Below are 72,089 nucleotides of genomic sequence, written 5' to 3'. Positions count from 1 at the left end.
TTCTAGCATAAATGCAACTCAAATTATTGGTTGTTAATTTTGGCTGTAACTGCAAAGCTCAGTAATATTGTATACCATTTGTAAACATGTATAAAGTGTTTAACATAAAAATGTGCTTTTTACTGCATATTCAGAACTTCCTTAAAAACTCAAAGCATTTTATAGCTCCTTTCACAGAAGACGAATACAACTATGTGCATTAATTCAAACAATAATGATTAAATTAAATTAGTTCTCACATCAACATCCCTCTCATAACCAATGAGCTGCCGACAACTGTCTTGCAATGCCTTTAATTTTAAAGTACAGTATGAGTGCATTATCACACTTCATAACCAAAGATAATTACATTAATTTTAAAAAACGAAAGATACTGTCAAATTGAAGGCTTGGAAAATCTAAAGTGTTAAATCTATTTTTTCATGATAGATGAGATGTCCAAAATCTGGATAGTAACATGTAATTAAAAATGTTGAAAGAGAGGATGATCAATTTAATCTCTTTATACAATTTAGGAATCGGGCATAATAAGTATTCTTGGAATTCACTAAAGTTATGGATATAATAACTATGTACACCATGAATTTAGAATGTAACTTCCCACCATGGAGTTGTGAATGCTTTATGCTACTTTTCTCTTGTTCAGTGTTTTTAAAACCGCCGGCACTAAGCCCAGTATATGTCCAAAACTGTCTCTCCCATTTTACCAATTGAAAATACAAATTCCCCAAGTAAACTTTAAAAACAAGCTGAAAATTGAGAAATTAAAAAAAAACCTGCAAAAAAAAACCCCATATAAATAAACAAACAAGACACACAGAGGTCAAACATCACTGATGGACACATAATTCATACTCTTACAAGCCAAAAGGAAAAAAGAGGGAAAAATGCAATAGAGTCAGAATTAAAGTAAATTATTGGTAGAATAAATTTACCAATTTGCCTTCCATCTTATAAATGTTTCTCATGATTTCTGCTCTGCTGATCTCATGCTGATCCCCTACCTACCCATAATGTTATGGCTTATTTTTTTTTCCAAACATTTTTTCCTGCTACATTAAGTAAAGTGAGTTGTAGAAATGAAACTATATGTGCTAAGTCTGCCAAACCCCATCTTAATTAAAGTATATGTGATTTGAAATAATAAAATCATATATAGTGATATATATTTATATACTATATTATATAATACTATATTTTATTTAAAATATACCAATTGCATTTAAATATGTCCTAAATTTAGACTATATATTATTATAATTATAATTAACATAATGATTTTAACTATTATACATGAAGCACCATTAGAGTTAGCATTGGATGTTTTTCTGAGTGCAATTTACACAGAATGGTGATGCATAAAACAGATACGTAAAAATGTTCTCTGTACATTGGGGAATGAGACCCAGAACTTCACAGCTTTGATGTCTATCTCACCTCCTCTCTCAGTGTGGACATGCCTTCTGGTGTCCACTGTCCATAGTGGGAAGAGTGTAAAAAAATAAGTATCGGTAAAGGGCATTAAGAGATGGCCCTCATGTCACTGAAAGCTGAATTCAGGTTATCCCCCGTGTTGCTTATGCGTATAAGCTCGACCTGGAGTGAGCGCCTGACCAGTGGGTGCTCCCAGGCAGTCTTCACAAAAATACTAGTGAAGGCATCATGCTGAGCATCCCCTTGCTCTGTAGTAAAGGGTGGTAGCTCCACGTGTTCAATGGAGGAAAGGCCAAGTTTAGCAACCTGATCCCAAGGTAGCTCTGGGGGACTTGTGGCAATCAAGTATTTTAAGTTCAAGTGTTTTAAGTTCTCTTCCATGTATATATCCATTATCTTTACCCCAACCAACAGTGATACTAATTTGGGTGAGACAGAATTCCATTCAAGAGTGTTTTTAATCTGTGAGCATTTCAACAAAAGTGATCTAATGTTCTTCACAACTCGACTATTCCTTTTTTTTTCTTTATGTATAATCATTTTTGTGATTATACATAAACCGAATGTTTATTGCACATTTAGTCTCAGGGATTTTTGGTGATTCGTTTTTTATTGAATTTATTGGTTAATAAAATTGCATAAGTTTAAGGTATACCAGTCTACCTACATAATGTATTGTGTTCACCACACCAAGTTATATCTCTTTCCATCACCATTTATCTCTGCTTTACCGTCTCCTGCCTCCCCTCACCCCCATTTCCCTCTGGTGATGACCATACTTGAACTATTCTTAAGACAAATATCTTGGAGTATCTTCCAACTTGGAAATCTCCTGCTTTCTCTTAGTATTTTATTAATTCATGATTGCAAGATCTTATCTAATATATCCAAATTACCCAATTCTTAAAAAACACAACTGTGTAGAAGAGAGAAATGTTGAAATTAGGACACTTTAAGATAATAGTCCAATCATAGTTAATTTTCTTGGTATTTACTCTAAGAAAACAAACCTGATGAACTCTTTGGTATTAATATGGATACCATTCACTAGCACTTTATATAATGTTTGACTTGAATTCAACCATAATTAACTAAGCCATTAAATTAAAGTTCAAGAACACAAGATAATGAAACATCAGTTCATGTATAAAAGACATCTGAGTTCTTCATGAAGACAAAGGACTGCCTCATACAATTGCTGCTTAATTTGTCTCAGTCACAGATGAAGACAAAATAAGCCAGATGAGTTTTGAATGTAATTTTCAGACCACACGGGTCTGCCTTTAGCTTGGCAACATGGGCACACACATTTCTTTTGCATTTAAGGCTCATGAAATAGCCTTATATTCACTGATTGTATTTCTTTTTCTAAGTTGGACCAAAATCTGTGTGTCTTCCCAGGGGCTCATTAGGTAAAGAGAGAAGGTAAAGAAAAGAAGACATTTACTTCATTTACTTACTCACCAAAATTGCAAAATATAACATATCTCAGGTCCTGTGGTTTTCCTGTACATTGGTCACCTATTTACAGGTATTCGTTTATACTTTCTCGAGGCTTTAATTAACCAGCTGAAAGTTCAAAAACTGGGACCTCTGCTAAGGTGTTAACTAACCATCCCTCTGCTTTTCATCAAGCCTAAACATACTACCTTTCTAAAATAAACTTTACAATTTAAAATAAATGAAATGCAAGAGTTTAGAATGACCAATATAACAATTTTGCTTTTTGCCCATTATTTCGGGAAAATGTCTCCACTGTGTTAGAAGTGAGCGTGTAGATGAGGTGACCCTGTCCCTGTCACTCAGCATGCTCTATATGCACGGTGCCAATACTAGATGAGCCGTCTAGCTTCTTTTCTGCAAAGTTAGCTCATTTGAATAATCTCCTCTGAATCCTTTCCAAACCTTTTGTGCTCCCCCATATTTCTGGGACTCTGACATGGAATTAATTGGGAAATGGAGGGATATTTCACAAGCCTGAAATAAACATCTCTTTATCAGTGTGTAGACCTATGTAAGAGTGCTTTGAAAGTCTTATGCTCACTTTGTCTTTCACGTGATTTCAATTTTTCTGTTCTGCCTTAAAAAGTAATCAAGTCTGGGTGCAAATCAATATTCCCTAAAATGAATATAGCATTTTCAGGTATGTATACATATGTGTGTATTCCACAGAAATTGAGACAATGAAGAAGAATATTGAAAATGTAGTTGAAGTACAAACAAAAAAACTGGGTGCACTGACTCTAAAGGTCACACATCTGCCTGTGACAAATGTGATGTTTTCATTTCCAGACAGAAAGGTCAAAATAGGAGGGAGCAGAAAGACAGGCACAGAGATAGATGCCAAACAAATAGGGGAGAGGGAAATGAAAAGAGAGGTGAGAGGGAGAGAGAGAGAGACAGAGAGAGTGCCTGACTCACAAAGGCAAATGAGGCAAAGCTTATTGTCACCCAGGGAGCATATTTAGGAGCTAAGACTTCTCTTTATGTAACTAGACCTGTATCTACCAACGAGGTTTCTTACATAACATCAGTTTCTAGACAAGCTAGTTAGAGATGCCTTTCAAATGATGGAGGACATATCTGCCAATTTACATACACGGTAGGGAGAAAGACAGTACTTAATAACTGTTATTTAGTGGTAATTTTATATACTTGAAGAAAGATGCTTTTGCCCTTTCTAATTGTAAATAAACATATATTCAGGAACTTCTTGAAAGTATGTGGCATGTATTTATTTATTTATTTCTCCTTAAGAAGATTTTATGATGCAAAATAATTGAAAGTTTGATTCCTTGTAGTCTAAGGCAAAGGGACCATTCCAACATTTAAAAAAATGGATGAAAGAAAAAAACCTCGGCTTTTAAAAACTGAGGCTCAGGACAATAAGAAGCCTACAGAAATGGAGAGTGTGGAACTTCTAAATCTGGGGAATTCATCTGTAACATTAACATTTACCTGTGCTAACGTTGATTACAGTCTTAAGGAGTGTGTTCAAATCTGCTCTGAGATGACTTTCAGATTGCTCCATAGATATGGTTAGAGAAAGACCAGAGGCAAGAGCTCCTGAAATTTGCAGAACGCTGTCAAACTTACACAGGCAAAATGAAAGCTAAGAGGCATAATAGGAGCATTGACAGCATCTGCTAAGACCCCCATCCCCCATTCACAGAAAACAATAGTCAAAACTTCCTTCCGGTCTTCTATTAATGAATGCATTTAGACATGTTTTTCTAGGATAGATTTGTATTAGTTCACTCAAAATGTATGCCTTAGTCATCCATTTGAGTAAAAAATATCTCTGTAACTTTCAACGAGATTAGGTGGGAGCTGTGAACACCAGTATGCCTGCTAGAGGAGGGAACCCACCAACAAAGGAACCGCCAACAGGTAAAACCAAGTAAAACATGAGAGCCCACGCAAATGGAAGAAAGGGCAACCCTAGAGCATCCAGACAAAGAGATCAAAGAGACCGCACCACTGAATCCCAAAGAACTACTATAGAAGTTCACCCTATAGAGACAGCTAGCAAAGCAGAACATCGGGAAGTGCAGAAACAAAGAGTCACCTAAAATGGGAAGACAAAAAAAACCCCTGTGATCAGAAGGAATGGAAGACTTCGCACTATAAGAGCTAAATGAAATGGAGGTAAGCAAACTATCATATACAGAATTCAAAAGAATGGTTATAAGGATGCTCAAGGAACTCACAGACAACTGCAAGGAACTGAGTGAGCACTACAAGAGTATGAAAAAGGAAATACTGACTACAAACAAGAACCAGGAAGAAATGAAGACTACAATTTCTGAAATAAAAAATATCTCTGTAACTTTCAGCAGTACATAATGTTCCATCATGTGTGTGTTATAATCAATTTGTTTGAGTCTCCTATTGATGGACACTTAGACTGCTTCTAGTTTTTTATTATTATAGATATTAGTGCCATGACATTTTGGCATATTTCTTCATGCTTTTCTTAGATGAAGTCACTGGATCAGTGTGTATTCATATTTTTTTTAAATAAATATTCTATCATTCAGCAGAAAAGTTTCAACAATTTATATAGTCACTCCAAATGAATAAATGTGCCCAGTTTGCATCATCTTCAGTAACAGCGAGTTCTGTCAGTCTTGCTAATATTAGACATTGTATAGCTTTGTTTATTTGTGAGAGTAAACATCTTTTTCATATGGTCCACTGATTATTATACTTTTCCAATTTCCTTTAGATGCTTGGCTATGGAGTTTATTAATGTGTTCAACATTTTGTTTTTAACGGACTCATAAGACCTCTTTGTGTTTTAGTGATATTAACCTTTTGTCTACCACAGCATTGCAGATAGCTTTTTAAATTAATCATACATCTTCAAACTTTATCTCCATTCATGAGGGAAAAACTAGGTAGCTTGTCATTATATGTACCGGGTTAAGAAAGACTAGGAACGTTCTTAGCCATATTTTCCTCTGGTATAATTCAAACTATTTTTTAAGAAAATTATTCCAGTAAATATTAAGGAGCATGTCAAGAAAAACATGTTTAGGGATAAAATAATTTCAAAAACATCAGATTCAAGTATTTGAGCAAGCTTCCCTACTTCAGTGCTACTCAGAGCATTTACTGTGTCCACAGGAATTACGTCTCCAAGGGAAGTAGAGAATGTCATGTTTCCAAAATGTGTTTGACCTTGGATCACTTAAAACTGTTTTTCTCTAGGTGTATTTATTGGCATCATCCAAAACAGTGCCCTGTATAATACCAGTTTGGGAGACAGTAATAAAAAAATCAAAGTCCTGCAAGTACTAGCAATGATGTACTAGAAAAGACATAAATCTTTATCTTTCTGGGAGTCAGCTCAATAAATTCAGTAGTAAAATGGTCATACTTATTAGTATAAATCAATTTCAGCTCACTGTAACTCTAGTTCAGAAACATGGTTATCTTATTTAGGACTCAGGTACAAATAAAACATTTAAGAATCTTTATACGTAAAATAAAATTCTGAGCGTTTAATTTTATTTTTAACCTTGTTCACTCCTGGTTGTATTTCGAACTTATTCAAACCCTTGAGTTTATCTCATTTATTACCCTTGAGTGTTTTGGAATAGCCTATACCCTAAGACTGCAACAGAGTCAGTTATAAATCTTTTAATAGTACCTCTTTGCCGAGTATTTTTTCTTTCCTTTATGCTTATTATGTGGACTAACAAATTAATGTGATTGATGTTAATGTTGCTTTATGAAAAAGTAAAAAAAAAAACTACAGAATAATATCCAGGATGTCTCAGAAGAAAATCTTTTAAGCTGTTGAATTTTAATAGCTGGAAGCACATTTGAAAGCTGACCAGCCATCACCCTCTCTCTGCTCGTGTAACAAACTGGGAAGTGGGCTGACTTGCCTAGTAAGGCCATAGAGGCAAATCCTTAGAAGTCCATTAACACAGAGAGAGATCTCTATGTTAATTCTTTTGAAAAGAGGCTTTGGCAAGAAGCATTCTGCTAACATGTTGTAGAATTAAAGCTTAACTAGTATTTAATCATTTTAAGACCATTATTATATTGTAAAATAATTTTCAAATAATTAAAATTCTAGCAACAAGTTAAATTCTGTAAAATACCTAACTTTCCATGATGCAGGCTGAGAGAAAGAACAATCATGGAGTCACCGCTCATTTTTAAAAATTCAAATCTACTCATTAAAGAAATTTAGTATGCCTTTCATCTCATCTTTCATGTCATTTGTTAAACAAAAGTTGCCTCTGTGCCTCTCTCTTAGAGATTAAATTACACTAACTATAGTTCTATACAACTTTTCCAGTAAGATTCTTGGCTGATAAGAGTAGAGAACTTTAGGTTCTTAAATTCAGTAACATTCACTCTTCTCTTTCATATATATATATACACATATATGTGTGTTACAGGGTGCAGCCAAGAGGGGGGACCCCAAATAAGCATTTGAAATGGGGCCCAGAACTCAAGGTGTCCAGGAGATTTTAAGGTGTCTTCACCCCTTCCCCCACAGGTATGAGTTGGGGGAAGGGGCACACAGAGCAAGAACATGCAGGGCAGCTTTGCAGCTAATCCATGGCATGGTCATTTAGCATACCTATAGCCTTTGGCTGGTCACTTAGATATGCTAAATAGCTATGGCCGTGCTCAAGGCCAGGGGGATGGAAAGGGACCTTCCCCCCAAGATGGGACCTGGGAGGCAGGTCCCCTGAGTTACAGCGCCTGCGTGGGAGCTGGGAGAAGATTGGCTCCATGACATGGGGTGACACCTGCCCAGACCCACGATGGAGACCAGAAAAGCTGGAGAAGACAGCAGATTGAGGGCAAGTGTGCCCAAGTGTAGGAGGAGTCAGAAATGGGGCTGCAGAAGAAGATTGGCACGGGGGATTTAAACCCAGACACGGCAGCCATTGGGGAAGAATCACGCGGACTTGACGGAGTGGAGACTCCTGCAGCCCTGAGAGAGGGAGAACCACGCGGCAGCCCTGGAGGAGAGAACCATGCAGTTTTGGCAGAGTGGGGACTCTCCCTTCCTGCAGCCCTGAGAGAGGGAACCACGAGGCCTGGCAGAGTGGGGACCCCCACAGCTTTAGAAGGGGGAACCACCACCTGGTTTTAGCAGAAATCCTGGCGACTCAGCCGAGGGTGCCGGGAACCCAGGGAGGTCTCCCAGTCGAGATGGAGTTCTAACTGGGAAGAACCAGAAGACTACCTAAGTCATGGACTTCTATTTCCTTTCCTGAGATACAGTACTCTGGACTGGGCAAAGGGGGAAGGAAGGAAGGACTGTGTGTTTCTGGGTGTTTTTAGGGACTTTAGGATTTTTTTGATAAAGACATTAGGTCACTACTTTAAGTTAGTATAGCATTAAATAAACATTTTCTTTCCTTTTCACGAATCTCTGGCATTGAGAGACATCTTTCCTAGGGCGGCGGACATAATGGACCCGGAGCCTTCTTTCAATAATAGTATATCATCCCAGGCCCCCCCTTGTTGTGTTCTGTAACATGTGTACATATATGTATATATGTATAATGCATAAAATATAGTAAGAGGATATTTTAATGAAGAACAATGGAATGAACATAATGGTCCAATTGGAACCACAAGTAAATCGCACTTCAAAGTGGAGATGTCCTCCGCTGGTCTTCCCACTTTTTGAGAAAGACAAGTGATTCTAAGAACATGAAAGTTTATGAAAAGTCTTGGTCAGGATCATAGAGCTATCCTAACTTCAAATGCCATGGATCACAAATGGAATCAACTTCTCTGAACCCTTTTTATTCTGAGGAATATGGTTTCTTTCTCTTCTAAGACTTTTTTTTTTCCTGAGGAGAAAAATGCTTATCCATGTTTGTATTTGCGTGTGCATGTGTGTATTCCCTGGGTATAAAATTAGGAAAGAAAAATAAAGACCCCTTCAAAGGAAGGGGCGAGTGTGGCTTAAGACAAATACTCACTTAATTAGAGTGCCTGGGATGTTTGTACCAGCCATGCCTTTCTCCTTTACTGACAAGGCGATACTTCTCTGTGAGCGCACAGTACCGCTGCCTACACAGTAGTTTTCAAAGGGCATTCTGCATTGTCTGCTATTTTGAGAGCATTCTGCCTCCCCCTATGTCATGCCAGGGAAGTGGCATCCTTCAAAAACTGGGCTGATTTGCCTCCTATTCCCTGATGTGCGCTTCTCTGTCTAACAGGGTGGCTCTCAACAGGAAGGCGGGGGGAGTGAGTGTGCTTTGCTTTGAGAATCAGACCTAACAATTGGGAATATTAAAATCTCACCCCTGGGGAACATGTAAATTTCTTTTTATAAAAAGCAAAAGACACTGATAATAATCAACATTCCTCTTACTGACACAGGTTAGAAACTTGGAAGAAAAGAAATAATAGCGACCATTGTTGAAATCTCGGCTGATTGCCAGACATTGTGCTGACATCTCATTTGCCAGATGATTTCTTATTTATTCTCCTTTAACTCCTACTACAATTGTACAAGATCAAAGTCCCATACAATTACCCCATGTTATAGTGGGAAAACTGAGGACTAGAAAAATAAAGTAACTTGCCCAAGCTCACCCAGCCAGTAAATGGTGAAACGAGAATTGAAACCCAGGTTTATCCAGGAGCAAATTCCTAACCATGATTTTATAGTGTATTTGTGGAAACCCAGGAGATATAGGAAGTACACTCTATTTTTTTGTTCCTTAATGATAGCAGCTTATTTATGCAAACTTCTTTTAAGGCATTTATTTAATAAGCTTTCAACCAGTGTCTACTTCATACACAGGAAAAATTCTACTAGAATATAAGCACCATGAGCTAGGAGAGGTAAAACATTTTTGCTATTCAGTTCCCAGACTGGTGTCCCAGGAGAGTGCCTTCTCCCCTAGGAGAGCGTCTGACACCCAGCACGTCTTCAGTGTTTGTTGAAGGAGTGAACTGGGAATCCAAGCAAGAGGTGCTGGACTTTTCACACCATGAAATATTGGCAGAATTGAATGATTGGGAGTCATTTCCTGAAGTCCCTCTGTGTGGAATATGGACCGTGGAGTAGAAAAGATGTGAGGAAAGAAATCAGAAATAAAATTCTGAGATGTCTGCTCTTTTTAAAGCTTGATGATCCTCTACAAGGCAGGTAGAGAAAACAATATTGTTCAGAGTCGGTCTAATTTGCTCTTATCTGCAGCTTTTATTTATGACTCTTTAAAAACAGGACCATCTCAGTCTTCCTGCTGCCCTCACACACGAACTAAAATAATTTTCCCTGATTTCTCGAAACTGCTCCAGGAACCCTTGGCTGCATTTCTACCATGTGCAATGTTATTTCCCAGGGGTGTTTTACGGAAGACAGAACCTTAAATCCCACAATGAATCTCTAATTGTAAAACTTCAAGTGTCAGAAATCTTATAGGAAAAGTATTCAAAGAAGAAAATAAAGCCTGAATGTTTGGGTGGGATGCCTTCTGTGATGCCTGAAATGATTCCATCTAGGAGTATGTTAAGTTGTCTACAAAGTCAGCCCTTCCAGGTTGCAACAGTGTCGTGTATCTCCATTTACTTTTCCCTCTCAATTTTTCTGCCACTAGCTTCATTCATCCATCCATCTACTCATTCATTCATTCCTCTGTTCAATTATCATCTGTTCCAGGCACTGAGAATATGCAAAATAGTATAATATAATTCTTGAGCAAAACAGATACAGGGGAACATGTATTTTATCCCAAGGGAATTTATGGTCAGGAAAGAAGGTAAACAAATAATATTAAAAAAGCAAGGCCAAATAAAATGCCATTGGAACAATGATAGGTGTGCAATGAGCTGGGGGGGGGCACACATGAGACAAACCCCATCTGATTAAGAGCATCAGGGCGACCATCCCATAAGTTCTGATTTTTAAAGTGAGATCTGAAGGATGAATGGGTAACCACCAGGACAAATATGCAGGGAAGGATGTTTCAGTCCATTGAATGCTTCACCACCTGGTCCTTTTATTCTTCCTCAATGGTAAAAGGTAAAATGAGAAGAATAGGTTAGAAAGCCATGGGTGTAATATGATGAGGGATTTGAATGGTAACCTTGGCCTTTTGTGAACCTCTGGTGGGTTTTTAAGTCAAGATTGGCAAGATCAGTTGAGTATCTTGGAAGTGTTACCCTGCCTGCAGTGTGCAGATGAAATCGGAGAGAGTTAAGTCTGGATTAAAGGGGCCCGTTGAGGAGGCTGCTCTTCCAGGTAATTCCTAGAAGATGACTATGGCCCAGGAGAGATGGCCTAAGTGTCCGAAATGGCCAACCTAGAGTACAAACTCTTTAACAGAACAAAGGTATTTTAAAAAGTCAACCAACACTAATCCAATATATATTCTGCACTTAGCACCATTAAATATTGTGTCATACAATCATTTTGACCCTACTTACCTTAGAACTCCCTGTAGCCAGTTCTCATAAATGTAGTTGAGTAATCTTTATCAGAGGGTGCTTCTCGTTCATGGGGAAAGTATTTTCTTTCAATGGTCAGCTCTGCAGAAAACCTGGGGAATGGAGCATCCAATAGTTACATTAATGAAGTTCCTTGTATGAATTTAGCTTTTGGAACTCAGAACTCTTCTTCCCTGGAGTGAGAATGGAATAGCAAATTATAAAAATCACTATGTTATCATAACCATAAGGAAGGCTGTAAAAATAGAATGCCGTGCATCTACTTCTCTTGTGTGTATGGCACAAGGCAAGCAGAGTTCTTAGCTTTTCTTGAGTGAAAGACATAATTTATCATTCTGGGCCCTGGACATTATTTTTCTTCCTTTCCAGAAGGAGGTCATCTACTAAATAGAACCCTGCTGCACTAAAGGGGGTAAAGACCTTCAAAAAAGTAAGGATTTCATTCTCTTTTTAACCTATTATTATTGCTGCTTTTAACTGACCACTCCAGTGATTGACAGTATTATATGGCTTAGCTTTCATTTCCTATGGCTGTGGATAGCTTTTTAATATTTAGGGTGTGTGTGTGTGTATGTGCGCGCGTGTGTGTGTGGTGGGGGGGTGAGAGGAGGTACATGTGATATGGTCATGTTAGTAAATGGATGAATGCATGTGGACAGCAGTTCTTGAAACTGATTTAACAACACAACCAAGAGAGAAGAGTCTTGATTTAAGTACCCAGCTGTTTCTCTGTATTTCTTCCCTTATGAGCTTTTAGAATCAATAGAGTCTCTGGCTGTGAGCTAACCAACAAAAGGAGATCTGGTCTCCTGTGGGTAGAGCCGTGCAAAGCTGCTTCCAAGTGGGGGAAAATACCCTTAAAAGAAATGTTTAATGCGGAGCCAAACCCAGTGGTTAGGGCTGGCTACATCAAAAAAAATTTAGAAGAAACAGAGAGTAACGCATTTTAATGACAGCTTCACTGCCTCACAAATTAACTAGCTATTTTAAATATTAACCTAGAAAAAGATACATATTGGTAAGGCAACAAACGTTGGTTTAAAATGTTTCCAAAGGATGAAAACCACAGAGTGGATTACAGTGTTGCCTTGTTAGTTTTTTACACCTACTTTGTGGATCAATTTGAATACTTGAGTCAAATTGACATTGTTATATCTGCGTGCGGCAGTGGTTGCTGATTAAGTAGCAGAATGTTTATTGACACAAACAGTTAGGTGAGGATGCACTTTAAGATATGTGTCGTAAAGCTTGCCACCTGCGGTTTGCTCCCAGAATGCCCAGCAGCTCTCTGATTGATGGAGGTGCTCTGTGCTGCACTAGAAAGATGGCAAATGGTGTTGGGGAGAGCGAAGGGCAGACAGCAGAGTAATCTGCGTCCGAGTTTTCACTGAAATTGGCCCTCGCCTTACTTTAAATTCACCTCTGGAGAAAAAAATAAATGTGGTCACAATTATGAACACATTCTGAAAGAAATAAGTCAAGAGTTACTCAGACTACACAGGTGTCTGTTATCAAAATCCCAGCGGAGAAGCGTTAATGGGGTGGGTGTTATTTTAGACACCCCAGGTGGGCTGCAGCTAAGAACAGGAGAGAAGAGGAGGAAGAGGATGCTTAAATGGAAAATGTTAATTTTGCAAGAAAGGAAATCAGTGAGTGAGATTAGAGGGATTTATTGGTATGTGAACTGAGAGACTCCAAAATACAGCACAGGAAAACCAAAAGTAAAAGTCACTGTCTTCCCAAGAAATCTATACATCACAGGAGGTTTCCTGTGGCCCAGAAAAACGTTTCAGAGAGGCCAGCAGTTGCTTCATTCCCTTCCCAACAGATACTTATTCTTTTTTAAAAACATGTATAACAGGCTTTTATTTTTAGAGCATTTTTAGGTTTACAGAAAAAAACTGAGCAGAAAGTACATGCTCCTCATCTACCCTTCCCTCCAACACACACAGTGTCCCCTGGTCTCACCCTGTTGCATTGGTGTGTGCGCTTCTTGGGACTGACGGGCCGACATCGATACGCCACTGTTAATTAAAGCCCATGGTTTGCATTAGGGTCCACTCTTTGTGTGGTGCAGTTCAATGGCTTTTTATACATAGGTAGGGTCATGTGTCCGTCATCACAGCATCATACAGACATTCTTGACGAAATGCTTAATAAAATAATTTAATTTTGAGTGAAATGATATTTACTGCAAAACTCACCAAAAACGACTGCATTTCTTTCCCTATAAGATATTGTTAGAATATTTAAGTAACCTTCCTTCCGAAGCCTTTGGACATCAGTGCTATGGGGCTCTTCTTTAAATGTGACATAACACAGGTGTCATAAAATTGGGCTCGTATCCGGAGACTAAGTGGTAACTAATATAATAGAACCATCCAATTCTTGGGTAGAAAGGCCTCACCTAAGAGAATGAGGCAGACCATGAAGCTAAAAACGGCAAGTCCTTGACAAAGAACAAAACGCTCAGCGGTGCCGTGTTTGAAGGCAGCTCCCATACCCCTGTCATCACACTCACACCTAAAACCTTGGCATGTGAGGTGGTATGTTTACAGCCTGAAACCCTGAGACCTGCATTTGGGAGGCAACGGAGATTCTGGCTGGCCCAGGTAGGGGGATCCCAATCCAGACCTAGGATACAAAAGGGACAGCGTGTGGGAAAGCATGGCCTGCACTGTGTTTGTGAGTGTGTGTGTGTGTGTGTGTGTGTGTGGCTGGTGTTGGAGGGTTTGCTTAGTCCTGAAAATGTCACTAAGTGTAGGTAGATGGCTTTACTATTATTGTTCAGCTTTCTCCATGGCAACCAAGACCTCATTTAAAATTAGCACCCCTTTTCTAGTAATGGAAGCTGCTGTTTTTGGAACTAATTCATAAATTGAGTGAATCTGCTTTCTTCTTAAGAAAGGAAGTATTTCAGGCTCTTGGCCAACTATGTGATGACAGCATTTCCAAGTTTATGAGTAACAAAGGGAATCAGGTGTTTATAGCAAAATGGACACAGAGAAACCAGAGTGATGATTTTGCAGGGAAAGAATCCCAGTGACTCTACAGATCTCTCATTTGAGTCACGGCTAATTCCAAAAAATGTCCAGGTCATTGTGGGATTTCTTGGACCAAGCCCAGTGCTCAGGGGGGTCTTGGTTTCTTCCTTGGCAGACAATAGCAGGCACACAGAGATGGGGAGATGTATGGACCTCAGAAACAGGAAGGGGTAAGGGTATGGATTTTATGGTCGAGTTGCCCACTGCCACTCAGAATCTGGCATGCTGGGTGCCTCCGAGGATGAAACACCCCAGGTGAGAATAAGCAGCTTGTTTAAGACAATTAATGAGTGCTTGTTCTCAAATAGCCCCAAGCTTATCACCGTTGTTTGGTAAATAAGTATCTGCTCCTCTCTTTGGGGATCTGAAAAAATTAATTATATTTCTGCAGCTGCCTAACAAAGTAATATAACAATAGGCACTATATACAAAATATGTAAAGCTTTCCCCAAAGGGTAGCATGTGTGTGATAGTGGATTACAATGAAAAAAATACAGAAAGAACTATCCAACAAACAAAAACTGCACAAGGGGAAGCTTTCCCAGACATGAGGCCTAATTAATAGAGTCAACTTTATAAAGGAGATACAGCTTAATGGGTTTTCAGTATTCCAAATAAGTTTAATATGTTATCTAATTTAATTTAAAGGGTAGGATTACAAGGATAGCACATTTCACGGTTATTTTTAATAATAGCTTTATTGAGATCTAATGCACATACCATGAAATTCATTCCTTTCAATAACACAATTCAGTGCTTTATAGTGTAGCTACAGAGTATGCAACAATTAACACTATTTAATCCTGGATGTGTTTTGTCTAGCTATTTGCAAACTACAAAGTATTTTTTCTAACACAAAAAATCCAGGTCCTCTTTTGGGAGCATTTTTACCATTTCTTGTGGGAGTTCTCACTGGACAATGATTGGCTACTGTTATCCTTGTATCGAGTGTAAAGGAAGCCTTCTGAGCAATGAAAGAAAAATGTGCATCGTTGGAGAGTTGTACTGAACATTTTCTGGGATAGCTTAGGTGCTTGAAGCTGAATTAGAGGAAAGGTAACGTATTATGATGTGAGTGTGCAAAGACAACTCTTCACTAGGGCTTCTGAGATCTTGCTCTTCTATAAGCACACTGCCGAGAAGCTTGGCCAGGCCATCCAATCTCTCTGGACAATTTTTTTCTTAAATGTACAAAAGAAAAATCAAATATTTGCTGAGAATCCTCATGTAAACAGGGTGCTGTGATAGCAATGGGGTTCAGTGAGCTACTTGAGATTATGTGGTCAAGGTTTCCTTGAGGATGTGATGTTTGAGCTGAAACCTGCATGTTACAAAAGAGGCAGGCAATGAGAATCTGGGCATGGAGACTTCTAGGCAGAAGGTGTACGCACTTGGAAAGACCATGAGGCTGGACTGGATTTACTGTGCTGAGGGACAGAAAGAAGCCTGAAGAGGCTAGAGCAGACTGAGCAGGGGGGGGAGAGGGATTATGAGAGGAGACCTCAGAAGAAGTCAAGGGCTAGATCATGTAGGGCCTTGCAAGGCATTATGGGTTAGCCACAAAGTTTGTTTGTTTGGGTTTTCCATAAGCTGGCTCCAGTAGCATTTAGGTGGCTTTAACTGTATTTGAAACAATTTTGTTAGATTGTATTGTGACAGTTATATCAGTGTGCATTTTAAAAAATATCAAAATTGGTGAATTTTTGTGTGGCCATTTCAATCTTGAAGATGGAAGAAAATAGGCACCATTTCATCATACTTTGCTTTATTATTTCAAGAAAGGTAATGATGCAACTGAAATGCATAAAAAGATTTGTGCAGTGTATGGAGAAGGTGCTGTGACTTGTCAAATGTGTCAAAAGTGGTTTGCAAAGTTTCATGCTAGAGGTTTCTCACTGGATGATGCTCCACAGGCAGGTAGACCAGTTGAAGTTGATAGCAATCAAATAGAGACATTAATTGATAACAATCAATGTTACACCATGTGAGAGATAGGCAACATACTCAAAATATCAAAGTCTAGGTTTGAAAATCATTTGCACCAGCTTGTTTATATTAATTGCTTTGATATTTGGGTTCCACATAAGTTAAGTGAAAAAAAAACCTTCTTAACTGTATTTCTACATATGATTATCTTTTTAAACATAATGAAAATGTTCTGTTTTTTAAAACAAACTCTGACAGGCACTGAAAAGTGGATACTTTACAATAATGTGGAGAGGAAGAGAGCATGGGGCAAGTGAAATGAACCACCACCAACCACACCAAAGGCCAGGCTTCATCCGAAGAGGGTGATGTTGTATAAAGGGTGGGATTGGAAGGGTCCTCTCTTATGAGCTCCTTCCAGGAAACCCAATGATTAATTCCAACAAGCACTGCTCCCAATTAGACCAACTGAAAGTAGCACTTGAAAAGGCCATCCAGAATTAGTCAACAGAAAACATATAATTTTCCGTCAGGATAAGGCAAGACCACATGTTTCTGTGATGATCAGGCAAAAACTTTTACAGGTTGGTTGGTAAATTCTGATTCATCCACCATATTCACCGGACAGTGCACCTTCAGAATTCTTTTATTTTGGTCTTTGCACAATTCTCTAAATGGAAAAAAATTCAATTCCGTGAAGATTGCCAAAGGTACCTATAATAGTTCTTTGCTTAAAAAGATAAAAAGTTTGGGGAAGATGAAATTATGAAGTTGCTTGAAAAATGGCAGAAGGTAGTAGAACACAATGGTGAATACATCATTCAATAAAGTTATTGGTAAAGATGAAAAACGTGTCTTTTATTTTTCACTTAAAACAGAACAAACATTTCATCCAAAACAATATGTTCAATTGAATAGGCATTAAATGGGTCCAGCCAACAAAGGTTCATCTTTATATGATTTTCATAGGTTGCTGCTGTGTGACGAAGAAGGCTTTTAGGATGCCCATAGAGGAAGCAGAAGGATAAAATAGGAAGCTACTGCATGGTCCAGGCAAGGTGTGGTCCTGGCTTTGACTAGGGTGGTATCATTGGAGGTGAGAAGAACCTACACTTGACTCTAGGATCTTCCTACAGTTTTAATAGGTTCAAATAAGCAAAAGGAAAGTGATATTTACTGTTAACAAGCTCTTTGGACAAAGTTAATTTTTTTAATTAAATCTTCCCCCCAAACCTATGATACTGGTAGGTGATAAATGTAAATTACATTTTAAAGTTATAAAGTACTATACAGATATAATGAGGAGATATTATTACTAATTTTGTTATTGCTATCATTTACATGTTGGGTCCAATTATGGATACGATGGTAACCCTGAGAATTTCTTGTGCACCATGTACCCACTTCAAAGAACAAATGGGCTGCCCTCTTATATTTACCATGAATGTTCTCTAAGTTCTCTTCAAAGAGGGCTTTGTATTGTTTTAATCAGCTATCAAGTTTAAAATTTTAAATCTTGTCTATACAGCATGTCAGGTCTTAAGAATCAAAGAGCATCGTCCTTCCTTTTGTACCAATGTAAAAACTAAAGCAAAATGAAAACAAAAACCTGTCGAATAAATTTGCATCCCACTGAATTTAGAAAGCCATAATTTGAATGGTAGAATCCTAGAGCCTAGATTCATAGAGTAGAATCCATGCAATGACCGTGCATTCTACTCTCTAGGAGTTCAGAATCTAATGAAGTAAGCCCAATTACATCAATGATTACAGTAATAATAGTAAGACTAATAATAATTAACATCTGTTGTGTAACATGCCAGGCATTATTTCAGGTATTTTACATTTAATATAGCATGCAATTTTCACAGAAACCCTATGAGGTTGGCAGTATAAATAGCTTCATGTCACATGTGAAAAGTTTTAGATGACTTCTGTGATAAGTGATGCGAGAGAAATAGGCGCAAGAATTACTGAACAGGGTGCTTACGTCATTTTTCTTTATACAGGTGTGTCTCTCCATGAGAAACTCCAATTAAACTTCTAATACAGGGTTTGGCACAAATAATGCCCCCTTTTTATTGCAAACTCTTATTACAAAATCATAAGCATGTAATTCTGTAACATAACAATATCACACTCAAGCACACCATAGGACATTTTAGGTGAAATGTTCAAATTAAAACTATACATTATGACACCTATTTTAATACCCTACCAACCACACTCAAGCAGGCGTTACTTCTGTTGGACCCTGTATATTCATGGATAATCCATATCATAGACGTTGCTACAATCACAGGTTAAACAAGATCAAAAGTTTAATACTGTTTTTTGTGAACAAAACAGTATTAAAGAACAGAAGTCAGAGATTCAGGGAAAAGTGCAGTGGGTACCAGAGAAAGGATAGCATTTTAGTCCTAGCATTACTTCTGCTCCTTATTGTCAGAGATTCAGAAACTTTCACATTATCCTAACTGGGTTTATCATGCAGTATGCCTATTATTTGAGCCTTTAACACCCTAAATCAACATCACCTTTTTGTGTTTAGAGTCACAAAAAGGGGAGAGTAGTAGGGAAAAATAGATAAAGCAAATAAAATGGGGCCAGAGCATACACCAGTTTGGAGGTGACAGGATTTGGGCTTTTCACTGAGTGAGGAGTGTAGCCCGGGAGGGTGGCTCCCCATCCCCTTTATATCACACCATGATGCCCCAAGAGGCCTTGGCCTCTGTAGGACACAGCCTCTCTTTCATCAACAAACAGCATTAGCTCAGATACGGGAAATAAAAATGTGTGTGGCCCTCCACTTTATGAAGCTGCTAGTCCTATCAATGACAAAGAATGTTGGATAGAAAAGAAAAGAAGCATGGAGAATTGATTTTAAATCTACTTCAAGACTTCAATAGAAAAGGGTGATGTGCTTTCTTTCCTAGCTCCATCTTTAAGGGAAGCATAAAGCTATATTTCTGACTGTGGTAAAGTAAATAACATTAAGGATATATCTTGAAAGATTGAAAAATCAAAGCAAGTTGGCATTAAGTCAAATTCTCACGCTTTTTTTTTAAATTATACTGGAAGTGCTTTAGTTCACATTATGTCTAACAAAATGAAACACAGCAGTTTAATGAGAAATATCATTTTCCTGGATTATAAAAGAAAAACAACAGTGATAAAGCCAGTCAATATCACTAGGGTTCTTTTTTATCGCTCTCTCCCACATATGCAATATTTCACTTTGGGGTACCTCCCAAGTCCTTTGGTTTCCTTTGAGGGGAAAGAGGTATATGACTAGGAAATATTACTCAGCATTTTTTTATGGCTGTCATCGTTTTTAACAGTGAACAGATATAGAATATTTTTCCCTTTGTGTCTGATATTTTTTCATCAAAATCTTGAATAAAAACTTTACTTTTTTTTCTTTGATGCCCTTTGCAAATATTAGCTAGTCAAACCTTACTGTTTTCTAGAGAAACTGGTTTACAAATTGACAAGTTATTGATGCACCAAGACATTGTCACCAGTCACCAGGCAAAAGAGAAGAGCAGATATAGATGACTTAAGTCTGTTTCTTAGGTTTTGTTTCATTCGGTGTGAAGCATATTTCATGAGTCATGTGATCATTCCAGAGCGGGCCGATGCATTTGGCAGCTAATAATCAATTCAGGGAAATATGGGGGGATTCACGTGCACCAGGGAATGCCAGAGCTGAGTGCACCATTTCCTCGGCTTCAGTTAGTTCCAGAAAGACCCCTAACAGGAGGCCGATATATTAATAAAGAAGCAAAACATCCTTCTTACAATAGATCAAGCTGAATCTTATATTACTGACTCCCTTTTAAGTAGGCTGGCCATTAGAGTCATAGGTTGATTTACACAGTCTGATTAGATACCTAAGAGCTTTTATTTTCACCTGTGCAACCAGTGAGCTATATAACAGACACAGAGGTTCACTGTTGTCCAATATTTGTGGAGCCCATGAGACATACCTTCTACCTGTCCAGCAGTTCTCAATTTCCTCTCATTTCAGCCCCTTACCCCTCCCCCCAAAAAAAAATCTACCTCTAGGTGTAGCAGCCTTAGGTGGTAGAAATGGAAAGATGAATAAAACACTATCAGGCCTGTGTATTTAATATCTTATACAAAAACCCACTTTTACTTCTGGGAAATCCATATAAATTCTTGGCCCCATATTCTTCACAATCTGTATATAAACAATGAAGATTCTAGTTGAGAAATCAAATATTCAGAATGCCATGGATACCACACCTCTACCAGAAGAATGATGACATATTCCAAGACAGCAAAAGAGAAGCCTGTCATACTGGACTGTGCCTGATAAATAATGAGACACAGGCTGGAGGACTCTGAAATTACTTTCTACAAAAATGACAGGGAGTTGATATATGGTTTGGAACAACTGACCCTGGATTTCCATTCTTTATGAGGGAACCCCCCAACCACATTATTAGAATCCTTACTGATGGTTTCAATTGTCCATATGTCCTTTGCCCATCTCTACCTGCAAATAAATGTCTTGTCCTTGTTAATATTTACTCTTCTTGGATTCCAAGATTTCAATGATAGAAAGATCATTGAATCTAACTGTTAAGAATTTTATTTATTTATTTTCAGAGAGAGGGGAAGGGATGGAGAAAGAGAGGGAGAGAAACCTCAATGTGTGGTTGCCTCTCACATACCCCCACCAGGGACCTGGCCCAAAACCTAGGCATGTGCCCTGACTGGGAATTGAACTGACAGCCCTTTGGTTCACAGGCCTGTGCTCAATCCACTGAGCTGCATCAGCCAAGGCTAACTCTAACTTCTTAAAGAAGATGCCTAGAATAATCACATCTCATAGCGTTTGGAAAATGACCTAATTAATCAAGATAAATGCCCATAATATATTGTGAAAGTATTCATACATAGATAATACAAACATATTTTAGCTTAAATTGTTTTTTTTTTATTTTGTTGTTGTTTTTGGCAAACACCTACTATATACCAGTTACTGAATACCTTTTGACTATTTGCTGTCTAGCTAGTCCCTTAGGGACTTAGAAACTCAAGCCTTCCCTCTTCCAGTACCCCTTCCTGACCTTCAGTCTGATTTACCAGGCCGTTTGCCATGTTCCCAGAGCATGAAAGCATGTCTTAGCATACTCACCACACTGGGATGTATCAGTTGATTTACTTGTTTATTTTTCCTCCCACTGCACTCCACTCCCTATAAAGGAATGGGCCATGTTTTTATTTGCTCTAAATTGCTCTTAAATAAGAAGCTAATAAATTTAAACTTGATCCTGAAAGCACTGGGTAGACAAAAACACTTTTATGCAGGAAGGTGATATGAACAGATTTGTGTTTCCTAGTGTTCTTATGTGACATGGACTAGTGCACTGTGGCTTTTAAATGGTGAGTACTAGAGTTAAGATCAATTGGGAGATTCTTTCAGTGACACAGGAAATAGAATGAACACCATTTACATATTCTTCCTTAATGAACAAGTAAACGAAGGTTGAGCTAAGGTGGGGAATTGCTAATAAGGAGATGGGAAGAGAGAGAAAAAGGAGATTAAAAATAAAATATTTAGGGACTTATATATGCATGTACTTTTTTCTTCATTCTTTACATTTAATCAAAGGTATTCTTTGGGTTTATGGCTTGCACTTTAAGAAAGATGATGGTAACATTCTCTAAAACAGGAAATAGAGTAAGGATATGTAAAATAGGTCCATTCAGTTTTGAACTTGTTAAACTGTTTATCGGTATGCCCTTTAAGAATCTCAAAATAGAAGAAAACATGGTATCAACCAGGAAGGGTACACATGGCTTAACTGGGAGTCCTAGGAACAAGAATGCTATGGAATGGGTAGGGAAACAACCAAGTAAAGGAGAACTATTCAATTGGAAGTAACACAAAGAGTAGAGCAAGAGGAATTGTTGACTAGCATTAGATTATAACTTACTATATTCTGTTGTGTATAATGTGTACTTTTTTGCTCAAATTTTTGAGGGACAAATAAGGATGTGCATTATACATGGGTATAATGATTACATGCCATGGGTATAACAATGGGTATAATTATCCCATGTATAATGCACATAAAAATGTAGGTGTGCATTATACACAGCAACATACGGTATGTGCTTTGTCTGCATTGCTTTCCTGGGGATTTACTCATCAAAGTTCCTTCCTTCCATTTGTAATCTATAACACTGATCTGCTTAGAAACAAGTGAAGAAAGAACTGTCATTCCCCAAGGAGCACACAGTGAAGACCAAAGATTGGGTGAGACTCTTTTCCTTCTTATTCCCAGCATGGTGCTCTTAGAATAAATCAATCTTTGCTTTCATTTTCCATCCAAAAAACCCAATTCATTGTAAATTGAAACAAATAAAACTCTACATGATACAAATTACATTCAAAGTGTGCAGTGATTCGTTGGATGATGATATGGAGAGACTGTTTTATCAGCATTAAAAGAAAAATTTGTCACTGTTTGGCATATTGTCACTCACATTTAGAATCAGTCCTTGTGTTTAACTGAGGAAAAAAGGTAAGGATGAGCTCTGAAAAATAAAGGTGTAGAGGTGGGATCATTCCGGGCTTTGCTTAACGTTGGCAAAACAAAACAAAACAAAACAATTGAATAATTCTGACTTAAAATTTTCAAGGCCAAATTGTTATCTTATGCCCTGTAAACATGTGGATAATGATTTTATTCACCCTGAGGCAAAAAAAGACAATATCAGGTTATGCTGGCAAGCAAGTTTGAATCTCCTTGAACTTGCTGCTTCAGAACTCTCGCCTTAGTCTTGGCAAATGAAACGTTGGTCTCAAGCCTGTGACATGGCTCCTCCATGTAAACTTTAGCAACAAAGTGACTTGTACACTCACCTTAGGCAAGTCACATTTCAGCTGGAAGAGCAGTAAGATTTTCTGTGAGAAGTCCATAGAAGAACCACACAAAAGTATAAAAAGCCTAGAAGTTATTTCTAGATTCTGCGATGAATGGTAATAAGCTATACCAATCTGAGACATTGGCTTTCTCTCCTTACAAAGTGCAGAATTTTAAGCAAAGATGATGGCAGCTACAGGGGGTCATTAGGAAACATAATTTCCACTGAGCTTTATAGAAAAAGTGTGCACAGAGTCTGTGCCTCCTGGGCAAATCTGGCCCTCTCGCTGAATTTAGAGCAGAGAATACTCTTCCTTGCTCCCATCCACCCCACCATGCTATCTCTCCAGCAGGGTTAAAGAGCACAATTTGCCAGCAACTGTTCTGCAGAGGGTTCACTGGGAAACCAAAGAAATTGTTTTGTTACCTTCATATAATTGGAAGCCAGAGACACTGAGTTTAAGCAGAAATGTTGCATCTCACCACTTTGTGGAGACAGAGAAGGCGCAGGTGTTCAAGGCTCGTGCCCCTCTGGTCTCTGCCCACACTGCCCAAGCTCTTTTAAATTACTGAGACCTGAGGGTGAAATGAGTGACTCGGGCTTTGTCTCCTTGTGGGCAAACAGCTGCTTAGGTGAGCCCAAGCTTAGTGAATGAGGGGTGAAAAGCCAAACAAATCCATTTGCAGGGTTGTGTATGTTTAGAGCAGTCAAGGAAAGATCTGAAATTGATTTTTGCTAGGGATGAAGGAAGTAATTGTGGAAATGGGAAGCGACATATTTAGAGCTGCTGTGTGCTTAGCGCTTTTTGCCACATGTTTCTTGTTCTTAAGATTTTATGTTAGGATTTTATGTTTCTGTTTTCAGGATGATGGGTACGGTCATGTGGCTTGTTTTATAGCATGGAAAGTTGAGCAAAATAATATATGTTACTTTCTGTTAGAAGTGTTAAGAGCCATAAGTAAATTGACTTCTCCACTTTCCCATTAGGGAAAATGTGGAAGCAGGGAGATGGGGCAGAGCCTGTGTCCCTGAGGGAGAACAGCTCAGAACAAAGCCTTGTAGCTGACCTATGATGATGGACAAGGTGGTATGAGCCCACAGTAAGCCTTTCATGCTTTCAAGCCACATAAACTCAAGGATTATTTATTGTGTTGTATATTCTTTTTTAATTGTAGCACAACCTAGCTTAAGCTGATTGATATATTCATCTAGTAAGTAGAATTTCCAGTGGCAGAATCCAAATCTTACTACAAGTAAGCCTAGTTCTTGGCCTATGATATACGGTAAAGCTATATGTAAAAGAGCTTACCGTCCCATGTGCCTTATCACAGGTGGTCAAGGAAATACGGCAGTAATTACGTGTGCTAGATGAATGATGTATGTGGCTTCTTTGAAATTTTGTAGTCACGGCTACAATCTATTTTTCCATTTTTATTGAATTTATTGGGGTGACACTGGTTAACAAAATTATACAGGTTTCAGGTGTGCAATTCTACAACACATCACTGTATTTTGTGGTCACCTCCTCAAGTCAAGTCTCCTTCCATCCCCATTGATCCCCCCTTTACCTCCCTCCTCCCTCAGTCAATCACCACACTGTTGTCCATGTCCATGAGTTCTTTCTTTCTGTTTTTTTTCCTTTTTGCTCAACCTCTCTATTCCCTCCAACCCAGCCTCTGCACCCCAGATAGCTGTTAGCCTGCTGTCATGGAGAAATGTAACCTTACCCAAAATTATGATCACAGATGAAATTATCTTGTTGCTCTTTAGCTTTGCATTTATCTCTCTCTCTAGCTCATCCCTAATCTCCTTCCCCATATAAATCTATGTATCTTCTGAGACTGTCTATATTTATCTGTTATGATTGAGCTCGGCTGGAAATAATCACCACCAACAAAATAAGAGTGACTTACACAAATGTAAGGTGTTTTTTTCAATGCATATCAAATATTTTGAGGTTGGTAGCTACTCCATGGTGTTTTTGAAGTCTAGGTCCTTTCTTTCCTCAGTTCTAATCATGTTCTCCTTCATGTTATGCTTGTGCACCATGGATGCAAAATGGATGCTGCAGCTCCAGTCATCACAGCCCCATTTAGAGTGTGTGGAAGGGTGGAGGAAGGGGAACAGCACTGACATACCATCATTCAGTCTCATTGGTCAAGATTTTGACTTATGGCCACTCCTCAGGGCAAGAGATGCTGAGAAACTATGGACAAGATTTTCATGAAGGGCTTAAACTAATCTGTCCCTTGAACGTAAGCATAGTCTCTCCCAGAACAAAATCAGATTTTTTGCTAACAAGGAAGAAGAGTATAAGTATAGTATTTGTCATACCATCTATTCACACTTATTTCAGGTCACAAGATGGAAGATGATGTCACCTCAGTACCCATGACAAATGGTATGGAAATAGAAAACTCTTTATAGCAAGGAAAATTGTTTATAGGACCTTTTTCTAGAGGTTCATGCTAGTCTAGCTACTTTTATTTTTTTATGAATTAAGGCTCTTGAGTCATATTACAACAAAGATTGAGAGTGCTTGACTACATAGCATTATTGGAAAACTGTAGAAATATGCTCAGTGAGAGATGTGACTCATTAATTCCAGTTCATGCTAAATTCACTGGGCTTGTAGCAAGCATCAGGCCTTGAATTCAACTGTGCCTGGGTTTGATTCAAGGATGTACTACTTGGCAGCTGTTTGGCCATGTGTACAGGCCATTTTACCTCTGTAAGTCTCACCTTTTTATGTGATAATAACCTTGAACTTTATGATATTCAAGAAAATTAAATTAAAATAGGTAATCAACACCTGTTAGTGTTAGTTATAGCTTCTTTATAGAATAAAAAAGTACTGGGGACAACTTACAAAGTGATATAGTAGAAGAGAAGGCTGCATTTTTTGGATCATAAAACATCAACCCCATGTTCCATCAGGAATTGCATTTTGCCTCACTACTTCCACCGCGCTCCACAATAAAAACTCCCTTTTGGATTTAAACACACACACACACACAAAACAAAAACAAAAGCTGAAACCCTCTTCTATTTTTTCAATTTCTCTGAGCCTTAGCTATTGGCTTTCTGATTCTTTAAATTATTCCTTATGGCATAGTGTTGTATAATTTATACAGAACACTCGCTGCTGTCTTGTATTATTTAATTCTCCAAAGTGTTTGGAGAAAGGATATTATATAAAAGCAGTGACACAAAATAAAGTGGCATTGTACCAGTTCCTTGCATCTTTAATAAAGTTGCTCTCAAACAGCATTTCAGTAAATGAAATGTACCCGGGAATGACAAATTTTCATATATCAAAGGTATGCTCTGACCTGCTCTGAGACATAAAGCCTAATGCCATAATAGAGCCCAGAGGTTTCTGTTTGATTTGATTTGGCTTTCTTTCTTTCTTTTCTTGCAAAGAAAGATTACCTACTTTCCAAAATAATAATTATAAGGAAATCATCCAATGGCAGGGGAAGAAAAGCACCATTAAGATTGAAGGCATTCATTGGAAATATTAGATCCTAAGCTTTATAGGGAAAAAAATACACACCAAGGAGGGGAAAGAAGGCTTTGTGAACTTTAATTATTTATAACACATCTCTCAGAATGTTCCAAGCCTCATTCTCTAAGAAACAGTCAAGCATAAAACAAAGAACAGGAGAGAATGTCAAACATGAAGCAAAAACAGGAGGGAGCCTCCGAAGGACTTACTTCAGCATGAGTGAGGTTTACGATTAGGGATGCATGTGCACATGACGTGCTTCAGATGCCCCAGAGCAACTACAGGTAGGAGGGCCAGTAGAGTCACCTCTACTGACGAGGGGACATGGGGGAAAAGAAACAGACAATGTGACACCCACCTAATCACGTGACACTGGTGCTATAAATCCACCTGTCCCCTCATCATTCCAGGGTGAGCTGCTTATTATAATGAGAACTGATGCTCTCTCAGGGACACAGACAAAAATGCAATATTTGTCGTACAGAGGAGAAAATTTCTTTTTTCCTGGGTAAGTATCTTCGTGGCAAAAACTGAAGGACACTACAGCTCTGCTCCCAGACAATGCCTGGTGGAGACCCAAAGAAGAAAAGACAGTGCAATACTGATCCATCTCAGTTCCTTTCTTTTGAAGTTTGAAGACATACCCATCGCTAAGTTCAAGAGTCTTCTGTTGAAAGGTAAGTAGTAACTTGTAGAAGACTAACACCCAAGATTGTCCTCTAATGGCAGTAGCAGATCATGCAAGTGGTGATAGAATGAGAAAGGTACCCAAGACGTTTGATCCATTTAAATACTAGGTGATGAACACTGGTCTTGTTAAAAGTGGGAAGGAAGGCAGAGATTACTTTTCCTTTACCTTTTTATTTTTGTTTGTTTTTTCTTTCCTCAAGTTCCCGCTTTTGTAAATGCAGTGTTTTTATTCTTGCCAAGTAAACCTGAAAGTTGGGCAGTGACTGCTTCCTTTACCATTTAAAACCGAAAGAGAGGTGTCACATTTAAAAAGAGGGCACTGCCTTGACTGGTGTGGCTCAGTTGGTTGGGCATCATCCTGCAAAGCATAAGGGTCGCTGGTCTGATTCCCAGTCAGGGTGCATACCTGGGTTGCTGATTCAGCCCAGATTGGGGCACTTACAAGAGGCAACTGATTGGTGTTTCTCTCTCACAATAATGTTTCTCTGCCTCCCTTTCTCCCTCACATCCCCTATCTTTAGAAATAGGTAAATAACAACTTTTAAAACATAAAAAGAGAGGGCACTTATCTTTGGAATGCCTGCTATGTGTGGGGAACTCTTCCAGGCACCATTGGATACACTAATCCCTAAAGCAATAATAAATTACTATCAGTCTTTTTACAAAATGGCAAAGATGCCTCTGTGAAATAAAGTTATTTAATCTGGTTCGTGTAACTGAGGGCTAGCAAGCAAGATTTGAAACCAAATATCCCTGTGCACTTACATAAACATAATTTTCCAGACTGGAGAAAAGCAGCTGACAAAATCACTGGGAACTGATGTGTCCTTTTATCTGTCAAAATAGCATTTTCAAAAGCCTATTTCTTTCTTTCTCTCTTTTTTTCTGTCCTTCCTTTCTTTAACTGCTGTTTTATGTGCCTCCCAAAGTCTTGGACTAGCGCACTGGAGAAAATGAAGCCCTATCCAGGTGGTGCTTCTATGCCAGTGGGTGGGGTACAAAATAAAGAAACAAATCCATGTTGGGCAGCAAAGAGTCCCACGGAGAAACGTGAATCACTATAGGGACGGAGAATAAGGCGCAAAGGCTGTGTTCATGGTAATTTTGGTGGTGTGTCTGGAAGGTCTTTCTCAAGCATAACATTTGACCAGAGATGAATTCAATGAGTGAGCAGAGGAAACAGCAAGTACAAAAGGCCCTGGACCACAGCAGCAGGACCACACTTGGAGTATTTAGAAAAGGCAAAGACCTGCATTAAAATGACTGAAGAGTATTATGGTAGTGAAAAAGTAAGAGATGAGATCAGAAAGATAGCGGAGGGAGACACCACACGGGATCCTGCAGGTCGTGGGAGAGCTTCATGTTTGGGGCTGAGTAAGAGGCAAAGTCGTGGAGGGTTTTGGGTTGAGTAGTGATATGATTTGATGCAAAAGATTAATAGAATTGGTAAGTACTCAAAGTCTGAATATATTTTAGTTAGGGCCAATAGGATATACCAATACATTAGATGTGCATATGTGAGGAAGAGGTGTCAAAAAAATTCATGGATTTGGGCATGAGCCACTCTAAGCATGCTGCATACCAAAAATAAAGACTGGAATGTCATGAGGCCTTAAACCTGGGTGTAGTGTTGATCTCCAACACCATCCTACCTAGTCTGTGGATTTTGTAATACTCTTTTCTTTGGTTTAGACCTTTCTGTTGGGATACTAGGGGCATCTTTTTTCATCCAAATTCTACTGCATTATCAATTTGTTATTCAGACAAATTCGTTTCAGAGCAAGGTTGATTTTGTTTCTTTCTTCCTAGTGTGCTTGAAATCCTAACAAAATGTTTAAGTTTGAATCTCTGTAATAAACCTTCCAGAAATGGAAATGCCAAATTTAATGGCACAAGGCATATCAGGGATTTGGATTTCTTTGACTGCCAGAGAAATGCTCATCAGAAGAAAATCTAACAGTGATACTGTCATTACTCAGTTCTAGCTAAAAAATAAAAAGCAAAAATCTACCACATACACACAGACACACACAAAAAAGAAAAAAAATGAAAGCCAGGGAACCTTTGTTTTGTTCTCAAATTATTCTATCAATGCTGGAAACCTCTGTGCTGCAGAATTACACTTTTCTAGGAATGGCCAGGCAATAAAGAACAGATTTTATCATTTTTCTTGTGACTCGTAAATTTTTAATTGAAATAAAAATTTTCTATGAAGGGGAGACAATGACTTATTTAGCCGGATACTCCTCTCAAATCATTATAATATTGTAGTAAAGTCACGTACGCTAGGGCAGAGTGGAATGTCCAGCTATACAGAATCATAGTTTTACAATTCATTCATTTTCAAATAGTGGTGGCACTATTGATGGCTGTATGATGTGTGGCTTCAGAAACCCACACAAAACTGGCCTCAATAACATTGAAATTAAGAAGAATCTAACAGTAACCAGAGGGGAGGGGGCAGAGGACAATGAGGGGAAGGGTTTTCAGGAACTACTATAAGGACACATGGACAAAACCAAAAGGGAGGGTAGAAGCAAGGGAGGGAGATTGGTTCAGCTGGAGTTGGGGGATGGGGTGGTAAAATGCAGACAACTGTAATTAAACAACAATAAAATAATTAAAAGAAAAAAAATTGGTCTCAATAAGATATTCCACTTTTATCTCAAAGCTCTATCACACTTGGGGCTTAATTTTCAGAAACTTTTCCACAATTTGCATCCATTTTCCTAATCTTTTGTTTTCTTTTTTTTTCCTTCTTTTTGTTATTGTTGTTCAGGCAGAGTTGTCTCCATTTTCCCCCCACTACTCCTCCTGCCCCACCCACCCCCACTCCCACCCTCAATCCTACCCCCTTTGGCTTTGCCTATGTGTCCTTTATACATGATTCTTGATGATCTTTCCCCTATTTCCCCCCCATTTTCTTTCTCCCCCCTCCACCCAAGTTATCATCAGTTTGTTCTTTATTTCAATGTCTCTGGTTATGTTTTGCTTGCTTGTTTGTTTTGTTGATTAGTTTCCACTTATAAGTGAGATCATATGGTACTATCTTTTGCCACCTGGCTTACTTCACTTAGCATAATGCTCTCCAGATCCACCCATGCTGTCACAAAGGGTAGGAGCTCCTTATTTCTTTCTGTTGTGTAGTATTTCATTGGGTAAATATACCATTGTTTTTTTGATCCACTCATTTACTGATGGGTATTTAGGTTGCTTTCAACACTTGGCTATTGTAAATTATGCTGCTATGAACATTGGAGTGCATAGCTTCTTTTGAATTGGTGTTTCAGGATGCTTAGGAAATAATCCCAGCAGTGGAATTGCTGGGTCAAAGGCAATTCCACTTTTAGTTTTTTGAGGGAATTCCATACTGTTTTCCACAGTGGCTGCACCAGTCTGCTTTTCCGCCAACAGTGCACTAGGGTTCCCTTTTCTGTACAACCTCACCAGCACTTGTTGTTTGTTGATTTGTTTATGGTGGCCATTCTGACCTGTGTGAAGTATTATTTCATTGTGATTTTAATTTGCATCTCTCTGATGGCTAGTGATGCTGAGCATCCTTTCATATGTCTCTGGGTCCTCTGCATGTCCTTATTGGAAAAGTATCTGTTCAGGTCCATTGCCTATTTTTGTAGTTGAGTTGTTTGTCTTCCTGGAGTAGAATCATGTGAGTTCTTTATATATTTTGGAGATCAGACCCTTGTCTCAGGTATCATTGGCAAATGTATTTTCCCATATGGTTGGTTCCCTTTACATTTTGCTCATGTTTTCTTTAGCCATGCAAAAGCATTTTGTTTTAATGAAGTCCCATTTGTTTATTCTTTCCTTTATGTCCCTTGCTCTAGGGGACATATCAGTGAAAATAATGCTGCATGAAATATCTGAGATTTTCCTTCCTATGTTCTCCTTCAGGATTTTTATGGTATAGAGCAAACATTTAAAAATTTTATATGGAACCACAAACAACACTAAATGGCCACAGCAATTTTGAGAAAGAAGAACAAAGTAGGAGGGATCACAACCTGATATCAAGCTATGTTACAAGGCCATGGTAATTAAAACAGTCTGGTACTGGCATAAGAACAGACATACAGATCAATGGAATAGAATATAGCCCAGAAATAAACCAAGTCTCTATGGTCGATCAATATTCAACAAAGGGGGAAGACACATAAAATGGAGTAAAAATAGCCTCTTCAACAAATGGTGTTGGGATATCTGGACAGTTACATGCAAAAAAATGAAACTTGAGCACCAGCTTATACCATACACAAAAATAAACTCAAGGTGGATAAAATACTTAAACATAAGTCATGACATCTTTCTTTTTTTTCTACAAGTTTTAAAGTTAAACTGCCTGGATTCAAATCTTAAGCTCACCTTTGATTAGTTATATTATCTCTCACAAGTTACTTAACCTCTGTGAACCTCAATCCTTACTTAAAATGGAAAGTTTGGGGCATGGGAGTAGGACATATATAACATACCAAATTATCATATGTGAACATGTTTACAGCAATTACAAAGTTCTGGACAGATATACGTATTGAAGTAGTAAGAGCCAGTGCATTTATAAGACATGGATATACTTCCCAGCACAAAGTACTTTTGGGGGTAGGAGGATGCATAGAGGAAATTTCTATAGGACCTGGCTACTGAGTCAGGACACTGTAAAGAATCTTAGCCAGATTTGATCCCAAGGACTTTTGAGACTTTTGTTCTAGATGTGATCATTCAAATAGATGTTATTTTGTTTGCAGATTCTGAAGAGTTGTCAGTGGTTGAGAAATATGCTAATGTATATTCTGGACTAGTCAGCACTAAGGTTCATTATTGACATCATAGATCATATTGATGCTATGAGAACAAGATGGGAAAATGGAGTTACTGAGGCACATTATTTATCAGTTTTTCTTAGCATTATAGCTGTAACTTAGGTTTTTTATTATGCATTGACTTCATGTGGACATTAGTGGTTTTAACCTTAAATGTATTCCCTTTGTATGAGTTCTTGAGTGTTTTATATTCAAAATATTTGTTCTTAATAACTGTTACCGTTCTTCAGGCTGTATAATAATTAAGAATTCTCATAAATGCCCCTACCTCCATAGTAAGGAACATCATAATGCTTTAAGATAAAAAAAATCTTGACTTTTTAAAAATTAATTCTAGCCCTGACTGGTGTGGCTCAGTAGGTTGGGAATGTTCTTGAGAACTGAAAGAACCATCTGTTCAATTCTCAGTCAGGGCACATCCCTGGGTTGTGGGCCAAGTCCCTGGTGGTGAATGTACAAGAGGCAACTGATCAATGTTTCTCTTGTACATTGATATTTCTTTCCCTCTCTTTCTTCCTCCCTTCCTTCCTCTCTAAAAATAGTTAAAACTTTCTTATTAAAAAGAATCAACCAATGAATACATAAATAAGTGAAACAACAAATCAGTATTTCTCTCTCTCCCCTCTTCCTCTCTCTCTCTCAAATCAATAGACAAAAATAAAAAAGAGATATTAATTTTAATTATAAAATAATTCCTTTTTGGCTATTTAAAAACTACAAAGTATTAAGTATAATAAAGTTAAAATACTGCAGAACCCTTCACAAATTCATTTTGGTCCTTTATTGATATTTTGGTGAATGTAATCTTATCTTTCCCATTTTATGTGCATGTGTGTGTGTATGTATATGTATATATGTGTGTATTTATAGACACATATGTATATTTGGGCATGTATAGATGTTTAAACAAATAGAAGATTAGTTGCTGCACACCCTTTTTAATGACACCTTTTAAAAAGCTTAATATAGCAGTTTGTTATTTCTGCCATACACAGATTACCAGAGACCTGGTAGATTACAACAGTACAAATTTAATACCTTATAGTTCTGGAAGTCAGAAGTTGGAAATGGATCTTATAAGGTTAAAATAAAAATGATGAAAGAGCTACATTTCTTCTGGAGGACTGAGAGAACCTCCTTCTTTGCATTTTCCTGCTTCCAGAGCCTACCTACATTCTTTGTCTGTGATTCCTTTCTACAATTGCAAAGCTATCAATAGTGTCTCTGTTTCACACACACACACACACACACACACACACACACCTGCTCCCATCATCACATATCTTCTGACCCTGACACTCCTGTCTCCCTCTTACAAGGACCCTTAATATTTTATTTTTCTTTTTATTTGTTTTTTAAGGAATCTTCCTTTTATTCATTTTTTTAGGTTTTTAAATGTATTTTAGAGAGAGAGAAAGGGAGGGAGAAAGAGAGAGAGAGAAACATCAATGTGTGGTTGCCTCTTGTGTGTGTGTCCTCCGCTGGGGACCTGGCCTGCAACCCAGACACATGCTCTCACTGGGAATCGAACCAGTGACCTTTTGGCTTGCAGGCTGGCACTGGATCCACTGAGCCACCCCAGCCAGGGAAAGTTTTATATCTTTTAGACTTAATCTTCCCACCTTAAGAGTGTTAACTTAATCACATCTGAGCATTTCCATTTTTCATTTAGGGTAACATAGTCATAGTTTCTGGAGATTGGGGCAGGGACTTCTTTGGAGGCCTGAGCCTTATCCTGTCTACCACAGTTACATTGCACCAAAAATGTTAATGAAAGCTATAAATCATAAATGACTAATAGAATGGGAGCATAGACAATGGCAACTGAGCAATCTAAACAGTTTTGTGTTGATGGAAGCAGGGGGAAGCGTGCAAAGTGATTCAGCAGAAAGGGGACAGTTGAACTGTAGGTGCTGGCAGCAGCCTGGTACCAACAAATAAGAGTTCAATCACTCTCAGTACACTAGAAAGGTCTCAGACAGGGGAATGTTTCAAAACCCTTAGGGCATGTATGGGGAGTGTGTCGTGAGCAAAAGAAACCCCTGAAACACAGTACGAAGCTACCAGACATCTATCAAATTACAAGAGGTACCCTCCTTTGCTTCAGTCAGGGAAACATGCACACCTCCTCACTACATATCAATAAGGAATGTTTCACTCCCCGGAGAATAGTAACTAGAAAGTCCTTGAAGACATACGGAAATGAGGCACTGGAGGACAGGATGACACAAGATTCGCTGCCATTCAGGAGTTGACTAACACTCAGTTTCTGACCAGGGTGACCTCCGAACCCCTGCTGTTGTTCAGCTCACAGAACACCGGCCTGAGGGTCCCATGTCTAGGCAAAAGAGTTCAGAATTCTCCTCTGGAGAATCTGATCATTCCAAAAGAGAAGAAAACAAAACAAAACAAAAAAACATCCCACACACTGACATCTAGGCTTCTCCAATGAAATGGCTGCCTCATTATCCAAAAATCAGACCCGTCATCCATGAACATGGGGCTTTCAATCAACTTTTTAGTAACAAATCATAAGCTAGGAATATATACCCATATTACACCAGATGTTTGAATAGAGTATTAATAAGACATATGCTGCATTAAATATAATCATTGATATTAAATTATAATCATTGTTTTAGTAGTAAAAAAGGAAAAGAAAGACATAGATTAACCAATCAAAAAGAAATCAAATGATAAAAATAGTGCCACTGAAAAGAATAGAAGAAAAACCTCAAAATAAGATAATTACTACAAGCTAAACAAACAAAATGATACATAAAAAGGACAAATTGAAAATATTAATATCATAAATGTAAGAAACAGGATAGCAGAAACTTAAAAGGCAACAAAAGAGTTGAAAGATAAGCTTGGGTAAATATTACTGGGAATGGAACAATTGCAGTATATCAGTTACCTAGGATGACATGACAATAGACCACAAACTTGGAGGCTTGAACTAACACAAATCTATTCTGCCACAGCAGAAGGGCAGAAATCAATGTGTTGGCAGAGTCCAGTCTCACTAAAGGGCCTAAGGGCCAATCCTTCCTTGCATCTTCCAGCTTCTGGCAGCTGCAGGCACTAATACTTCGGTGACTATGACTGAGCTCCAATATCTTCCTCCGTTTTCACATGGTCTCTACTTCTCCCTGTGTCTCTCCTTTCTGAGTCTTTTATGGGGACACATTTAAATTAAGTCCTATCTGGATAATCCAGGATGACTGGGATTTGAAATCTTTGACATAATTACATCTGTAAATATCTTTTTTAAAAATAAGGTCATATTCACAGGTTCTGGATGCTATGATAAGGACAGATCTTTCAGGGGCCCAGCATTCAACCCATCACAGGGAGACAAAGATACAGGAGAAAAAAATATAGGAAAGTTGGGAGATAAATTTAAGGGGCTGAACTCTAACAGAAATTCCAGGATAACAGAAATGGAAGGTATCATTTTCATCAACTATATGAAAATTCTTGGAACTAATGGGCATTATTGTTCAGAATGAAAAGTGTCCCTTTTCACTTTAGCTCCAGAATTTGGAAGCCATCATTCCAACCTGATGTCAAGGAAAAAGCTGAAGAAACTGAAAAATTAGCCCCAGCAAAAACTGAGTTTGCATGGTTACTTATACACTGATATTTGCAGAGAGAGATAAATCTACGTAGAGCAGAAGTTATTGGAAGGATAAATTGGTAGGTATGCTTAAAAGGTAATATTAATAAATTGCTTGAGTCTGAATGTGGACTTGCCTGAGAATCAGAAGCTCTTGGAAGCCTCAGTCTTACACAGAACCCCCTATTCTCACTGGTCTTTATCTTCAAGAACATCACCAGGTTCGTGTGACTGGTGAAGATTTGATAAAACCCAGAGTCTTGTCAGGGGAAGGGGGAGAGTCATCCTTGTGAAGTATGTGCATGGTTTTCTTTATACCAAAAGCCAGCTCTCCAGGGGAACACAGAATTTTACCATTGCTTATCCCAAGCTTCAGAAAAATATTCCTTTCATCCCAACACTCTCAACCTTCCTGTTTTAACTAAAAAAAAAAAAGAAGTAAAAAAGCTATACAAGGAGAAATACTTATATAAGTTGCAGACCAGAGACATAGGCCCTCTAAAAGACTGGAATTTAAGTAGAAGACTATAAAACACTCCCCTTCTTCTGTACCTTACCACTACACTAACAGGGCTCTTAAGAATAATAATGGATTACAGCTAAAAGAGCTATAAAACTAGATTCTCCCTGAGAAATAATAATTAAGGAAGTCCAAGCTCACATGGAACATTCATCTAGATGGACCATATTCTGAGACATAAAGCACACCTTAACATACTTTTTTTAAAAAACAGAAATTATATAAAGTATATCTTTGGACCAGTGTGGAAATAAACTAAAAATCATAACAGGAAAATATCTGGAAAATACTCAAATATTTAGAAATAAAATTTGTTTAACTAATATATTTGTGAATAATGCATTAGTTAAACAAATGTCAAGAGAGCTAAAAAACATTTTCAGCTAAAAAAATGAAAACACAAGTCATCAAAATTTGAAGAATATAGAGAAAGCAGTGCTTAGATGAAAATATATAGCATGAAATATATAATTTTAAAAGAAAAAATATATAAAATCAATAACCTAAGCTTTCACTTTAGGATACTATCAGTAGATAAAGAGGAAAAATCTTTGCTTAAAGCAAGCAGAAGAAAAGAACTAATGAAAATGAGAGCAGAAGTTAGTGATACTGAAAATAATAAAACTGTTGAGATAATCACCTAAACAAAGCTAGCTCTTTTATTGTCAGTAAAATTAATAAATCTGTTACTATAGTAACCAAAAATAAAAGAAAAAAATTTTTCATTTATAGGATGGAAAAAGGAGTTATCACTCGTCATCCTTTAAACATTGAAATAATAATAAATACTGCAAATAATTATACAGCAATAAAATTGATAATGTATATAAATTGGACCAATTCCTTGAAAGGCAAACTACTAAAACTCATGCAAGGAGAAATAGATAGTCTGGATAGCCCTTTGCCAATTGAAGAAATTGAATCAATAATGAGTAACGTATTAAAAAAGAAAATCCAAGGTCAAAATTTAAGGAGTATTTGAGAATTCTGCAATCACTTAAGAAAGAAATAATCCAATGATCCACAATCTTTTCCAGAAAATAGAAGCAAAAGATACATTTTTGTCATGTATTCTACAAGATTACCTTCTTCTAAGACCACAACCAGACAAAAATATTATAAGGAAAAAAAGATGAACATAAACAAATTATTCTGAACAATATATTACCAGGTTGAATCCAACAATGTATAAAAAGAATTATTCACCACAACCAAGTAAACTATTCACATGAAATTCATTCCAAGTACACAAGAGTAGTTCAATATTAGAAAAGTAATCAATGCAATCTTCCACATCAACAGATTAAAGAACTAAAATTATATGATTATGTCAACTGAATGCAAAAAAAATTTGAAGAGAAACACTCGTTCACAATAAATATTCATAGCAAAGTAGGAAGATAGAGGGACTTCTACTTTACTATGTATATCTACATAAAACCTACTACATCTTACCTCACACTTAATGGTAAGATACTGATCACTCTCTAGCTAAGATTAGGAACAAGGAAATGATGTCCTCCCTCATCTCTTCTACTCAATGTTATAGTGGAAGTCCTAGGTAATATGATAAAACAAGAAAATGAAATAAAGTGGACCAACATTGGAAAGAAAGAAATAAAATGATCTCCCAGATGTAATATATCCTAAATAATTGATGAAAAATACCCATGGAATTAATATATAAATACAGCAAGGTCACAGAATGTAAGACTAATATGCAAAAGTAGGTTGCTTTCCAAAATTACTAGTAAGGGAATGTTGTAATTTTAGATTTAAAAAGCAATACCATATATAATAGTACCAAAGCCATGAAAAATGAGGTATATTAAGTGGATAAAATATAAGTATAAATCTAACAAAATCTGTATGTAAAAAGAACTATAAAACTCTAATAAAATTAAATAAGACCTAAATACATGGAGAGCTATTCTATATTCATGAATTGTAACACATAATATTTTAAGATGTCAATTTTTCCTAATTTAACCTAAATGTTAAAGACAATTTGACTCAACATCCCAGCAAGCTATTTCATAGATATAGACAAACTGATGCTAAAGTTCAGTGAAAAGGCAAAAGATGTGGAAAAGCCAACATAATACTGAAGAAGAATAAAGCTGAAGGACTCAAACTACCTAATTTCAATATTTATTATAATGCAGTTATCAAGAGAACATGGTGTGGGCAAAAATAGAAACATATGTTAATGGAACAGTGTCACGAGTCCAGAAATAGACCCATACCAATATAGTCAACTCTTCTCTGACAGAGAAGCATCATCAATTCAATGGAAAAAAGGCAGCTTTTTCAACAAAAGTGCTGAGATAATAAATAGGCAACAACAATAACAAAACAACCCAGAAGCCTAAAAATAGAACTTACATTTTATAAAAATTAACAAAAAATAGATCTAAATGTAAAACAGCATGGGTTTGGTGATGAGGTTGTAAATGTAATGCCAACAGCACAATCTATGAAAGAACTTGAAAGCTGGATTTTACAAAAACTAAAAATGTCTGTTCTGTGAAAGACACAGTTAATAGAATGCAAATGCAAGCCACAGACTGCTAGAAATATTTGCAAAACATATATTTAGTGAAGAATTTATATACAAAATATATAAAAATGGTTACAGTCAAACAATAATTAAATACATAAGCCAATTTAAAAAAGAGCATAAGATCAAAAGAGACACCTAACAGAAGATTTACATATGCCAAAAAACCATAAGAAGTGCTCAATATCATTTGTCATTAGGTAACTACAAATGAAAACAATAATAAGATACCACCAAACATCTATTAGAATATCAAAAATCCAAAACACTAACACCACCAAATGTTGGTAAGACTTGGAACAACAGAGACTCTTGTTCATTTTTGATGAAAGTGTAGGTGATATAGCTGCTTAGACAGTTTGTCACATTCTTACAAAATTAGACAGTCTTACCATATGATCCACAATTGTGTGTCTAGCTTTACCCAGATGATAGGAGGATGCTTTTCCACATTAAAACCTTCTGGTGAATGTTTATGGTAGCTTTATTTGCAAAGGACCCAAATAGAAGCAACCACAATGCACTCAAGAGAATGGATATGCAAAATGTCACATATTCATACAATGCAACATTGTTCAGTAATTAAAAAAGACAAATGAGCTGTCAGCCATAAAAATACATGGATTAATCTTAAACGCATATTCCTAAATTAAGGAATTCAGTCTAAATAAAAGCAACCAAGGCTTCCTAGAGAAACAGATGATTCTAGGTCTTGGGCCAGAAATACATAAGATGAACTTGGAGGATCACATAGTGCCAGAAAGTCATGTAGTGTTCACACATACACACACACACACAATTGTAAGAGTATGTCAAAGGGATACAAGGACCAACTGAAAGAGCTCCCAGCAGATCCAAGATGGCAGAGGAGTAAGTGGAAGCTACATTAACCTCCTCCCAAAGCCAATCTAGAATTACAAATAAATTGCAGAGAAATAATCCAGAACAGTCAAACGCACACTAGCTGGAGAGAATCCTTATAACAAAGGACAGACAAAAGAAACCACCTCACTGAAAAAGACTCCTAGGCAGTGTGATAGAGGCATGAGAGAGCTGGCTGGGCTCCCATGGGTGGCAGGTGAAGTTCTGGAGGGACATTTCAGCAGCTGGGGGTTTCCCCCTGACAAGTGTGGGGCCTAAACACCAAGCTGGTATCCCCAGCCCACAGCACCAGAGCTGGAAAAGAATCAAAATAACATCTAGCTGAGAAAAGTAGCACAGTTTTTTCTGTCTGCCAGGGAAAGATGCCTGGAGACACAAAAATCCTCTTAAAGGGACAATGCACAAAATTTCACCTGTAGACATGTATCTTGGGCTCCAGCAGAGGGAGGGCAGAGTAGATGAGAGATGCTCAAGGAGAGTCTGGGACTGGTCACTTGGGGAGAGAATGGAAGGAACAGCTACCAGAATTTTTGTGCTGACTCATTCCCCATACCGCAGAAGCCATCTTTCTCAGACTGAACACTCTCCTCCAAGGGGCATCAGGCTGAGGGGAACCCATAGTCCCATCTGCAGGAATTACTCTGCCCCACCCTGTGGTGGTTAAGCCTGACTGCTGGTTACAGCATGATAAGATTAACAACCCATCATTCTAACAGCTGATTAGTTTAACAACTAAGGTGGAAAATACAAAGCAGCCAAAATGGGAAGACAAAGAAACAGACTCCAAATGAAAGAACAGGAGAACTCTCCAGGAAAACTACATGAAATGGGGGCAAGCAGTATATCAGATAGAGAGTTTAGAGTAATGATCATAAGGATACTCAACAGCAAGAAAAAAGACATAGAAACCATAAAAAAGGATCAGTCAGAAATAAAGAATGTGATATCTGTAATAAATAATATACTGGAAGGAATAAACAGTAGGTTATGTGAAGCAGAGGATTGAATCAGTGATTTGAAAGATGAGGTAGAAAAAAATACCCAGGCAGAGCAGCAAAAATTTTAAAAATGAGTTGAGCTCAAGAAGAATATTGGATAACACAGAGAGTAACAACATCTATATCACTAAAATACCAGAAGGAGAAGAGAGCAAACAAGGAATCAAGAACCTATTTGAAGAAATAATGACCAAAATCTTCCCTAATTTGGTGAAGGAAAAAGACACACAAATTCAGGAAACTCAGGGTCTCAAACATTTGGACCCAAAGAGGCCTACACCAAGACACATCACAATTAAAATGGCAAGGCTTAAACAAGGAGAGAATTCTAAAAGCTACAAGAGATAGTAGATAACTACCTACATGGGAGCACCAATTAGACTGGCATTTCATTACTCAACAGAAACATTTCAGGCCAGAAGGGAGTGATGTGAAATATTTAAGGTGATGAAAAATAAGGATGTACAACCAAGGCTACTTTATCCACCAAGGCCTCATTTAAAATTGAAGGAGAAATAAGGAGCTTCCCAGACAAGAAAAAGCTAAAGGAGTTTGTTTACACCAAACTATCACTACAACAAAAGTTAAAAATGCTCACTTTAAGAAGAAGAATGAAAAGAGAAAGAGGGGGAAAAAACAGAGGAAAACACTCTAAAAATAAAATGGCACTACATATGTATCTAATCAATAATCACCTTAAATGTAAATAGGTTAAATGCTCTGACCCAAAGACATAGGGTAGCTGAATGGATAAGAAAACAATATCCATATATATATATATATATATTGCCTCCAAAGACCCATCTCCAATTGAAAGATACACAGAGATTAAAAGTAAAGGAATGAAAAAAGACATTTCATGCAAATGGAAAAGAAAAGTCTAGGGTAGCAATACTTGTATCTGACAAAATAGAATTTAAAACCAAGGCTATAGTAAAAAACAAAGAAGTACACTACATAATTATAAAGGGAATAATCCAACAAAAGGATATGACCCTAGTAAACATTTATGCACCTAAACATCAGAGCACCTAAATATGTGAAGCAAATCTTGATGGAAATAAAGGGAGAGATCAACAGAAATACAGTCACAGTTGGGGATTTTAACACCCCATTGACTTCAATGGTAGACCTACCAGGCAGAAAATGAACAAGAAGACAGTGCCCTTAAACAACACACTAGATCAAATGGATTGGATCGACATCTTCAGAGTGTTTCACCCCAAAGCAGCAGAATATACATACTTTTCAAGTGCACATGGAACACTTTCTAGGATACACCATATTATAGGTAGGACACAAAAGAAGTATCAATACATTTAAGAAGATTGAAATAATATCAAGCATCATCTCTTACCACAATACTAAGAAACTAGACATCAATCACTAGAAGAACACTGAAAAACATGCATAGAAAGGTTTTTGTTATTAACATGTTATTAAACAAGAATGGATCAATGACAAGATCAAGGAAGACAACAAAAGATACCTTGAAACAAATGAAAAGAGGACACAACAATCCAAACTGTGTGGGACACAGGGAAAGCAGTCCTAAGAGGGAAATTCACAGCATTACTGGCCATTCTCAAAAAAAAAAAAAAAAAAAAGAAGCATAAATAAACAATCTAACTTCACACTAAAAGGAACTTGAAAAGAACAACAAACAAAGCCTAAACTGAGTGGAAGGAAGGAAATAATAAAGATAAGAACAGAAATAAGCAAAATCGAGTCTAAAAATGATACAAAAGATAAATGAATCCAAGAGCTTGTTCTTTGAAACATAAAGGAGATTGACAAACCTTTAAGACTGATCAAGAAAAAAAAGAGAAAGGACCCAAATAAATGAAGTCAGAAATGAAAGAGGAGAAATAACAACAGACACCAAAGAAATACCAAAGACTGTGAGAAAATATTATGAACAACTATACAAACTGGATAACCTGGATGAAATGGATACATTCCTAGAAACATACAACCTTCCAAAACTAAATCAGGAAGGATCAGAGAATCTGAATAGATAGATTACACCTAATGAAATTATAGCAGTAATAATAATAAAAAAAACTCACAACAAACAAAAGCCTTAGACCAGATGGCTTCACCAGGAAATTTTACCAAACATTCTGAGAAGAACCAACATCTCTCCTTCTTTAACTATTTCATAGAATTCAAGAGGAGGCAAGGCTCCCAAACTCACTTTATGAAGCCAGCATTATCCTAATTCCAAAACCAGATAAAGACACTACAAAAATGAAAAGTATAGGCTAATATATCTGATGAGCAGAGATACAAAAGTCCTCAACAAAATATTAGCTAGCCAAATATAGCAATGTATCAGATAGATCATACAACCATGATCTAGTTAGAATTATTCAAGAAATGTAAGGTTGGTACAACCTTTGCAAATCAGTAAATGTGATTCAACACATAAATACAATGAAGGATGAAAACCACATGATCATATCAATAGATGCAGAAAAAGCATTTGATAAAATCCAGCACCAATTTATGATAAAAACCCTCAGCAAAGTGAGAATAGAGTCAACATATCTAAACATAGTACAGGTCATATATGACAAACCCACTGCCAGCATCATACTCAATGGGCAAAACCTACAAGTGTTCCCCCTAAGAATGGGAACAAGACAGGGATGTCTGCTTTAACATCTCTTACTCAACATAGTACTGGAAACCTTAGCCACAACAATCAGACAAGAAGAAGAAACAAAAGTCATCCAAATTGGAAAGAAAGAAGTAAAACTGTCTTTATTTGCAGATGACATGATATTATACATAGGGAACCACAAAGATCCCACAAAGAAACTACTACAACTTATAAATGAATTCAGCAAAGTAACAGGATACAAAATTAATATCCAGAAACCAGTTGCACTTTTATATGCCAATAAAAAACTAACAGAAAGGGAAATTAAGAAAACAATCCCATTCATAGTTGCTTCAAATAGAATAAAATACTAGGAATAAATCTAATGAAGAATGTAAAAGACCTGTACATGAAAAATTATGACACTGAAGAAAGAAATTGAAGAATGTACAAATAAGTGGAAATACATACTATGTTCATGAATAGGAAGACTTAACATCATTTAAATGTCCATACTACCAAAAGCAATCTATAGATTCAAAGGAATTCCTATCAAGGTTCCAATGACTAATTTCACAGAACTAGAACAAGCATTTCAAAAAATTTTATGCAACCACCAAAGGCCCCACATAACAACAGCGATACTGAGAAAGAAAAACAAAGTTGGAGGAATCATATTGCCTAATATAAAACTATACTACAATGTCATAGTAATCAAAACAGCATGGTATTGATGTAGAAACAGACACAGATCAATGGAACAGAATAGTGAGCTGGGAAATAAACCCATACCTTTATAGACAATTAATCTTTGTCAGAGGAAGCAAGCACATACAATGGGCTAAAGGTAGTTTATTCAACAAATGGTACTGGGATAATTGGACAGATATGTGCAGAAAAATGAAACTAGACCACCTTCTTATACCACACAGAAGAATAAATTCAACAAGAATCAGAGACTTAAATTTTAGACACAAAACCATAAAAATCCTAGAAGAAAACATAGGCAGCAAAATCTCACACATTGCTTATAGAAGTTTTTTTATTGGATATATCTCCCAGGCAAGGGAAACAAAAGAAAAAGTAAACAAATGGGACTACATTAAGCTAAAGAATTTTTGCATAGCAAAGGAAATCATCAACAAAATAAAAAGACAACCAACAGAATGGGAGAACACATTTGTCAATATGTTTGACAAGGGTTTAATATCCAAAATTTATAAGGTAATTTCAAAATTCAGCACCAAAAAAAATAACCCCAAACAACCCAATTGAAAAATGAGCAATGGACCTGAACAGACACTTCTCCAAAAAGGACATAGAGATAGCCAACAGACGTATGACTAGATGCTCAACATCACTAATCATCAGAGAAATGCAAACTAAAACCACACAATGAGATACCATCTCACACCTATGGCTACCGTCAATAAAGAAATAAAAAGTGCTGGGGAGGATGTGGAGAAAGGGGTACACTTTTGCACTTTTGGTGGGAATGCAGATGAGTGCAGCCACTATGGAAAGCAGTATAGTGATACCTCAAAAAATTAGAAGTGGGTTTGCCTTTTCACCCAGCAATTCCACTTCTGGGAATATACCCTGAGGAAAGCAAAACACGAATTCAAAAGAACATAAGCACCCACATGTTCATTGCAGTGTTAATTACAATCATCAAGATATGGAAGCAGCCCAAGTGTCCATCAATAGATGAATAGATAAAACAACTATGGGACATTTACACAATAAAATGCTACTCAAACATAAAAAAGAAGAAAAACTTACCCTTTGTGACAGTATGGATGGACCTGGGAAACGTTATGCTAAGTTAACTCAGGCAGTCAGAGGAAGACAAATACCATATCATTTCACTCATATGTAGAATCTAATGAACAAACTGAACTAACAAGCAAAACAGAGACAGACTCATAGATGGAGAGCAGATAACAGCTAATTGTGGGGCAGGGGTACCAGAATGGAGGGACTGAACAAAAAGGAAAAAGGACTCAAGGACAACAGTGTGGTGATTGCAGTGAGGGGAAGGGGGGTATAAGCGGACTAAATGGTAATGGGAAATATACAATAAATATTGAATAAAAAAATAAAATAATAAATAAAAAGCTCCCAATGACCAAAGTTCTAAAGAACAAAGAAGAATGTTATATTATAATCCAATGTATAAAATAAATATACATGAATTTATATCTATATATAAATTATTGAATAAATAAATGTGGGAGAATAGACAAATCTTCCATGCAGAACTGGAAATACTAATTTATGGAGATACTCATGCTTGAGAAGGCAGAGCATCACTCCCCAGTCCTTAAACGTGGACTGAGCATAATGGCTTTCTTCCAAAGAGTACAGTATGAAAAGGGAGAAAACATTCACTGTAATGTTTTACAGTGAATAAACCTGAGAAACATTAAAACCTAGCTAGGTGACTGGGGCTAATGTGAACAATAGTGAGTCATGTTCATGGCATAAATCCATGATATGAAATGATATGATACATATGATATGACGATATGATATGATATGATGAAAATAGTACTTTACCTCTGTGGTATTTTAAAAATGCCTCACTCTAACAATAAGGAAAACATCAGGCAAATGCCAAATAAAGGTCATTCTACAAAATATTTTTCAGCGATCCTCAAAACTCTCAAGGTCACACACACACCTGCAAGGTAAATGTAGCATTACAAACTTTATAATCCTGGGGAATTCCATTGGACTTTCAAGTGCAATACTGAAAGTTTAATGAAAATAGAATACTATCTCTTGATTTCTGTATGATCTTCTCTATTTAGATATTGTAACAATAGTACAGTGAAATGAGGATAATATCCTGATTCATACAGATCTCATAGCTTACAGAACTGTAATCCATCTCTATCTGACACCTACACAAGCATTGCCAAAAGCATGCTCTGCAAGGCACATCGTATGTCCATGCATACTTTGCAAAGAAAAGGTCCTGTGGTCAAATAATTTGGACTATGATGGGTGAAATGAAGGGAAGCTTTGCTATGCCTGCTTTGTGAAGCTCCAAAGAGAAAAACAATCCCAGACATATGTGACAAAGGAATCATGTTTGCAGAGAGCATCTTGAGGCTGCATCCTAGCACTTTGGAAAATACTTCCCTAACATCCTAAATAGTGGACACTAATTAGAAGGATTATATATATAGATTAAACATTATTTCTCAAGTAGCTGAAATTCTTAATAACTCAGGAATGGCCATGATGTCTAAGTGTTGTTCAGGAGTTAAATAGAAGCAAAACATTCCAGTATTAGGAGTGAAAATAAAGTTCAGAGAAAGAAAGGAAGAAGAGGAGAAGGCTCTTTAGAGGGATCACTTCAGAATCAGCTCTATTTTACCTGACCCTTCTACCCACCTGGTGAAAGAGTTATACTCTTTTTTGGAACACATACTATGTGTGATGAGCCACAGCTAAGAAGATGAAATAGGAACTTGGTGTTCCACCAGATTTTCACTGTGGGGTTTTCACCTGTCTTCACATTTTAGTAATCTTGGTAAATAAGTCATTATTTTCCTGTCAAAATGCTGAGACTTAATTTGACCAGCCATTTCTGCACAAGGCAACAGAGATGAAGCCAAAACTTGATTGGGTTCAGAGCCTTCTTAGTCCCTGTGCTCACTCTGGTCTTGAACAGAAACAACACGCTGTGTATTTTACTTCTGGTTGCTCAGGTTGATGCTGCTGAAAATTCTGAATGGAGTCTGAGTTTCACACACAGTTTATGTTTTGACTTTACGTGACTGGAAAGGAAATAGCATTTGTGCTGTTGCGAAATGCTTTGCCCTGCACAAGAATCTTTTATCCACATCGTTCATTTAATCAGCACAAAAACTCCAGAAGGCCATTGAAAAGGAAGTTCGATTTAGTCACCCAGGAGCGGTCTTTATTTGCTTATTGCCCTTGTCTATTTCCTGCAGGTAAAAGACTGGATGTCCTCTCTGTAGTAATGTACTTTGTGACCACATCAATTTTGGTTTGATTTTTTAAATTTTAATATTTATTGTTTTAGAGAGGGGGGAGGGAAGAAGAAAGAGAGGGAAAGAAATATTGATGTGAGCGAGAAACACCTCTTGAAGTGCCTGACCAGGGAACAAACCCACAACCCAGGCATGTGCCCTGACTGAGAATCAGAGAATTGAACCGGTGGTCTTTCCTTTCACAGCACAGTGCCCAACAAACTGAATCACACTGCTCAGGGCAGTTTGATGTTTTCTAGAAATTAGGGTGAAGTATCTCTAGACTGCCAATTGAAAATCCTGACCTTAAACTCTCAGTCCCTGATTACATATAAATGTCTCCCCATATCTGCTTAGATCTTGCAGTTGAGAAAAGAAAATCCTATGCCCTCTATTTCAGTATACAACAACCCAACTCCTACAAAGTTTTTATTTTATCAAACTCAGGAGTTCTTAACCTGGGGTCTGAATTGGAACAACCTGTGAGATTTGGGGGGATTTTTTTTTTCTTTTTTAATTGACAAGAGATTCTGATGCAGCATATCCAGGGTAAGAACCAAAGTTTTATGCTTCTGGACAGTTGGTCATTGCTTCTGGGGCTCACTACCCAGGAGAGACTGCTCATTAAACGAATCTCACTCTGCTCAGAACCTCAGTCACATAGAGGTGCTTTATCTGAGTCCCACCACACAGCTTAGGAAAAGTCTAGCTGAGAAGCAGAAAAATAGGAGAAACATTAGTGTTTGTGGCAAAGGGAGTAGGGAGTTGAGAATCAGAGGGAGCCTGTGAAAAGAAACCCCCGGAAGCAGTCTTTCTGAGTTTCGCACAGTGACGTGTTGTTAAACATTGGACGCATCAGAAATTGAGTAGGTTTCACAACGTGAACTGATGCAGGCTTCTGGGAGTGTTTTGCTCAAGCCATCTTACACTATTACTTGAAATCTGCAGTGAAATTGGATGAAAAGCTTTGTTTCAATCTGTTCCAATATTCCCTGACATGCCCATGAATCCCCATGCAGGATAAATTGGCTAGAGAGAATAGGAGTTGAATGAGCAGGACTGGCAGGCAGTCTTTTGGAATCACATACCAGGTCCATATTTATACTTCCTATTTGTTGCTTCCCTCATAGAAATGGACTCAAGTGTGAAATGGGATAAATGTAGGCTTGTCACTAAACCGTACCTTAGACGGGATGGCAAGAGAAGGGTTTAATCGATGAGTAGCACAGAAGCCTACAGAGGCTCCATTATCAAACCAATGAGCATCCTTTTGTGCAATGAACCCCTCTAATAATTTGTGTTGATGATGATTTGGTGGCAAATTAGAATCAATTAGTGAAAAATTTCATTCTTTCTGTGCCAATGAGGCTTCTAACTCTGTGCTCCATTAATTTATCTTCTGAGAATTAGTTGCCTTTTTCTCCTTAGATTCAGAGCATGGAGCCTTCGTTTCTCACATGGTGTTTCAATAGCACTTTGCTATGCAATTCAGCGCTATTTGTATCAGGAAGGAGACTGACAAAAATCTGGAGTCTCAGACTGCATCCTAGACCTGTGGAACTGTACTTCACCAAGATCTCCAGATGGTCGCCATGTTGATTGTTACAGTTTGTGAAGCACAATCACTCGTGAGAGTGTCAGCGAGATAGGTTAAGAGTTTTAGATTGCTACACTTAGTGGAAGTATCCTGAGACTGCATTTCTTTCCTGGTTTTTAAAGCATGTTACTTGGGTGTTAGTTTTTCCAGGCATGGTCAGCACCTGGCTTATGCTTTTCAGACTCCAGTCCAGAGTTTTCCTGGCTTCAGATACACATCCAACCCTTCTCCTGCCTTAACTGATGCTAATTCTTTAATACCCCTACATTGTCTTCTGCCCCTGATATCATAAATGTCCCTTTCCTTGTGCTTCCTAGAACCCCTGGGGAAGTTTTATCCTCATAGCACTTACCTCAGTGCTCTAAAGTTGCCTGTTTATCAATCTCTCCTAGCAGACCTTAAGTTGTTCCATGATGTGACTTATACCTTTATCATCTTTGCGTAGAATGCTCAGTGTACTAACAGTGACACGGTGTGCTAAACTTAGGATACTACAAAGAGTCCTCTTGATAGATACTAGTTTAAGTGAATGAGTAAATTCATCAGCAAAAGAAAGGCAGCGCTGGTGGTAGAAGAGAGATAGACCAGATGACTGGTCCATACAATGAGCCAGGTGGCTGCCTACGGAAAATACTATACCAGGCAGCCATAATGAAGAATTAATATTGAGTATAGGCCTACAGTACTCACATCTTGTTTATTATTGTGTTCAAGTCTGGGCTATAGTCACTAAAACCTTTTGCAAATTATGTTTTAAAAAGCACTCAAGTCTGAGCTCTGCCTCAGATCAACTGACTCAAAAAGTCTTGGAGGTGGAGGCCAAGCCTTGGAATTGCTTAAAATTCCTCTGGAAATGTTTGTCATCCATTGCTCTAAGAGGAAGGCCTAAAACCTTCTTATAGGCAGAAGAGAAACTAAGATGCTGAAAATTTTGAGAATGAAGAAATTGAACTATTATCTACATTATTCTGACCATGGCCATCCTGAAAAAAAAATGTGACCTGGCAAAAGCATCTGAGTTACCCTTTCAATTTCTGTAGAGCTGTTATATAAAAAAGGATATTTTTAATGACTCCAGAAGGTACAATAAAGAGAAATTTAAGAGAGGTCAATTTCAATTAAATGTAGAGTAGGTATAACATTTTTCAAGATGTATTCTCAGATGTGCAAAGGAACAAAAAAGAGTAACTATCTTTATCTTCTTATCTTTCTGAAACTCAACCTGTCTATCGAACTCCCATTTTATTTGATGTCAAAACCTATAATCTAAGCCACTTCTGGTAAACTCAGGTGCTGCAGTGTTTTCTCAGTTATTCCAGGTTTAAAGTTTAGTGAAGTTGGGATTCTTCCTATCTCTCTTCTTTTTCTTAGGTTCACAGCTAGAGTTTACATGGCTTATGTACAATCCTGGTGTTAGGGGGAGACATTCCTTCCACGGCCTTTCCTCTGTTTCAGGCAGGTATCTGCTGAGACGGAGTTTGTCTATACCAGACTTCGGTCCCTGAATAGGTGTGCCCAACAAAATGTCCACATCTCTATCAGATGCTCAGTTTGATAAACCAGGGAGCTTTTCATCCATGGGATACCCACTTCAGATTACCAGTTCTCCCTCAGCTCACCTTTGAAGCCTTCCTTAGAGGCACAGAAAAATCTAGATGTCTCTGAACCTATCCCCGTTCTGTAGAACCTCGGGTTTGTCTTTTTCGCTTTTGGCATCACATTCAGTTAACTCTACTGAGAGTTTCAGAGAGATGAAAACCCACAGGACTTGCCTTTCTCAAAGACATTGGAGAATTCATTTTTCCCCAAACCCACCTCCAAGTGAAAAGATAATTAGCTACCATTTCAAAAGTATTACCCAGGCATGTAAAGGAGAACCTTTTGTCAAGTGTATCCATCCAAAAATAAGATCAGACTTTATTGCATTCTCTATCACAGGAAATTTAAACAGCACCAAGGTGACCACTTTCAAGAAAATGATCAAGGACATCCAAGGTTATGCTAGGACGCTGGATTAAATCACTCATTCCTAAGTGTAGTCATGCAGTAAAATCTCCTAGAGAGTTTTTAAAGCTCAAATTATTTCAAAAACCTCTGCTATTTTGCTAATTCAGAAATTCGAGGAAGGAAAGGCATTTCTTTTTCTGTGCAACCCCACTGGCTGAAATTACAGGGATAGTATTGTGCAAACAAACAGTTTTCATCCAGAGGATGTCCTCTCTCTGGTGCATATTCTGTGGTTCAGGTCTGTTGATTCCATTCTAAGGAAAAAACAAAGAGGACACGGTGATTGTGCCAGAGTCCTCACCCGCCACATATTGACCGGGCTGCTGGAGACCCCCTCCATGGCTTTATACTGCTCTGCTTGTCCGGGATTCTCATGACTGAGGAAGATCAAGGTTACAACCCATTACAAAGGAGCAAGGGCACAACCAGGGGGCCTTTGCTGGGGTTCTTTTGCTGAGCTCTGCTTCTACAAAGCAACCATTCTGAAAACAACTTTGCTATCCTGCAGGTGAAAAGCAACTGTCCTCAAGGGAGAGAAGAAAAAGGCTGTGTCACGATCAAAGTCACCTCACTGGTCTCAGGGAGATTTCCGACGTTCGTATGAGGTGGTGTTTGAAGTCTCTGTCTGCAGCCGACATTCTTAGAACAACCGGGTGTGAGTGTCCTGTGTATATATATGGCCTGCCTCCCTCAGACCAAAGGAGCCCTTTTTTCATTTAAAAACTTTTGCAGTTGCTCCGATTATTGGTGAGAGATTTAAATAGATGTGTTTTTATATCTTCAGTAGAGCATGCTACTTGGAGTTATAAACGTTATTAAATTCTCTCAAGTCAGACCGATGTGCACTGCCCTGTATGTCTTACTCAGGGCCTTCCTCCGCCTTTGCCCTTCCTTATACCACCAGCTAAACATGGCACATTGTTTCAGGGTGGGAGAGCAGTTATTTTAAAACCTGGAAAGAAGGAAGTTTCCGGGGGGCCGTGTGGAATCAAAGGTGCAAAAGAGGGATGTTGTGGCCCTAGTGAGGAGGGCGACTGAAGACCAGCCAGGGGGCATCTAAGGTAACAAAGGTGAGACACTGCTGTTTCCTAAAAGTATCCCTGGTCAGCAGAGTAAACTTGGGCAAATACGATGTTCAGTAAATGGGCCTTATCTTTCATAGTGTGGCTTCAGTCCCTGAATTAGAGAAGTCTGGAGTTCTCCACGACAGGTTTTCTTCCTTATAATCATTCCCCCCTCTAGGGACACTGGTGTTCTCTGGTCCCTTTGAAAGGCACTGAGCCTCGCTCAGCCCAGATCGAAGGCAGAGTGCGGCCTAGGCTTGTGGGGATATGCGTCTTTGTAAGAAGGAAGTTGAGGATAGTACAGTCTGTCTAGGAAATGAAAATGACCCTTCCTTGTTTCTAACATTCCAGGCGAGATAGGTGTGATAGAACAAAGTTCTGCCATTATTTCTGCTAAATGACTGCCTTTCAGGTAGAAAACAGGTGCAAAACAAAAAAAAGCATGGATAGGAAGAGGCAGATAATAGAAAAATCAATTTGAATCATCTTCCCCTTGTAAGCACCTAGCTCCACTTTAGCCATAACAAACCCAAAGCAAGAATCACTCACTGTCCCTGACCAAGAAGGACCTCTTCAAACCAAACAAACTAACCAAAATAAAAGTGAAAACTGCAAGTAAAAAAATAGCTAAAATAAAAGCAAATGAACTGGTTCAAACTTTGTGAATAATAAAGAAGAAACTAAATGTAAATTTCTAAATAGTTGTATGTTTCCTTATCTTCTTTGACCTCATATTCAAGCCCTGGCATAATGCTGGATTTTGAAAGCCATCCTTTATAAGCCCAGAGAAGAAAATGCTTTGTACTAGGCCAGAAAATTTAAGTAACCTGGACCAGATTACACATATGTCATTAGGCAGATGTGTCAAGATTCAAAGTCCTGGTCTCAAGTGCTCCTCAAGCGTAAATGGGATAACAGTACTCACTACGCAGGACCATTGTGGAAACCGACCAGCCGCAGACACCGACATCTCACAGAGGATTAGAAGCCATGCCATTAGCTCTTACATGGGAACATGGGCAGCTTCAGCAGGAAACATGTCTGACAGCCATGCCTGGCAATCAATACCCGTTCAATGTATCTTTAACAGGCGACACTCTAGGAGGTTACCTGAACACTAAGCACGTTTGGTTCCTGGAAAAAAAATTGGCATTGACTACCTACTATGAGCCTTTGCACTGATAATATAAAAACAAGTAAATTTAGGTCCTAACCCATGACAATTTCTCAATCTAGGGAGGAAAATTAGAATATAATTCTATGCTTATGGTAGCATACCATATACTCTATCTGCAAAAATAAATCTCTAGAAATTACTAGAACCATGTCTTATTTAATAAAACAATGTTCATTTGACTGTGTCCTGTCACATGTGGAACTTCGATCTTCACCAAGGTGGAAATGATAGAAAAAGCAGTTTTTAGGTATGTCTTAGGCTGGTCTTAAAGGCTTTCTCTTCATCTACGTGTGTTAAGAAGCAAAGGCAGACAGAGCTGGGCACTGCACATGTATACATGGGCTGACTTTCAGTACCTCAAAGACTTGTCATTTGATAATTGCTTCCAATAAAATAGAAACTGAAGTATTCTCCTGTAGCGTTTGGGAATGGTGATTTTGTTCTAGTACTTTCATTGATTTGCCTCTGTGTTGTTTCAACAGTGGTGATTAGCGAGTTGATGGGATCGGGGAAGCCAATGCAGGCAGATGAGAGCATTAATAATGAATGGGCATTTTGAGGGTGCACAAAGAGCAGGGATGTTCCATGGAGAAACTTCATTTAGGATTCATATGTGAAGCTGATAGAGATTGATTATGTACTTCTCATGTCCTTACCTGTGTTAATCTGTTTTACTTTAGAGTAGCCTGAAAACTGCTATAGACAGCACTTGGCAGAGAACAGCTCTCTTAAAATAGCTCAGTGTAAACATTTGATGCTAGCTGCCTGGTAAAGTGAGTTTAAACAGCTTAAAGTTTGGGGTGGATGAGAAGTATAAAGGCATGCTTAAGGATATTGGATCCAGACTTGTATTCTAACGCTGGAGCTTTTTCCTGTCTGTGCAAGTAGTGTTAACCTCATAGGGTTGCAGTGAGACTTAAATAGCATAGTACGAGCAGAACACTTATCAGACAGAGTGCCTGGCAAAGAGAGAGTACCCTATAAGTGTTATTTCTTACTATAGTTCAGGAACCTCACAACATTTTTTTGTCGGTGACTGTGCAACACCCTGTTTTCCGTGCTTTTTGTCATTTATGGGAAGGCAGAACTCTTTGTACATAGGGTATGTGCAAATCAGAAAAAAATCACAAGGGCCACTAGCAAAAGGTGGCACCAGAGCTCAGAAAGGTCATAATAGTAGGTAAATAATAATCCAAGTCCTCTCCATTTCTCCCATGACCCAGAATAAGTTTGGATGAGATAAATCCAAAGCTTTGGGGAAGAAGGGCTGGGGGCAGGAGGCCTCTGAGTATTTCTCTTCGGTAATGCCAGGAAACATCCACATACAGACTTTTGAGGCCTCTGACTTGCAGAACAGGTCCCTTATTCTATTCACTGTCCACTTCATCCTCTTGGTCTTAAAAGGGGGCCGTACAAAGGCAATTGCAGCCTCTTTACTCTCTTGGAAGAGCGGCTAATACACACTCACACTATCATCATCCTCTTTGGAAAGGAATGAATGTGATACCCTGCTTTAAGAAAGTCTGAAAGTCAAAGTCTGAGAAAGTCATGATTTGAGTTTCACCATATTCGCAGGGCAAGGGCAGATTTTGGGTGGAGGAAGGGTAATCGAAAATATGGAAGTATGAGAACAGAGTTTTCTATAACTTTATGTTGATGGGATTAGCTAGCAAGGGAACCAAAAGGAAATGAAAGCAAAGGAGCCTTCTTGTATCACTTTACCTACTGCTTCCAAGGGCTTCAAACTGCAGCAGAAGGGACCTGTTACCTGTGTCTGCAGTTGAAGAGCATGGGTATATAACTAGTGTAATAGTCACAGTCCGGGTTTGTTAAAGACTTTACCAGCCTGTGTTTTGGCTTCACCACTTGTGAATTTTGTCAACTTGGGCAATTTGGTAAGCCTTAGAGATAGAAGCTACGAGTCTGAAACAGGGGCATTGATTATACCTGTTGATTGGGCTGTTGTAAGAATTAAATAGGGTGGAGGCTACAAAATGTTCAGCATCGTGCGTGGTTATATATGAATGCTTAGTAAACATGGGCTTCTTCGGTTCTGAACTGCAAATTACACAGCACTTATAAAGCCGCTTTCCCAATCGATTAAAAATAAAACACACAGATAAAAATCCCTGTAAGATGTTCTAGTTGCAGTTACAATACCAGATAATATAGCCTAGAAGAATACCTGCTAATTTCCCTCAAAATAGAATTCTTAGAAACAATGTTCCAACTTGGAATTTAAGTTAATTTTCTTCCACTAAGCTCTTCCTTTACAAGTTCATTTTAGTAACTATTACACCGTGGAAAATTCTTTATTGATTGTTAATTTGAACAGTGCTTCCTGTATTTGGATTATCATTCAACTTATCCAGGGACTTCTATATACAGATTCCTAGAACCTATTTGAAGAAATTATGGAATCTGAATCAGTTAAGCCCCAGAAATCTGTTCTGAAACAGTTCCAGAATGGATTTCAATGACTTGCCAAATTTTGGAACCCCTAGAGCAGATCATATGATTCAGATCTGAGGCCTATGCATTTTCTTTGTTTTATATTAATATAATCAAACATAGATAATTACTGGTATGACATATCTATGACCTACATTATTTCTTTCTCTGTAGCCTGCATCCTAGTCTAAGTCATAATTTATAACCTCTAAACTCTCACTACTGTAGCTCCATAGCTGTTTTTCTGCCTGTAGTATCCCTGAACCCGAAGCCGTCATTCTTTGCAATACTCAAGCATCCCAATACCATTTCCTTTACAATTAGCTAAAAGATGTCTTGTAACCAAGATGATTAAGCAACAAGAGTCCATGGGTTAACTATTAGAAAGATGACAAACAGTAAAATGTTTATTTTGGGTCCCTACCTAGCAGATGATCGAAGAAGAAATAACTACAATAGGACAGCCAGACACAAATAAATGTAAAAATCATAGCAGTGTTGCTATATACCATAAAGAATCCCATAAAATATAAAAGAAAACAATGCATTATGCACCATAACTACTAATCCTGAGTGTTAGAGCAGAACTAGGTTCCCAGATGAAGGGGGAGGGATGGTACTCAGCTCTACTCTCCAGAGGTAGGTCAGCTGATACCCAGAGCTTACGAACGCGAAGCCTCTCTTAAAAGCATCCGATTAACTCCTGTCCTTCAATTACAGACTCCCTTTAAGAGACCATGTGGAAAAGGGGATTTGCACTTCTCTCTCATCCTTTTTTTTTTTATCTTCTCTGTTAGGAAAGACACATTTTTGCAAGAGTAACCTAGCATGAGATAACATGTGGCTTCAATTTGCATAATATACTACCTTTTTTGACATGGAGACGTGGATTCAAAGCAATGAAGAGATCTGTGACCCAGAATTTTTAGCATTTCACCTGTATTGGAATGAAAAATTCACTTACAAATTCTTGTTCTTACTGTTGTTCTTCAAATACAAGAAACAATCTTTCTCAAAGGACCACTGATATCTCTATTTCTTGAATGCTAGAAATGTGTATCACATTTACATGAATAATGTGTGTGTTCATATTCTCTCTCACTGAGGTTTTGAAACTCCAGACATCAGTCTTTTGGACAAGGCATCCATGTAGAGCACCACTGAGGGGGGCTGTCTGCAGTTGCTAGGTTTAGTGCTGCAGTGCCCAAGTTTTCCTTCATTCCACCATGGGACGCAAGTGCCAACTATTGATCCTCTGCCCCTGGGTGATGTCATTCATTCTGGGGGCTCTTTTGTTACTACTGCTTTGCAACTTGTAGATAGTGTGCAGTTAAATTGAGGTAGGTGAACGTCACTGTAAGGACTGAAGACATTTAAGGCAGAGAAGTGGAATGCAAAGTCTGAGGACTCAAGGAAGGTTTACATGGAGATGCGGTAGCTTGAATTGGATCTTGATAGTTGGGTATACTTTCAATTTGCTGGAATTTCCATTCGGGAAGGTCAGCATGTGCATCACATTGGAGGTAAGCCCTGAAAATGAACTGAGCTAAAAAAATTCATATATTTAGTTTTGTGTTTATTCATTTATTATTTTTTTGCTGCTCATTTTTCTGTGTACATTTTGAGCGTGGTATATAATAAAATACACAGATCTTGAGCATAAGGCTTGATGAGCTCTACATATACATACACACATACACATGCATGCACATACCTAAAACACCTGTGTAATCACCAAACACATGGAGGATACAGACACCTCCTGCACCCCATTTTGCTCCTTTGTACCCCTTTCAGATGATATCCAGGCACCCACTAAAAATGGTGACTTCTGTCACATGGAATCATTTTTTTACCTATTCATTTATTGATTTATAAAACAAGAAATCATGAAATATGTCCTCCTTTGTGTCTAGCTTCTTACAGGCATTCTATGCCTAGATTAGATACTTCCATGTCATTGCACATAGCTCTAGGTTGTTCAACGTAGTTATTTTTTAGTATTCCAGTGTATGAATAAACCAAAATGTATCTATCCAGTCTCTGGCTGATGGGCATTTAGATTTTTTTTTCAGTTTAAGTCTATTGTGAACAGTTTTATAATTATCTTTCAGTGGACTTATACTTTTATTTATTCTAGGAATATACCTAGAGGTGGATTAACAGGGGAAAATGTAAGCATGCATTGTATTTTTATATGAATTGCCAAACAGTTTTCTAAACTAGTTATAAAAATTCACTTCTTTCAATATATGAGATCAGATTTTGCTCTGCCGCATTTTCATCATTATTGTCAGTCTCTTGGATATTAACAAATTTATAATTATTATATCTTTCTGGTGGATTGACCCTTTTGTGGTTATGAAATACCCTTCCAGAATTCTAGTAATACTTAGTGTGTTAAGGATTATAGATTAATGAAATGGATTAATGCTGGAATGATTAATTAATAAATGTTAATACCACATTTATTAATGTTGTCTTAGGCAGTATGTTCATATTAGTACAACTGCCCAAGGCTTTTTGGTTAGTATTTACATCATCCTATCTTCTCCAATCCTCTGCTCTCTGTCCTTTACTTAAGATGTTACTCTTGTAAGAGTCGTCATTATTATCCTGCCTGAAAGTCTGTTCTTTAACCAAATTACCAGTTTTCTATATTTAATGTAATTATTAGTGTGCTTGAATTTAAATTGACCATAGTAATATTTATGTCTACTTTTCCCATTTTTCTTTGTTCTCTCTTTTATTGTCCTTTGTCTCCTTTTTTTCTTGCATTAATCAACTGGTATTATAATAACTATCATCATCATATTTCCCCCTTTATTAGCCACAAGGATATACTTTTCTAATGTTGAGTTATCCTAGAATTACAACGTGCATAATACATAATTTAACATTTTGATTCTGATGTAAATTTTGGATCTCCTGGACAACTAAAGAACTTCATAAAATTTTAACTCCATACCCACCTCATACTTTTCATAATTATAGGCTACTGTTGTCCTATATTTCAATTTTAAATTTAAATCACACAGGACACTTTAATTATTGTGTATACTACAGACATGATTTATGTTTGGCCCTATATTTATGCTTTATTGCCTTTCATTACCACATGCATCATCCTGCTTCCAATTAATACCATTTGTGCATGAAGAATTGGTTTAGTATTTTGAATGGAGGTGGGGATGTTGGCATAAAATTTCTCTGTTTTTATTTGGATCAAACTGTTTACTTTTCCTTAATTTTTGAAGAATGTTTCTGGTGGATATATAATTTTAGGCTGGCAACTATTTTCTTTTAGATGATTCAAGATCAGATTTTATTCCTTCTTAGATCCATTGTCTCATTTACAAGTCTGGTTTCTATCTTTTACTACTCTTTTAAAAACAATGGTTTTCCCTTGGATTTATTGAAAGATTTTGTACTTACATTTGGTTTTTAACAGTTTTATTAAAGTGCATTTATTTTTTTCATGTGTTTATGTTTGTTTTTCTTTGATTACTCTGCTTGGGTTCATAGTCTGTCATTAATTATGAAATATCTGGCCAACATCTCTTCCAATATTGCTTCTACCCCATGGTTTGTCTTCTCTCCAACAAGGCTCCAAATGTATTTGCTCAGTCTTTTCATCATGGCCCATGGGTCTTACTCCCTTTATATATTTTCAATCCATTTGGAATCTCCATACTTAATATTTTGTTTTGCCTTCTTTTACAGCCAAGAATCTTTTCTTCTGCTGTGTTTAATATGCTATCAAACCACTCGTTTTTAAAATTTAATTTAAAAATTTTTATAAGTATTTTAGTTCAATAATTTTCATTTGATTTTTTTTATAAATCCTAGTTTTGGGTGAATTGTTTATCTTATTACTGGTTTAGTTAAAGAAGTGGAATATGAATTATTTTACAATCCATATCTAAAAACTCAAGATCTTGGTCTGTTTCTACTATGGGGTTGGTTTGGTTTTTGTTTTATGGTTTTGTTCCTCTGTCCTTACTGGATTTTGATCTTGGTCTTGTCTCCAGGCATATCTGATGTTTTTGTTTTAAATTGAATTCATTCCAAATGGACAAGAACTTTCAGAGGCTCTGGGGTGTTGTTATCTTTATCCAAAGACAGTTTGGTATTCTCCTGTGGACAGTTAATATAAGAGAAGATTGCCTTAATCCAGTTATGTTTCCGAATGACTCAATTGTGGGTCTCAGTCTTGGTGAAGGCTGGCCCACACAGAATGCCATTAGTGTCTGAGGGCTTCCTTTTCACACTGTCCATTGAAAACTGGGGTTTTACTAGGGTTCCAACCCATTATTGTTCTCTGCTCCAATTTTTGTTCTCACAGTACTATGAGAATATCAAAACCTAAGCTTAACTTTTTACTTTCCCAACATCCACTTTCTGCTGGCTTCGAGCATGCTTGCTTCCTCAATATTAGGAATCAGAAAATGCCCTGAAGAGAAAAAGGGATACTAAATATCAGGCTTCCTTTGCCAGGTTTCCTTTTCTCTCTTTAATCTTGATAATACCAGTTTCTATTTTTTTTTTACATTTTTAAAATTTTAATTGTTGTTCATGTACAGTTTTATGGCTTTTATTCCCATCCCAGCCCACTCCCAGCCCTTCCCACCTCCCTTCCATTGCCACCCCCATTTTGTTTTTGGCCATGTGTCCTTTATACTTGTTCCTGCAAACCCTTCCCCTTTTCCCCTGAAATTCCCTCCCCTCTCCCCTCTGGTCACTGTCAGCCTGTTCTCTATTTCAGTGTCTTTGGTTCAATAGCCAAGTGTTGGAAGCAACCTAGGTGCCCACCAGTAAATGAATGGATCAAAAAACTATGGTACATTTACACAATGGAATTCTATGCTGCAGAAAGAAATAAGGAACTCATACCCTTTGCAACTTCATGGATGGAACTGGAGAGCATTATGCTAAGTGAAATAAGCCAGGCAGTGAAAGACAAATACCATATGATCTCACCTTTAACAGGAACCTAATCAACAGTTTCTAATTTTTATATCTTCACCCTGAGGAACTGCTGGAAGCTCATCTTCCCAGCCCAGTGATACTTAAAAATGGCAAACGCTGCACCTGGAAATGTGATGGAGCATGACTAGCTAACTGCACAGTGCTGCCAAACCCGTGGGCTCATGACCCGTCAAATCCTGACCATCTCAGCCTCTTTCTGATGCCCTCAGAAAGCTATTTTGTATTTCTTTCAATGTAATAGTTGTTCTCCATCAGTTTTTAATTTTGTTAAGCAATCAGGTGTCAGTTAGGACAATGGGTCCAACTGAATGTAGCAGTCAAACCTTTTTTCATTTACTGCCACAGTGCAAGCCAGGGGCAAAAAGAAGGGCTAGCTCCCCTGTGTTTCATTTACCCCCGAAAAACAGAACTGGGGAGGGACAGGTGGATACAGCTCAAAGGGAAACTAATTGTCTCACTGTGGAGGAGCCTGAAACACAAGGATCCTGTCTCCTTATGGACACACAGGCAGATGGGAAGGAGATGGGGAAAGGCTAGAAATGAAAATGTACTGAGTCATAGTGGAGAAAAATGTCCCAGTTGATGATCCCAATAAAATGATCTAGATGGAGGTGCCTCACCTGAGGCCCCCAATAAGGAGACCTCTGAGTAGAGGGCTGAGTCCTTCAATGCCACTTCCCCCAGAAAACCACCATGCTCTTGCTGTGCACTAAGGCTGGATACGGACAGCAACTTCTCCCATGACTTCACAGGTGGATCCTTGTAATTGCCAACAGACAGGTCTGAAGGATCAGGCAGGGTCCTGGGGCCAAACGTCTCCCTAAGGATGCTGTTTAATGTATTCACAGTATTCAACTCCCTCTAGTCTGACTTTCAATTACTATAGTTGTTATCATGAAGTTCAATATAGCCTACTTGGCTAGGTACATGCCACTTCTTTCTGATTCATTAGTTCTATCTCCCTATGTGGACAATTCCATTCATTGATAATCCAGGTCCTATTCACAGAATGTGCTAACTTTATCCAACATCAGTGTCATTATGGACATAAGATAAATATTAGTGTATTATTTTAGATATACATACCAATGTATGCATATATATGTTAACATACATGTTTATAAACAAGTTTGATAGATGATTTTCTGAGAGAAATTCAATAGAGAGACTTTAAAGTAATTAGGGGGGATGTTGGAGAAATAAAGTCTGTAAACTTCTAAGTCTATAGGAGTTTATAATTCTGTCTTTATTTTTATTTAATATCTTTATTTCTTCTTTTACTTCTTCCTTCCTATTAAAGGAGGAAGTCCTGAAATCAGTTGTCCTTGATGCCACTGTCTGAGGGTTTTCTATCCCAAAGTGTGAGTGTTCCCTCTTAACTCCAGTGCACGTCTTAGGGGAAGCAGGCAGCGCCAGAATGTGATTCAGTGCACCGGCTCTACAGGGTGATGTGGCCCCCAGTGGGGGTGTGGTGTGGCTCATTTTCTGGTCATTAAACAAGAAAAGACCATTTAAATTTTACAGCAGAAACATTATGCTGCAGAAACAACATACTGTTGCATGCAGGGAAGGCAACCCATCTGCTGCTATTCTGGGTAAGATCAGCGCTTCCCAGGGTCTGCTTCCATTCTGGATAGTGCCACGTCACCACAGCTCCTGTATCAGATTGCTAGTCCATACACAGCATGAGGAAACAATGACATTTGGAGTTTCTGTCCAGCATGTAACCTACCGCGAAAGCTACCTGACCTAGTTACTCTCAATTTCATGCTATATTTTGACATTTCAACAAAATCACAATGGCACTCACTTGCACCCCAGCCCCTACCACAGTACAAAGACAGAACCATTGCTTGGTTTAATCAGGTGTTGGGGGTGCCGTCCAACATGTATCGAAAGGGCAGGTGGGGTCGAGTCAGCTGTGGTAAGATCTTCAGGCTGTGTGTCAGGGCTGGGTGCAGGACAACGCTGGCAAGGGCATCTTGAACTTCTCTTGCCAGCCAAAAATGAGGATGGATTCTGCATGATATATTTCTTAAATTCCAAATCTAAAGTTCAACTTTGTAGAAGGGAAGATGCTTCTTGGTCTTTTAAAATGAGCAGGATTATCTGTGAGTCTCCTGAGGTCAGACATTGTTTCTACTTCATCACTGTGTCTCTACTTTCATACTCCATGGTGCCTGGCCAGAATAATCACATCAGAGGAACTTAATATTTCTTTTTGAGTGGAGGATTTGGAAATATGCCTCAACCTTGATTCCTGCTTACAGGAATACAGAGGTCATGGAAGTGGAAGTTCTGAAACTACCTTTTTGCAGGCTTGAGCCCAAGGATTCCTGAATGGTTCTCCTCTGTGTTTCTTGGATATTGAATGACTTGAACATATCTTGGCATTTCAACACAGTGCAAATTCGGTTACACCCATATTTTCCATCTTTTTCTTGAGCAAGCATAGCTCAGTTGCAAATCTCAGATGGTTCTGTAGGCAGTCTGTTTAGTGGGCTCGTTAATTGCAGCACAAGAGGGTAAAGCATTTGCAAATAAAGCAGCTGTCCTCTCAGAATCAGTCCATGTGCCCAGAGCTTGCAGATTGTAGAGTGTGTAAACACAAGCGGTGCTACACAAAGCTGACATGGACTCTCAACACAGCAAGGGGTTATTTTTGTAGAACTTTTTAGCAAGAATTACTGAACTGAAAATACTTTCAGGGTTTCTATTTGGTGGTTGTTTTTTTCCCCCCTAAATATGCATTTCCTTGAAATAAAATCATACTGTTACAAAAAAAGTACACAAATCAAGGTTACAGCCAGATAAATTTTCAAAACGGAAACACATTCCTCCAACATACACACAGATCAAAAAAACAATTACCAGCATGCCAGAAGTTCCCCTAATTTCCCTTCCAGTGATTTGTTACTACTTCCCCTGCACAACCAGAATCTTGAACTTCCAACACTATAAATTGATTTTGCCTATTTTTGAACTTTTATATAAGGAGAATCATGCAGCACATCCCCTTTTGTGTCTGATATTTTGTTAAGCTTGGGAGATTCATGTATATTTTTGCTTTAATAGCAGTGTATTGATTCTCACTTAAGTCTGGTGTTTATTACATGAATATGCCACAATTTAGCCATTCTTTTATTAAGCATTTGAGTTGTCTTCGGTTTGAAGCTATTAAGAACAGTGTTGGTATAAACAGAACTGAATTTTTTGATAAATATATGCATTCCAATTTGTTGGGTGCATACTCAAGAGTGGAATTTCTGGATAAAAGTTTATGTCTGTGATCAGCTTTGCTAGATCTTGACAAATAATTGTCAATGTGGTTGTACAGGTTTATTATCTGCAGAGGAATATGAGACTCCCAGTGGCTTCATTTCTTCAGGAATGCTTTCTATCGCCTTCCCACGTACTATACATTCTGGCAGGTATGCCATTTTAGTGCACTATGGTTTTAATATGCATTTCCCTGATGACTAGTGACGTTGAGAAAGTTTTCAGTATATTTTGGTCATTAAATATCCTATTTTTTTGAAGTGTCTATTAGAGTTGTTTGCCCATATTTACTTGGTCTCTTTTCCCAGGTCTTATGGATTCATGCAATTCTTTTTATGTTTGTATATCATTCCCACTATGTGACTTACCATCCTGTATTTTGATTAACGAATACTTTTAAAGTAATGTAATTTTTCATTTTACTACCTCATAGTTACCACATTTTGTGCCTTGTTTAGAAAAATCTGATTTTCCCCCAATGTCATGAAAATATTTTGGTGTTATAAAACATTTGTTGTGCCCTGGCTGGCATAGCTCAGTGGATTGAGTGCAGGCTGCGAACCAAAGTGTCGCAGGTTCGATTCCCAGTTAGGGTACATGCCTGGGTTGCAGGCCATGACCCCCAGCAACCGCACATTAATGTTTCTCTCTCTCTCTTTCTCCCTCCCTTCCCTCTCTAAAAAAAATAAATAAATAAAATATTAAAAAACATTTATTGTTTTACCTTTTGTACTTAGATCTGCAATCTATCTAGAACTGATTTTTATAAAGGTAGAGAAGTATTCATTTTTTCACCTTATACAGTATGGATATCTAATTGATCCAGAATTATTTATTGAAAAGACCATCCTCTTCCTCACAACACAGTAGCATTGCTTTGTCATAAACTAGAGTCTGTTTGAGATGTCCCCATTTTGGTATACTGGTTCATTCCTTTATCCTTGGATGAATAACAGACTTATTATTATAGCTTTATAATAGCCTAATATTTGATGGTATAATACTTCAGCTTAATTTTTTTTCTTCAAGATTATCTTGGCTATTCTTGGGCCTTGTGTTTTCATTTAAATATTATAATCCACTTGTCAGTTTCCAACAAAAAAAACTGGTTATATTTGATTGAAATGTTCTTAAATCTACAGATAAATTTGGCTAAGAAATTAAATTTCCAATCTATAATATGGTGTATCCCTCCATTTATTTAGATCTTATCTAATTTCTAACATTAATTTTGTAACTTTTGATACAGAGAGGGCTTGCACATCTTTTGTTAGGTTTGTCTATAGGTATTCATTGGTGTTGAGGCTATTGTGATGAGTTCAGTTTTAATCTAGGAAGAGCTGAACTAGAACCCACGTCTTCTGAAAGAGACATTGGCAAATAATAGTCAAACAAGGAGAGATTCACCTACTTACTAACATGTCATTCTGAATCTACAATATGGAAAGTTGAATGTGGGTATAATATTAAGATTCTTGATTGAAACTGCTGGAATTTGAATTTTAACTCCACCATTATTAAATGTGCAATACTAGGTATTTTATTAATATGTCTGCATATCTGTTTCCTCATCTATAAAAAGAGGGTAATAATAATATATACCTCATTGTGTCTTCAGAAGCTTATGAATAATGTATATAAAGCACCTCCCACAGATCCTGGCACATCATAAGTGCTGAATAGATGATGCTGCTGATGATGATGACACAATGATAACAGTGGTGGTAGTGATGATGACAATGATGATGATGATGATGATGATGATCTTGTATCTGTGAATCTTGGAATAATTTTTCTTTCCTCTGTCACTGGCCTTGTTCCAATCTCATCACACAAGTACAAAGGCCTAGATGTTACCTTTTCCTGCTATATTTAAACATTTGTAGTTCTGGAAATAGTGTTCTCTGGCAAACCACATTTAGGAGGTCGGCAGTTCACCAAGCCCCTCTTGACAGTAATGTTACTTATATCACTGTATTAATGCATTTCAACAAAATAACATAATTTGAGAAGAATATCCTTACATAATTACTCTAAAAAGTACCAGGATTGATTCATATTAGAAAAGATCACCCCTTAGAGTGCATTGAAGTCATCTTGGAAAGTTGGGATGCATTGGAATTATTTTAAAAGGGGTAAGAGGTATTTCTACATTGTATCCTTCTTTTGTGTTATTTATTTCTGTTTGAACACGGGGATTTCTCTGGATATGCAATTTCATTTATATATCTATATATTTGACAGGGATTGACAGTCTGGCTCTGCTTGCATTTCTAAATATCCCTCTAAATATTTCTTCTGTATTAACCAAGTTTTTATATGCAATACAATCCATAATAAAGCACAAACCCTTGCATCTCTATGCTGTTGCTCCTGCTTCTTGCTCTTCCCAAACTGGATTAACCTATCCCCATCCACTGTTCTGTGGAGAAAACACATGTGAATCACAAGCCCTGCCTCTTCCCTAAGATCCTTTCAAAGCTAATGTGCTTTCTTTCCTCTCCTGAAACTTTATGCTATATCACTATGCCTGCATACATGTATGCTATTTGCTCATGCAATAATAATTATGTAACTAAAATGTGTTGATTATTTACCAGATGGCAAGCAGTATCTTAAATACTTTACAGGCAGTATCCTACTCAGTCCTCTCCAAAGGCTTCACAGGACAGACACCACTGTCCTCATTTACATATGATGAAAGAGCGGGACAAAAGCAGGGGTGGTGTTTAATGGAAACAAGTGTCATTTTCAGGATGTAACTTAAAGAAAGTGAGTTGCTCTCAAATTCTTCCTTCCCTCTTCCTCCTTGGTGTGTCAAGGGGAGCAAGGGGAGATGAGGAGGGAAAGCCCCTTATAAAGAAATGTAGGTTTTAACAAATTGGTAAAGTATGTGGGTGTTTGGGAGCATGCATATGCGACATGCACAGGCTAACCTTATCAATCTTCTTTACTGCTTTCGTTGTTTTGGCTTTTAGTTGTTTGACCTCTTAGTCACTTAACTTAAAACTTTGTACTTTCCATTCCCACAAGAATCTATGTGCACGAGACTCATTCTCTGTATCCTCCCAATGGCTGTATTATTCACAAAATGTGGTACATGTCTTTGGGGACTTCTGCCAGGCCTGTGTTTGTACTCCCTGCATGGCCTACATCCTGGCTACAGACAAATGGGGTGGGAATAGGCACTCACTCAATACAATGTGGGCCAATGCAATTTACCCTGGGGACTTAGAATAATGATTTAGATTGGTCAGTTTGGGCAGGTTCCAAAATTGAAAGGTGTTCCGCAATCAGAATGAGAACAGCTGCACTTGGCATATTCATAGCCCAGCAAGAGCTAGTCTACAAAGAGAGGATATGAAACTGTCACACTGAAACAAATCAGAGATGAGAGGCCATGTGGCTCTAAAGAAAGTGAAATAGTAACCCTTGTTTCTAATTGTCTATTGTTGGTTCAGTTCCTCATGACTTAATATTTACTGATTTGCCCCTGGATTATCTGAGCCATTCCCCAGAACATTCCAATATATTTCCCTTCATCCCCCTTCCTGCGTTTTTCTGTATGTAAGTTTCATGCTTTTCTGTTATTTGCAACCAAATAGCCTTTAAAAATGCACCGCAAGAACTTTTTTGAGAGATCAGACAATTGCCCCTCCCTACCCTCGGGCATCTCCTCAGACTGTCCCTTGGCAAAGCCACGGAGGACAGGAAGTAGGATTCTACCGTAATTCAGGCATCCCAATCTTCTCCTTTTCTCATTTCCTACATATGCAATGTATTTCTTCCCAAATGCACCCATGCTTCAAATGTGAACATTAATATTCTTGGGAAAGGTGCATTTTAAAATAGGAATCTGCAGGAGATGATGATTAGTACAGAGAAATAAATCACTATTAATGCTATCCATATAATAATGCTTTCTCATAAGTCTTCGGAATGATATGAGCATATACATTATCTCATGCTCACAGAGCAATTCTAATGTGGATACTTTATACAAATTTTTGGGGCTTTATGGTACCAAGCAGAGTTTCCAATGCTCTCCACACCTTATAAGGAGACCAGAGTGTGGATATTGTAGGAGTTGCTAGAATCCCTGCTATTGCCCCTATTTAAGATAAGGACATTAAAAAAAGCTTTTGCATGCAAAGAAAACTATCAACAAAACAAGCAGGCAACCTACTGAATGGTAGCTCATATTTACAAACAATATATCAACAAGGGGTTAATATCTAAAATATATAAAGAACACATTTAGCTTAACAACTACAACAAAAAATAATCTGATTAAAAATGGACAGAGGCCCTAAATATGCATTCCTCCCAAGAGGACATACAAATGACCAACAGATACGTGAAAACATCATTAATGTCACTAACCATCAGGGAAATGTAGATAAAAATCACAATGAGATCATCACCTGTCAAAATGGCTACTATCAACAAATCAACAAACAGTAAGTACTAGTGAGTATGTGGAGGAAAGGTAACCCACATGCACTGTTGGTGGGATTATAAACTTGTGCTGCCATTATGGAAAGCAGTATGGAGGGGCCTTAAAAAATTAAAAATAGAACTACCATATGACCCAGCAATTCCACATAGCAGTATTTTATCCAAAGAAATCCATAACACTTGTAGTAGACCATCCTGCATGGCATAGGCCCAGCTCCCACTGGGAGATGCACAGGACTCACACCCATGGATAGGTTCTCCTGTGGGGATTCAGGCCTGCAATGTACATAGGCTGCTAGGAGTCTTGCTTTTTGCTAAAACTCCCTCACCCTGAATTGAGGACATTTACTGCAAAGCAGCTTCCTAAAATCCATGCTAAACCTTCCAAGGATGAGTGTAACTGGTCCAACTACTTTTGCCTTTTCATTTGCAAATATCCCTCTTCTGTGATGTGATTAGCAGCATTAGCTCCTTTGTTTTCTATAAAAGGTAACCACCTAAAGCGAGCCTGTGCATAGTTAATGAGGACCTTCTTGTAATGTGCCCAGTAAGACAATAAAAGCTGATTGGAACAAGGGCTGAGGCTTTTGCTCCCCTTGAGAGAAAAGCCATGCTGTCCCTTTTCCTCTACCGGACTCGGTAGTCCCTGTGAATGTCTCATTTCATCCATAATGACACAGACACTGTGTGCCGGTGTCTGCATCAAACACTAATTCAAAATTATATATGCAATCCTATGTCCATTGCGGCATTGTTTATAACAGCCAAGATATGGAAGCAACCTAGATGTCCATCAATAGATAAGTGGGTAAAAAGATGCAGGGCATACATAAAATGGAATATTAGTCAGCCACTAAAAAGAATAAAATCTTGTCATTCATGGCAACATGGAGGGACCTAGAAGATATTCGACTATGTGAAATAAGTCAGACAGAGGATGACAAATACCCTATGGTCTCACTTACATGTAGAATAACAAAATGAACAAACTGAAACAAACTCATAGATAAAGAGAACAAATTGATGATAGCCATATAGGAGGGTCGTTTGGGGTGATGGGTGAAAAAGGTGAAAGGGATTAAAAGAAAATTGTACTACTTTTCCTCATGGATGTCAATAAGATGACTGAAAACTGAAAAAATCAATCTCTTTTTGAGGACCACAGAGGGCATGGGCAAACAGTGCTATGATGGTCCCAGCATCATTCCAAAATCAACAGCGACACACAAAATCAGATTTAAAGGATACAGAACAGGACTAGGGAAAGGAAGCTTTTTGGGCTGATAAATATCTACGAAATGAGTTCTGATCCCCCAAATAAATTTCAAGGTGCATAAAAACAGCTTAAAAATGGGGGGAGGGGGAGGTACTACTCAAATTCATGATTCTAAAAATAAAAATAAACAACAGGGTTCACGAGAGTTTCAGGAAAAAAAATGGAAATAAATTAACAGTTTGGGGAGGTAGAAAGTTTCTCAATGAAAAAAGAAGTTGTGTGTTCACACAGACCTGTAGTGTGTTGGCTAATGACTAAAGGACAGCACTGTATGAAAAAAAATGATTTTAATACATCACCATATGAATGCTCATGATATTGCTCTGCTGCAGGTCACAGAGCATGATCCCTAGACCACCACAGTCAGTGCCATGTGGTGGCATTGTAGAAAGTCTGGGTCCCCACCCTAGTATTTCTGAATCGGAAACCCAGCAATTGCCTGGTGCACGCACCCAAGCAAGTCCTTCTGGGTCATTCCCATGCATGCTAAAGTTGGAGCATCGCTGCACTGTGTCCATCCTAAAGATGGGAAAACTAAGGACAAAAAAAGTTAAATAGTGTGCGCCAATGTCATCTAGTTTGCATATGGTGGATAGGACATTTAGACTCATGTCTTTCTAACCCCCAAAGCCATGATCTGAACCTGTACAATCTGTCAAAACATAAAACCAAAGCAATCTCTTACCCTTCTCTGATACAACGTTCTTTCATATTGTTGGCTCCCAAAGAGATCTGGTTCATAAGCAAATAAGGTATTAGGATGGAAACTGAATTCTCCCAGGGAAGGGAACAAGGAAAAGAAGGTAATAAATCCTTCCTACCAGGCCACAGAAAGTCAGCTGCAGAATCTATTCCTTCCCATGTAAAAAGCTCACCAAGAGGGAAGCGTTCAGCAAGGCAATTGGGGTGAAAGCCCTGAAAAATGCCCCAGTCTTTCCCTGCCGGGTTTATGAACCGCTTTGGCAGGCTAACAGCAGCACTTTATGTGTAATTGCTGGTTTACTCTACCTTGTCTGTCTTTTATTTTCACAAGGAATCCTTGTTATTCAGGGGAATTAGCAAAGGAATCCATTAAGTGCTGGCTACAAAGACTGCACAGTATTTATTCCAGTAATAAAAAGTCTAATTTTGCAATAACATGGCAATCTTTGGAGAGCACTGGCTGATCGGAATCCAAGTCTGGCAAAATTAGCCTCTTTTGGTGGCGCTGATTATGATGGTGCGTGTGGGAAGGGAGAGGAGGGGAGCTGGCTTGCCAAGTACGGACTTTTACAGAACAAAACAAATTCTCTTTCACAGAATCCTGAAACGGGGAACTGCCATCAGGCCAAGAGAGTAGAAATAGCAAGGGGTGGGCTTGGAATTAATGCGGGCTGCGACTCACTACATTTAGGGGCAGTGACGTAGCCTTGGCAAATGCCCTGAACAGTTTGCCACCTGGTCCTATTCCTCCATCCTGAGCCACCCACAGGTGCCTGGTGCCATCAACCTGCTGGTGGTCTCTCAGCACCCTTGTGATTCAGTGAAAACCAACTTGCACTTAGCGATTCATGGAAAGCCAGAGCTTAGAACTCGCCTACTACAGCCCTCTTATCTTACAGGCAACTAACAGGTTATCAAAGACAAAGCACCAGGACTTGAAATCCTGTCTCTTGGGTGTCCTTTCCCCTTTCTTTTCCCGTAGCTTCATTAATTGATGTTGTTTTACAAATTACCCTTTCTTCATAGCACAGTGTTAACAGCAGAACTCTAGATCACATTCAAGTTGCACCGTGGATTCAGAATTCCTTATTTCATCGGCACAAATCCCGCTGGTACATATTGAATAGGATAACAGTTGCTTCATTCTGGATCTAAGAAATGTTTTAAAATTCAAATTTTCAGTCTGACAAAAAACAGCTGTGCATCTCTGGCCCAAAGTCTGCCAACTCCAGACTGAGAACGACTTATTTTTCTCATCTCTCCCATGGCTCTGGAAGCATTGACGACAACGCTCGTCTGCCTTTGTTTCTTAAACAATGGCTTCGGTGCCGGAAGAATTTAATAAGTGTACTTCAAAGCCTTAGTCCTGATTGTAAGAACATAAGACTGATCTGTTGTGACTGCATGTAAAACTAACACTCCAATTAACCCTGAGACTCTAGGAGCTCCAAGAAGCAGCTTCATTTTGCAGAGATATTCCCACAAAACCACAAAGTCGGGTAGTTACCGATGGGAGTGGGCATTCTATAAAATAACCAGAATGACGGAATGCCGCCCAAACTGGAAAGCACAAACATTATAAAGCACCTAAAATGGTAATTCGTCATAACTGGAAA

This window comes from Phyllostomus discolor, chromosome 5 (genome assembly GCF_004126475.2).
Source record: "Phyllostomus discolor isolate MPI-MPIP mPhyDis1 chromosome 5, mPhyDis1.pri.v3, whole genome shotgun sequence".
NCBI lineage: Eukaryota > Metazoa > Chordata > Mammalia > Chiroptera > Phyllostomidae > Phyllostomus > Phyllostomus discolor.
Note: the sequence above shows the minus strand (reverse complement) of the source record.